This window comes from Amia ocellicauda, chromosome 20 (genome assembly GCF_036373705.1).
Source record: "Amia ocellicauda isolate fAmiCal2 chromosome 20, fAmiCal2.hap1, whole genome shotgun sequence".
In the NCBI taxonomy this organism is placed as follows: domain Eukaryota; kingdom Metazoa; phylum Chordata; class Actinopteri; order Amiiformes; family Amiidae; genus Amia; species Amia ocellicauda.
Window position 1 is genome coordinate 9554398 of NC_089869.1, and position 70523 is coordinate 9624920.

Here is a 70523-nt window from a genome sequence, read left to right on the forward strand (position 1 = left end):
TCCCCTAAATCTCAAATTACTCCAAATAAATACATTTTAGTAATACGATTATAATGTCTGGTTTTGTAATATGTAAGTTGTTCTTTTAATTGCATCACTCCTATGCTAACTCAGTTATTCCATTAATAATGAATATAAATATCTATGTAAATAATTACATATATTTTTTCATAATGATTATATTATTATTATCAAGGAATTGAAAGCTGAGGTGGTGTAGAAACTTTTTACGACCAGATATGACCAGATGAATATTAATATAGTGATGCCACTTGGCCCATAAATCTTCAGGCCCATCGCACCCACCTACCTACTGATTCTATTGAAGCTGGCATTGCATGATTTTGCAAAACACAGTCATGCAAAGTACATTACATTTTCCATAAACCAGGGCATCAAATCCAAATCCAGAACTATATTATGTTAACAGAAGCTATAGCTATCTTCCTCCCTAGCTTGATAAGAAACAAGAACATGTGATTTAAAACTAAATTTAGTCTTAAGCCTCTGGTGTAATAAACAATTATATGAATGCCTGGGAGAGGCAAAGGGGGTGTTACCACAGGAGGGAGAGCTGTAAAATCATTGAGATTGAATAAACTTTCATCCAAGCAGCTAAAGCAACAGCAGAGTCACAGACACTAGTGGAAGTAATAACAGCTAATAGGGCCAGAGGAATTAAGCATACAAAACTGCATGCACCATTAGATGAGACAAGAATAACTAAATGGGGTATAGTGGAATGGATTAGCAACAGCAAGAACCACAGGTTGGACATCCTTTGCATTACTGTCAAGAACACAAAACTGAGGAAACAGAACTAGATCTATAAGATGAATGAAACCACAATGCTAGGGGTACTCCTATAACCAACACTATAGAGATGAGCTGTGCAGGTTTGGGGAGACATGACACATGCTGGGGGGTGTGATAAGGACGGGGTATTTATACATTAATGGGCAGAAATGAGAGAGCTGAATTGGAGTTTTGTATCCCCGAAATTCTATTTATAAATTCTCATTAACTATGTCCACATTTTATTCTTTATATATTTCTTTATGCTATTGATGTAGGCTAATGATATTTGCAATAACTGTGCGTGTCTGCATCGCATCCGAAGCTAAACAGGCTGCAACGTCATATACCTCTTACAGGTACGGACCAATCACAGCGCGGCTGTTGTGCGGTTGCATCCCAAAAACCGGGCCGTCGTCCTACCTCGCTTTTCGTAATCGTGTTTTTAGGGCTATCGTGTTATATTCTCGGTCGAAATGTCGTGTTTGGAAATGGTTGTTTGCTCTCTTTGAATGCATTTCCAAAAAACTAAAAGTGCTGTAGTAGAAATTTGCTTTACCAGTAGGAAAGGTAGTGGTGCCAAACAAACAAAACCGCCATACAACGATCAATCGACCAACCATCCAATCAATCAATTAACCAATTAATCAATTAATCAATCAATCAAAAAAACAAAAACAACGCCTGTTTCATTCAGTGAATCAACCCGAAAATGAAAGCTGACGGATGGATAACACACAGAGCAAAATCGGGAAATTGGTGTGCAGAAAAAAGTCCTGACGGAAGTTATAGAAAGTTAAGTTAAATTGCACAGCTTGCTTACATTGCCTCAGGAGTTGTATGTCTGTTTAATTGTTATTTTGTTTCAGTTGTATCAGAGCATTTTGTTTTGGGGGTTGAGGTCTGTGCAGATTGGGTTTTGCCACTAGCACTCCGACAGCTTTGCCGTGGTTGACCCATTCGTTGATAAGAAAATGTTTTAATTTTGTATATTAGCATATTTTTCCGTTGTGGAAATGCTGCTTTTAATTATACAGGCGCAATTTAAACCTTAATGTGCATGACATTATAAGCTGCTGACGGACATGGTATAGAGTATTGTGGAAACAGGCAATGCTTATAGAGAAAATTAATGTAATAGTATTTGTATTTTACTTATAAAGGATTTACTTTCATATTACTACGAATTATTATTTACTTTGCTTTACTGCACATTTACTTGGATTTTCGTTTAAGCAATCCAAGTAACTGGATTACATTAATTTCTTATAAACTATTATTTCAAATGACCTTATATATATATATATATATATATATATATATATATATATATATATATATATATATATATATATATATATATACTCCACTTACTATAGTACAATATTTGTTTTGTTTACTGAACATAAGTAATAGATTTACTTACATTCCACATTACTAGCAATTGCTACCAAATATTGCACATATACTTGTCTTATTTATGAATTTGATAACAAACTAGTATTATTTTTTGAGTGTGTAATGATTACTACAAAACTTCAGCCTATCACACAATCGTTATAGAGACCTCCTTGCAGGTAGCTTTATAAGTGGTTAAACTGTCTTGCAATCGCCTCTGCTGTTGATCACCTGTAGAAACCCAAATCTAGTCTGTAATCCCATCCCTAACCCTTACCCTCACCTTGTTATGTATGTGATTAACAGGAGATTAAGTTAACATGGTATATGTGTAGGTATTTCTTTAAGAATTGTTACCCAGCATTGTAAAGTGTGACTGCTGGTATTAATCTTGCCACAATTATTACAAATTGTATTTGGGGGAACTCTATATTAAGGAGGTCATAGTTTAATCGCTTTTAACAGGAACTGGGTTAGTTCCTATGAGTGGCAAGTGGTAGTACTTCAGTACTACCGCTCAATCTCACAAGGACCCTTCCTGCAAGAATACACAGAATAAGGAGGTTTAAGAAGGTTAGTGTTTTTCATGAATTTATGTAATAATGTTTCATTATATTTTCATGAAGAAAGAAAAATAAAGGAAAAACACATGTATTGTGCTCAATACAGAATCCTGCTTTTAACTCACTGTTTATTAATAGTTCTTCATACAGTTTTTTTGTCCATCAGTGTAGGCAGAATTAGTCCTTTACTGGTGCCAGCCAATCTGGCTAAATTCAGCTGGTTTAGGATAAAGGGCCATGGATTTCCCTTGATGTATACCGTTTAAGGCATTGTCTCTGGAAGCGACTCTCTGAGTGTCTTTAGTATAGCTGTGTTCTTGTGTGGAAACCTGCAAATACTCGAGCATAGTTCAATTAGTCCACGGATAGATGTGAAACTATCATAATAATCGAGCAATACCAATACCATTTGCATCGTTGTTGCTTGGATTTGTTCTGGATATCCCTCATCCAAGAATTCCTGAAGAGATGTCAGTGTTTTCACAATGGTCATTTGTAATCAATACTTGAGTTACTGATGGGAAATTCTTCTCTTTTGTGTGTGTGTGTTGGGGGGGTCATGCTTTAAAAAAAACGTATACTCTTTTCTGTTAATTTTTTTAACATTACCTACGTATTTCACTACTTTTCCTTTATTTTTACAAGTATTTACTATAAGTGGACACTAATTGTATTGAATGGCCACTACTACTGAATGGCCACAGTGATTAAGAAAGAAATGTCAAAGAATACATTATCAGGTGCTACAATCTGTTGGCACAATCTATATTGCCTCATTCCTAATTTAATCACCGAGACATGCAGTATTTCTGTGTAAAATGAAATTACAAACTATTATAGATACAAGTACAGACCCTTGGAATTGTTCCTATCCTGACTACTCACACAATGACCACAGAAATAAAATGATTATGATAATGGTGAGCATTTAGGCTGTAAACCGATCTCATTCATTTAAAAATAGCATCGTAAAGTGTCTAATAACTGGTGAAAGAGAGGCTAGGCAGACAAGGGCAACAGAAGCTCTTCCATTCCCTGTCATTCCATAGCATGACTTTATTCTATAACAGTCCTGAATCAAATCACTTGGATTCAGCAGGTCCAGTTCAATCCCCCAGATCAGGTCAAGGATCGTAGTGAAATGGACTAGGAGAGTCCAAACTGGCCAGACCAGGACCAGGATTAGGACAGCGACCTTTGTTCATTGAAACACTGAACATCAATGGAAGTCTTGTCTTGAGAAATGCAGGGAGTGTTGGTATGACTGGCCTTCAGTGTAGTGAGGTTGCAGTTGCCGCTGAGATAGAAAGCACTGTTTTAAGCAGCTGGGCCCTCAATGATGGGTCCCTTAATGATGTGCCTAGGTCAGTGCAGGAAGAAGTCTCTGATCCGCGTGGCTTCGATCCAGGGGATGTAGACAGCAGTGCGGGTGAACACACTGGGTTTGTTCTCCACCGTGCAGCCGATGGGCCCGAAACTCACCACCCCGTGCACCTCCCAGCGGTCTCGGCTCAGCTGGCACAAGAGCGGGCCCCCGGAGTCCCCCTGCAGAGAAGGTACCTGGTTAGCAATGGTCACTGATAATGTTTTGGGCCTGATTTTGGAAAAAAGTTGGGATTGTCTAATGAGTGAAGGCAGTAGAGTAAGTGTAAAATACATATTTCCACATAAAAATGGTTATAAGACCCCCCATAAGTTATCTTGAAAAACTGAATGCAAAATTGGTCAATTATATACCAACTTTGGACAACTGGGCCCTACACCAGACTTCTTATTCTCTTCCCCACATGGCACAGAGAAGATGCCAATTTTGTTTTATTTCTGGTGCAGAAAGGGTCTCTGGTTCTTACTGTGGTCAGTGTGCACCCATCCCCTACCTCTCTTGCCTAGTCAGCACCGTGGACAAAAGGACTACACGACACATTTTCTATGACCTGTTAAGTGTTCCGAGAGTGTCCGTGTGTAAAGTCACCTGGCAGGCCGCAGGGGGGCCCTCGGTGTCGCGAAAGCCCGCACAGATCATGGAGTCTCGCACGCGTTCTCCCCAGAACTTCTTCTGCCGGCAGGTTTTGAAGTCGATGATGGGGAGACGGGCCTGGTTGAGTGCCTCAGCCAGAGACACGTTCTCCTTCCCGCCTGAGAAACACAGACTGACATCAACCTCTCGGGACTCTGGCCCTCTCGCACTTTTCTCCCCTCGTCTAAATCTTTTCTCAGTGTCCCTCCCGAACCTCGTCCCCTACTGCACCTCTTCTGCAAGGCCCTCTCCCAGTCTTCCTCTCTCTTAAAGCTAGAGTAGATAGATTGCATAGCATAGCTTGGATAGATTTCCCTTCCTAACACATGGTGCACCCTGGCCCTCTTACCTCTTGTGTCCCCCCAGCCCGTCACCCAACAGTAGTGCCCCGGCTTGAGGGCGCTCTCCTTGCCCGGCAGGCAGGCGTAGCGGATGAAGTTGCTAGGGGTGATATCACTGGCGGCCTTGACCAGGGCGATGTCATAGTCCAGCTCGCTCTGGGCCGGGTAGCGGAAGCGCTCGTGCCGGTAGATTCTGCGCACGGCAAAGACCCGCTCGGCTGTCTCGAACTGCTTCAGCTGGTGCTTCCCCAGGATGATCCGCCAGCTCCCCGCCTCCTCTGCCTTCCCCCTGGAGCCCCGGAGACCCAATCATAGCACTATCATTCCCTGAGCAGCTGTGCTCGGAAACCCACCAATAGCCCTGGCTTCTCTGAGCACCTTTTGTGTGGCTGCACTATACTCTACCACGGCATCCCATATATTTCCACATGTTACTACTATATTCTAACATCCTATCGTGTAAGTAACATTCCTTTATTTTCCTTATTGTGGATAAATTGCAACCCCACATATTACCCCACATTATTTCTAGAAGACCTCATTATTTTTCTACTGGTGCCCATATAGGTCTGCAATCAAAAAATCCAATTAACTCAGAATATCAGGTTTTCAGCATGAGAAAATTGGCCTCAGAACAGAGAGGGAACAGACTTACTTTTGAAAGCAGTGGGCTGCAGTGAGAACCCAGTTTTTGTGGATCAGCGTCCCTCCACACACATGGATGTAGTTCTTACTTCCCCGAGGACGAACCTGAGAGAGACAGAGAGCATTCAGTCTTCTCTTGGCACTCCCTTCTTTTGCTCTGAGCTCTCTCTTGCAGTCCAATGAGTCTCCTCACCTGGCCTTACACACAGGGGCTTCATATTCCAAAACCGAATTCAATTATCCAATTATTTAAAGCAGCGCTACATTCCAAGGGATGGGAGAGGGAGAGCTAGAATTAAAGAGCGCTTGATGTAAAAAAATAAATCAAAATGAAATAATGTAAATTAGTTAATTGGCTGTTTGACAATCTTACCATGAAATTCACATTTTCTGATCACAATAAATGATGTCAGTTCATTAATTTGTTTATTTTACTCAGGTTTCTTCTTTCTCCGTATAAGCATTAAGCTACTTAAATGTGGGGCATAAGTAAGATTGCCCCAGATTGCCCCTTTCTCCGTGTCTTTGGGGAAAAAGTCTCTGTATGCTGTATTAAAATGGGGCATAAGGGAAATCTGGGAAAGAACATTATTGTGGCAAATGTAGTGTTGGATCTCCTTGCCACAGCAGTGTGGGGATAGCTTTGCTGTCCCAGTAGTTACCTGCAGTGACACCTGCCATGGCCAGGAGTGAGGTCTCGCCTCATTGCCCGACACAATCCTCTCCGCTGTGTTGGGCTTGAAGTGGGCCAGTCCACAGTCCTTGGGCCAGTCTGAAAAGGGGCAGGGCAGTACAGTACAATTACACCATAAGACTGTACCTCAAAAATTTACTTTGTATAGGTTAGAAAAATTATATGGCACCTCTCTTTGAAGTTGGAAAGGGTAGCCTATATTTATACCCACGTCTTACTGATTGTTATTGTTTGTGTTGTTACTGTTGCATGGTTATTTTCAGTTTTCCAGCCTTACTAAATGTTGATATTATGGATAGTAAGAATAGCAAGAATGTGAAGTTGGCTTCGTTTTTTCAAAGGCTCTGATACACCTTCCTCTGTGTATGAGCAATGAGAAAAAACGCCTGCGTGCCAATTTGCATGCATTTGGCAGAACTACGTGTTGCTCAGAACTCGTATGCCAGACGGATGATGCTCCACAGACTCGTCTCCTCTGACGTCGTCTCCTCTCACTCTCTGAATCCTAATTTCACAGTTCTATTTCAGGAATGGGTTACGTTTGTATCACAGTCACATTGTAGCCTGAACGCCGTTTGCTTTTCAAGGCACATTATTCAAGCTATTCTGCCCAACAGGAGCCCTTGCCAACGCTCTGCTTTCAAACAGTTGAACAACCTTCATCTGACAGATTGCTCTTAAGTTTAAGTCGGTAATTGTGCTTGGGAGGGTCATAGGTTTTAATCCAAATCGTGCAGGCTGATTTTTGTTACATATATATGAATCTGTTTAAAGTAGCTCAATTTGTATGTGCCTCACAAACATTTACTATATTTTGCAGGTTGTGGTTTGTCTTTTATTATTAGTTACAAGTGTAGACAGGGAGCTGTTTATGTGTTTATTTAGGCTTGAGAGGAGTTAGGGTTTTGTTATGGTTTTTGATTACTTATTCCCCCCCAAAATAAAATAGGCCGGCCGATCTGGGGCTAGCTATGGCATTGCAGGTCCAGGAGGGGGAGTCATTTCTTCCTAATGTTTGGTCGTCATGTAAAATACCCCACATTGTGTCACACTACCTATGCTCTCTCCTTACCAGCATGACATTAGAATAAACAGTCTAACGTATTTTCTTAAATACATTCCACAGACCAGCAATATTGATTAAACATCTGAAGCATTTCTTTATTATTTTACACCCATGTTACCGTTGTGTAGGTGTGCTAAAATGTGAGAGCTTTTACAGTGCTGTTTTACAACAAACCCTTTCTTTGCTGTCAGTGTTATCTTCACATGGTTAACACATTGCCTGGTGCTCAGTACCTGAATCAATACATTCTGTTTGAAGTTGGCAGTATCAGACAAGCAAATTCTTTGCTTCAAAAAAGGTGTTTCAATGAAGTCTTTGCATATAGAGACTATGAACTAAATATATATCGAAATACAAATTAGGAGGACATCATCTGATTGTGTCTGGATGGTGAAGTCTGACACTGACACATTCCACGGTATGCAGTGAAGCCGTTCACTAGAAGTACTGGTCTCCAGTATAGTTTAGATTGGAACAGTAACATGTTAAACTGTGGTAATGTTTATTTCACCATGGGAATCGATTTTAGCTGTGTAAAGAAAGCTGGTAGCAGCTCTGGCCTCTCCAAAGAGTCGGACACTTACCGAGGTGAAGGACTTTGTGCTGAAGATGGCGCCCGGGGGCGAAAGCTTGGGTCACAGCGAGCAGCAGGCAGACGGACAGCAGCAGTAGGCTCTTGACGCTCATTTTGACAGTTTAGCGGCAGGCAGCTGGAAGCAGCCCTGTATTTATACAGCGCGCAGACTGGGAGCTGGACAGCAAAGGCAAGAGCAGCCCATTGTCCTGTCAGTGGCCTCCCATGTAAACAAAGCGGACAAACAAAGCCACAGAGCACTGGATTGTTCTGGTGTCCCAGGCCAGGGGCTTCGGCATTGGCAAGCCGGGCCCCTGCGAGTCCGATCAGCACTTTCAGGTGGCCTGCCGTGAACGAACGCCCCGCTGCCACCTCCAGGCCTGCCGACCTCCTTTGCGATCACACCACCCCTTCCTCAAATTGGCTCCTCCCCCTCAAGTAGGCACAGCCCACACCCCATCCCCACACCCTCTGCAAGTGTGTTTGTGTGTTGCTCACCGAAAAACTTCCACTCCACCCACCCTTGTCCTCTCACTCCCATTCCTTCTGACTCCCCCACCCCCCCCCCACCACAATATCTGTGTCCTACACCTTTCATGGGCTGTTTGTCCCCTGGAGACGTAAGGACAGCAGACTGGATTGCAGGCCAGAAGGCATCTTGGGCTTATTAGCAGGCAGATGTTAGAACAGTAGTGCCTTTTTTTTCCTGTGATTTTCAAGAGCTACCAGAGCATGGCTTTTAATGGTGTTTAGTGGGAAGCAAAATCTCCACCACGTCAGACATGATGCCAAATAGGGATTCTACTAGCTTTAGTCCACAAAAGGGTTAAACCAAGCTTTCCTCCATGTTTTATGGCAGCCAGCTGCACCCTGCAATATGTTACCCAATTGCTTTGTGAATTGTGGATACCGCCAGTAAATGGTAGGTGCTATGGAGAAGCCTCTAGTAACATTGCACGGTACACTGATGGAAAGAGAATGCTAGTTCTGTTGAATAGAGATGTCAAACCGTGTCTTCCAGGCTCCTTCACTGAGCACTCTGCTGGACAGGTTGAGTCATGGAGAAGTTCAGAACTGGCAGCAGGAAGGGTCCATATTTCTTCAGACCAAATACTGAGGTGCTGTTGTGCCTCATTTTGAAAGTATTCCTGCAGGAGGGGTGGTTTTTGCGGGGGTTTTTTCTTGGCATAATTTCGAGAATGAAAATATCCAGCATCTACCTAAACAAATCTTTCTTGGAGCCACCTGTGCTGGAGAGAAGACCGATGAAATCACAATCTGGTCTCCATAGTAGAGTTCAAGCCCCCAGTGCCTGCTCCCTCAGTGCCACAGTCGAGCTTTGAATTTGAACCTCGCTGGTTTATCCTTCAGAAAGTGACCGGAATGTTCACCTGATCCAAACATCTGGGATCCTGACATGGCAGTGATTTGCTGTGATATCAGCAAAACCCTGACTTGGCAGTACTTTTGCGTTTTTGTTTTTCAGCAGTTAGAACAGTGGTTTCCAATCCTTGTTCCTGGAGTATCCCCGTGTCTGCGTGTTTTAATTCCATCTGATCTATTCATCGAACTAATGATTGTCTTACTTCAACCTGGGCAGTGGTTTTCAGCTCTGAAACGGGTGGAGATCATTCTGGTGAAGATTAGGTTGTGTTCATACTCCTATAGCTTACATCATGTGTGACCGTGAGTGGGGGCTTGTATCTGACTAGCAAATTGTGTTTAATCTGTGGCTGTCATAGTTGTCTCTTTTGGAAAAAGACTTAAACTCACTGGAAGGGTTCAATGTTTTTTAATTTCCTTTCATTTTAAAAATGTCTCCAGAGTGCAAGATATAACAGAGAAACTTGAAATGAGAAAAGCGACACAGTATTAATTGGAATATTTAAGCTGTATTTTATGCAGATTTTACACAAGTGAACCATGTCCTTAATCTTGTCCTGTATATAGTATACAGACAGTTCTTCCAGTAGATTTCCAGAAATAATCAATAATACATGCAATAAAGCCTCCACCACACAGGATCTGGTCACCAGAATTGTATTTCTTTATTTGCTGAAAATAGACAATTAAACAAAACAGTTCCAAAATACATTGTCACAACTTGGACACAACTTTTTTTTATTTTTTTTATTTGATTCCCTACTATACTAAAATACAAATGCTAAAGACAGAATAGTGTATGTCCTCAGCTAGTTGAGAGCTTGACTGGTCCCTGACTGTATTGTTATTTACTGTACACACTTCACTTGAATTTTCACAGGAAACGCACAAAAGCACACATGGGAAGGGGAGGAGGGGTTACAGTAGCCCTGCCCCCCTGGAATACTATTGGCTGATTGTTACAGAATAGAATTGGAATGATTGGCTCCTATCCCAATGCAACAATAAACCGACACACTTAAAGGCATCAACAGCTAATTCTACTCTACAATAGATTCATGACCTCTACCCTCTCTATGTAATGTTAATAAGAGGGGAGGCAATTATCACTGAGGAGGAGACTGACAAGGTTATAGAGTCTTTTAGATGTTTTATGAGGTCACAAGTGCTCTGGCACTGGCCAGCTGACAATATCATCCAGTCTTTGTCTGCACATGCACGCACGCACACACACAGAGTGACAGAATTTGTTGCAGATGCACAAGGGGCACAAGTACATGCCAGCCTGTTTCCAGTGATAACAATCAAAGCAATCTTTTAAGATAAATACTGTTTCGTACTGTGTAGTTCTATGACGTCCAGTTTCCCTTTGGCATGAGCAAAGCCTGAGAATGACCAGATGCATTTTTGCAGGCTTAAAATAACTTGATGTTGGCTGTTCTATTGTGGCTACACTGAGCGACCATTTGTTTTTTCAGAATTCACTTTGCTGTGACGTGAAGTCATTTTCACAGTTATCCACACACACATTCAGCGTCGGACAAAGACTTTAAATGGAGGTTCAGTCTGACAATCTGAACATGAAAAGCTAAAACACAGAAATCCAAATGAAAATCCCAGCATTTAAGAGGACGCTCTTATAACCCTTCTGAGAAATGAAGACGATTATTGCTGGCAGTGCTTTAGGAGCTACTTCTGTACACTATACACTGTATGTTGTGCTTCTAGAGCACAGTAGACCTCATCTGCTTGGTAATCAATACCACACACCAACTGGAGGGCTGTGTTGTGCGTGTGTGCATGTGTGTGTGTGTGTGTGTGTGGTGGGGGGGGGGGACTTGTTGCTCAAAAAGACCCCTTTACTGTGAATACTCAGGAATATGCCTGCTCTGTGAAAACCCAAACACAGCAGAACTGTGGATAAAAGAGTGTTGTTTGCTGCTGCTGCTGCTGTTGTTGTTGTTGTTGTTTTTTTTACTGCCACAGCTTGGAAATTTATGACAGCTGAGGGCCTTTAAAAAGATAGTTCATGCCTGTTCACCTGGACTAAAGGCAAGGCCTCTATACACTGGTTTGAGCTACATCATCCTGGAGACACTTTGAAATCAGGTTTCGATTTATGAAATTAAGAGCACAGGTGCAACCAAAACCACACACAAATCAGCCCCTGAGGAGAGCAGAAGGAACCTCCTCCTGCAAAATGCATTATTCCTTTACTAAACTTATACTGTTACCCAGTAACCAGTAAGCCTTTTTGTCTTTTTTGAGTAATTCGTTTCCTCAAAGGGGATCCCTTCCTCCCTCTTATTAGTAGATTAAAAACTCCTGCAGTTCTGTGTGACAGTGTGGGTCAATTAAATGGAATTAGAAGAACCCTCTGTCAAACGCAAATCGATACTAAAATCCTTATTTGTATCGGTAAGTCTTGATGTGGTCCAGGCATAACAGATGTATCAAGCTCAGAATGATCAAGGTAGATTGTCAGATTTGAATGAATAAGCAATTCAATAACCATAATGAATATTCAATATTCAATAATCATAAACAACCCAGCAGTCCCAATCTGAGCAAACCAGGGCCTGTCCAAAAGCTCACTGGCTTCTCATTCACAGTAAATGCCAAAGATATCTTGGCAGCAGGAGAACAGAATAATCGAATAGCTTATCACAGGAAATCCCTGATGCATAATAAATCAAATCAAAATAAAAATATCTTAAAAAGATCTTCCTTTTCGTATTCAGCCTTTGCTGAAAATGCTGTAGGAATGTAACCCAGAGACAGAGAGGAAACTGCTGAGTTGAAGGTTTGGCACCAGGTGGTCTTCAGCTGTAGCCCTAAGGATTCCGGCAAAGAATGATTCTAGGAAATATGAATGAGTTCCTTAGAACTTGAGTATCCTGCGGATTCAACAAAAGCACACAAATATAAAGCTTTCTGTAAAGGAAAACCTTGTCCCCAGCATATTTGGTGAAATAGAACTTGCCTACTCTCTTTGGGGGAAAGAAGAAAGGCATTTGACCTTTGGCTGGATTAAAGGGCCTTTTGTGGATTGAACAGTTCTTACTGTGGTCTCTGAACAACAAAATCAAACTAAACGGAAACACTAATTTTTGGTAAAGGGATATTAAACCTAAAAAGGTGATTTTTAGTTTGTTTTTGTTTTGTTTCTGCTTCTCCCAACCCCATAGTGCACACAGTTCTGTACAGTGACTGGGTGTCTCCGCTCACAGTGATGGCTGCTCGATCATCACAACTCACAAACACACCCACACAGCGCCCCCACTGAGAGGCACGCCCACAAAAGTAGCACAAACCCAACAAGCACAAGACTCCCAACAAAAATAAATATTGGCAACTTTTAGTTTTACTTGAGGTAAAGCACCACCTCGTCACAACTACAAAGCTCGGCTCTGGGTTGCATATCGTAAGCAAATTCCGAATGGGTCTCTCATTTCTGACCACATAGTACAGGACTGTCAAACTCCTCTCCTGCAAGCAAATGTTCCTGACCGGTCTGCTCTGAATCACTTTATGGATGTCATCATGTAATACGGTGATACTCAGAACGAGGCTAGGGAGCCACAAATGGATCTTTTAGATGTCTGATGGTGACTAAGAAAAGTACATAGAAATTCACAGTATTGTGGCTCTTCTGGGTAACACAGATTGCTAATTTGGTTCCAGAACCACTGACATTGAAGTATCACATTGATTGACACATTTGAAAGCTTAGCACTTCTGTCCAGGCCTCCAAATTGAACTCCCAACACGGATCTTATACCTCGACTAACACCTTTCTATGGATGACTTTGAAACCATGTTTAAACCATGACCTGCTGAGAACATAATCAGCTGAATTAAGTTATACATGTAGCTTAAAGAAGTCTTAATGAAGTGGTGATGAAGATGATCACCAAAAATAAATATAATAATAATAATAATAGATGGATAAATACATTCACGAAAAGCCAGAACATCCTGTGGCCTTTGACTGGTTGTGTTACAGTGGTATGAAAACTCAACCACATCGTATAATGCTGCATGGTCATGAGTTAAATATTCCACTTTGGGGCTGATTTTCTAAAGTTGGTGAAAGATCTACTCATGAGTAATGACCCGCAGTTTAAATGCAATTCGTGACATGTTCAGTTTTTCTTCATTATGTTTTTTAAGCGTAGGTCAGGAATGTGAGCTAGGTATAGCAGCTCAAAGTGAAATACGATGTTCTAATGTAGAAACCCGGTGTGCGCAAAGGCAGTTGAATCCCACCCCCAAAATCCCATTGTAAGCTCTTCACCAGCCCGGCATTATCAGGTGGTGAGGGCCAGTCCAGACAACCTGCACTGGCACTCGAGCACAATGCAGGCCAGTACTAGGCACTCCACTGATGTTCCAATAGAGAAGCATCTCATTTGACCTAATCATGGTATTCTTGTGTCAATCCAAAAACAGAATGAGACTTTGTGGAACATACCCTTCTTACATTGTGTACATTGTGTGTTGATTTCACCAACAGGTTTGTCTATTTCAAGTTAAATAATAGATTCTGAAAAAGACACTTCTCAGAATTGAAGAAGGGGCCGATCCAGTGATGGGTTTCTGTAGCAAATTTGATTGTCTTTCCAGGACTGGGCAAGAAGGGGATATGATATTGAATTTAAACTCTAGTAGTGAATGAACCACTGCTTTTCTAGAACTGAATAATCAAAAAGTTTAGATCATATGAACAAGGATTATTGTGATACTTAAAGATTAATAGGTAATGGAAATGCTATTCTAATCTGTAGTACTTTTAGATATTTGCTGGCATGTTCCATCACTGGTTTCTATGGTTAAACTGTATTCTTGCACTTTGTATTGCACTTATGTTGTAAGTTGCCCTGGATAAGGGCATCTGCCAAGAAATATAAATAATAATAATAATAATAATAATAATAATAATAATAATAATAATAATAATATAGCTTGTGTGTCTTGAAACATGCAGCAAATTCACATTCATTCATGTCGTTTCCCCTAGTCAACATGAGTTAATCATACTCGGCCAGTTATCACAAAATGTTACTCTTACATTTTAAAGCAAGAATCCCCCGATTGCTGATGTGATGACATTAGCATGTGCATCCTAAACAATAATGATCTGAAAGTAAATATTCGGAAAACTTACACATCGAAAACTGATTGAAATTAGTTTGCACTGCATTGATGTGTTGACCTCAGTGAGAGAGCCAACGTTTCGATTTGGATCTGTAGGTTTAGTAAAAACAAAAGAAGAATAGTAAAATAAGCCTGTGGCAAACAGCACTGAGCAGAGTAGGCAGTACAGTGGCGAGTGGCTGCCTGCAGTTCCTCGGGAAGGGGTGATGCTGTACCTTCAGCCAGGGCTGGTGTTTCCCTGGCTCTCTCCCCCTGCTGTGGTCAGGCTGGGCACTATTCCAGGTGCCCACCCTGCCAGGCTCCCAGGACACTGCAGACCAGCCACGTGGCAAAGGAGCAGAGCCTGGATGACAAGACAACGCAAACATCACCCAAACTGGGGAAACCAAACCTCTAGCTGTGGTCTCCACCCCAGGTCCAGTTGTAGAGGTCAAGTGTCCCAAACCAGGGCAATGGTGTCTTCTTGCTTCCGTTCCAGCCCAGCTCCCAGTAACTTCACTAGGCTGGTTAACCGATTCGATAGACTTCTCCACAGGCTGCAATTAATGTTCCATGTAGTGTCCTTTCAATCAGAAGAGTCTTTGAAGCGATGAACTGTGAAAGACCTTCCAATAACGTTCTGCGTGTCTAATTGATCAAATGACTATGCTGATTATGTGTTTGAGAGCTCCAGCTGGAACACAAATTAGAAGACACCGCTGCCCAGCAAGAACTGGGTTTGAGACTGGTCTGGGCCACTATAATTGACCCATTTCTATTTATCAATGAAGTGAGTACAGTTGTTTGAATTTGCAAGTGTTTTGGTTTTATAAATTAATAGTTTTCCATTGTCTAAGAAATACAAAACCAGTCACTTGTTTGGCATCTGAACCTTGCTTAATGTTAACCATATTATTCCCTGTATCAGAACCACCTAGCGAACAACTACTGTACCTAGGAATGTGTAAAACTGTGTACTTGTAGTATTAGGTTTAATTAAATTGCATTAGTTTGCACTTTATTTGATTGTATCCCACAGCGCCATATTATGCTGAATCAATAGACATTACATTATATTTACTATGGTGCTGCTTTTAATTTAATTGTATTGATTGTTTTGCAAGTAATTGAATAGAAGTACTCTGTGGAGTACTCTTGTTTTGTTCCGTATTGTCAGGGGTGGCATTTTACAGAGCAAGTGTTGCTATTGAAACACGAGCAAGGGGAAAAAAACACACAGAATTGTCCAGTACTCTCGTATGGTTATAAATGAGTGTTTACATCAGGTCCTGCATGTTGCACAAGACCAGGCTATCAGATACAGCTGTGTTTGCGTCTGCTGTTTTGGGCTCAGTGTTTATACATCATCTGTGTTTCATATAGCAGGGCGCATCGGACTACATTGTGCCATTTCCTATTGTATACAGTTATAAGCCGTGTTGTTTGGCATTGAATCGGGAACAGGCTGTTAAGCACTACCCTGTGGGTCTGTGCCTGCAGGTGTCAGTCTACCGCGCTGCTGGAGCGGGCACAGCAAGCCGGGCTTTTCAGAGAGCTTATGACTCCGCTTCTCTTCCGTTGCCGGTCACCCTGCTGGGAGCTGATGGTGTCCTGGCGGGACAGTTTGGAAGATCGCCTGGCTGTCTCCTTGATCTGCAGCTCCAGGTGTTTCTGGATGGCCAGCCCCAGCACTTCGGGGTCCACCGATGCCCCGTACACCTCCCATGTCATCCCCTCCGCGTCCCACATCACCTCCTTCACGGGCGACTTCTGCCCCGAAGCTGCTGCCACCCCCCCTTCCTCCCGCAGGCTGACCTCGGGGAAGACGTGTGGGGGAGGCATCTCCGCGGTGCCTGTCTGAACGCCCACGTCTATCAGCGGAGTGGCCGAGGTCATGGTCCCCATGTCCCTGGTCTTCTTGCACTCCCCATGCTGGGCCTGGCCAGGGGTGAAAGCCACCACCTGGTCGGCACCGTCCGCATTGCAGCAGTGCATCATGTGTTTGGCGTCCAGCCCCGTCTCGCTGACCGATGACACCAGCCTGGGGAAGCTGAGGACCGAGGTCTGGGTGGGTGGACGCTGCTGGCAGCTCTCGTTAGCTGAACTGGCCATCCGTGGGAGGAGTTGGGCAGGGGTGGGGATGGGCAGTGGGTGGCAGTAGGCGGCAAAGGTGTCCTCCAGCCCTCCATGATTGGAAGGCTGGCCGAAGCAAATGTCCCCGCAGGTGGCATACCTTGGCTCCACGTCCCCCCCGCCGTGAGTGGTAGCAGGCAGGAAGATCTGCACGGTCTGCTGAGTGGGGCTGCTATTGTTGCTGCCCCGGCATATGGTCACCGTATTGCTCTGCTGCAGCTGCATGGCCTGCTTGCACACCAAAGACGGGCAGGCGGGGACCTCTCTGCTGCACACCCCCAGCCCGCTGCACGCAAAGCTGGTCTCGCTGCGTGTCACCACCAACTCCCCGGGACAGTGGCTCTGACTGAACATGTGCAGGCTGTCTGAGTGGCTCCTCTGGACCGGTGGATGGATCAGATCCAGCCGGTCCCTGCAAGAGTCCCTAATGGGGGTTGCCGTGTGGTTCTCCTGCACTGTCACCCTGGGAGGTTTGTCCATGCCGTGATGGTTCACAGTTAACGAGTGGGTCTCTTCTGCTGTTGCTCTGTAGCTGGGGGTCCCTGCAGTGCTGTGGGCCTGGGTGGCAGTGCCCCCTGTCCCCCGCTCTGAAGTTGCGCCATAGCAGATCTCCCAGCCGCTCTGGGTGCTCCTGTGGTGGCTGCTCTCAGGCGCCCTCTGCTGCTGGCACGTGGTGCTGCTCAGGCTCTTCTTCATGTCAAGCTTGTTCCTCATCGGCCCATCCTGGCATGGCGGGACCTGCACCACGTCCGAGGAGCTTTTGGACAACGGGAAGAAGGGCGTCCCCAGCCCGTCCCACACGCAGTCTGAGCCGGATGGGCCCTCGGAAGGGGAGTGGTCCGATAGTCGACGCCGGCTGGCCTCCATGAGGGAGATCTGCTGAAAAAATAATGCAATAATGTTGGGTTAAACTACAATTGGGGATAGAAATTCAATATGGGTATTAAGAAAGATGGAACTTCACTAGGAACTGCACACTAGAGACCACTATGAAAATTACAGCTCATTATGACGCTAACATGATGTGCAGTAAGCTAATCCATACTCGCAGGCCAGGAGTGGAACAGAACACATTGTTTCCTGTCAATAAATACTCATTACCCATTAGGGACAGGGATATGATCTCTCAGACATGACCATCTGGGTCTACAGACAAGCTGGAAACGTACAAGTGTGTACCAGACATGTGACCTGACCGAGGAAGCATGCTTGAGTACTAATCTCTTGCACATAACACTGTCCTTCATAACGCACAGCCCACCACCCCCTGTACCACATTCTGTTTTTTTTCTGAGGAGAAATTGGTGGAGGGAGGGCCTACTTGGTTGACTAGAAGAACTTCGGTGCCAGGGAGGAAAATGGGAAGTATGAGGAAAACATTCTTTATATTTTACAAAACCTGTTCTCGGGACATTGGTGGGAGACTCAGAGGGGGTGGGGATGGAGGGTGCATGTACGCTACCTAAACACATGGAGAAATACAACGCTATATTGTTTGAAAGCTTAGTGTTAGCTTTTTCCACTTGTGACCTTCTGTCCTTGCGTCAGTTTTGATCTAAACGTAGCCCTATTGTTTGACTTAATCAGTGCCTTGAAGTTTTTTGTTTGTTTTTTAAAGCTTCATTTAACCACCTGTGTTTAGGACCGAATTTTTTTAACCTGTCCATGTGTGACATCCCTTAGAGACCAGTTCTCATTCATGTCAGAGCTCTCTAAGCCCTATCAATAGCTGTGTCCTTGTTTGTTCCTTGATTGTTCCTTACATTAATCAGCTTTCAGTAACTCCTACCCCCCGCCCCCATCTCCACACAGACACACACACACCCGGCCGCCCCAATGCGAATCATTGACAGCGAGGTTTCCAGGTCATTGTAACTCACATCTCCATCATGTCTGTGGCCTAACTTCCCCTGCATACCTGTGAGTGAGTGAGGTGGGTTTATACCGGGACCATTTATTTTTCTCCAGTCTCACGAGTTGAACGGTGTCCAGACGACTTGCAAACACCTCCAGAAATACAATCTTGAACAAACCATATGGTGCAAAATGACTCAAGCATTTCAAGCTGTCACAACTGCTGAGCTTCACACAAACAAACAGCAATGAGTTCTTCTTATTACCAGCAATTCTTATGTGAAACAAATCCACCCCCAGAAACATTTCCCTGAAGTGTGTTTGGTGTCGTTCTTACAGCCACCCAATTTAAACCAGTCGTATTACCCTTGTAAAATAAATGTACTTCAGCTCAGAAGTAGGGCTTCAGGGTGAACAGGCAAGAAAAGTACTTCATCATTTGGAGCAGGTAAGATTAACATTTGCCTTTTCATTAGTGAGAGTTTAGTGTAGGATGAAGTGGAGTCCTCTGTAATTACTACGCTCCACCAAGTGAACAGCACTTAAAATCCACCGTGAGCACCGCGGAGGTCAATATGAAATATGTATTACAGAAAGATGGATTCAAGAATACTACCCCACATTTTAAGACCAGGTTTTATAATACTGGGCAACAGATCAGAATGCTTTCTAAGCAGTTTGGACATACAGGCAGTCTGTATATGTTTCCTGTTGTTGAGAGAGTGCTGTCAAATTCATGTTTCACGTTTAACATTTTAAATATACTGGTCAATGTCTCATACAAGTCGAAGGAAGGGATATTTAAATTTAGTTCTTTGCATGTCTTGTGTGTTTGAATTCATCTCCTCCTCCTCAACCTTCACCTGCTATTTTGCTTTCTGCCAACAGTGAGAGTGGCAGTGCCGCAGCCCCCCTACTGGGAGACTGGCACACAGATAGGAATTCGTATCTATGCAATTGACTAGGAGGCTATGAAGGGCAAGGCTAAAGGCCAAATAATACAATTTAAGGGTTTTTTCTCTATCATTCCAAGAATGAATCGCAATGTAGATCTACAAACCATAATATGTATTTTTAAATTGCTATACAGATGTATTTGGTTCTCAAGACAATGAATGTAATTCTTCCGTATATCTTCCTGTTAGCTCCATACTCCCCCAGGCATTTATATTTGTTCTCAATCATTTGCTTCAATTTGTGAACATTACTTAGCAGTACTTTTTAATTCGACACAATGTCTAAAATGGTTTCCATTTGATCACAATGGGTAAAATAACTGTTTGACATAGGAGTCAAATTGGGAGCATTTCAGTAACCCTCGCACCGATCCAAAGTATGTCTGTGAAAAGTCATTGCACTCTGTATTAAAACCACCTGTTGTCCTGACCAGCAGGAATGGGGAAATGTAACCCAAAACCACACTGTGCAAGCGAGGCCTAGTACATCCTCATCCTTCTCACCACTCCCAGGCAACCCTCACAGTTTGAAAAATAATTGAAGGACTTTTACAGATTATTTTTACAACCAGATGAATCATAGCTCAAATTAAGACCCAGAGTATCAACCTGCATTGGGATTACTGTCCATATAGAAGCCGCCAACTGAATAGCAGGCTTGGAGAGGAGTTCAGGAGTCACAAAGGAAATAAATAAATGTATACATCAAGACATGAGTCAATCAACCAATTAATACAAGCTGTAAGGAAATTATTCTGTTCAACACCGAAGCCTTCAGTTTCTAGAACTGAGGTCCGTATTTCTGACAAACTTTTTTTTGGAAAGGTACAAAAACGCACACGCCGCCAAGCGCAAATGTATTTGGCAGAGGAGAAAGAAAGAATAAAACCACAGCAACAGAAATTAATCACACAGACCTAGAAACCAGGTGCCCTCTATCACGTTGTCAGGCCTGCTCGGCAAAACATTTCTCTCTCTCTCTCTCTCTCTCTCTCTCTCTCTCTCTCAGGAAAGCTAAAAATAAGCAGCCCATACACTGAACCATACACTGTTTCTTTCTGGTTTTTAACCCCCTTCCCCCACACACACACACACACACACACACACACACATGCACAAATACCTCCCACCCACCCCAAGAACACACCTGCAGCAGTCCTTGGGAAGGCAGATGAGAGACAGACTGTTGTGTTTTCAGGGCAGGAAAGAAAAAAATAAATCAAAAGCGCTTTCCTGTGCGCTCTCAGAGCCCTCATGGTAACCCAGTCTGGGTAGACGCTCACTGCTTACCTTCAGCTGTGTGTCAGTGCTGGGACACAAGTCTCCCCTCCCACTGTCTGTGCCTCAGTCTGTCCCTGGCCGTGTCAGAGTTCAAGCATTCCCTCTGATCAGTCCAGGCCCTTGGAAGCAGAAAAACAAAACGTCCTCCTCCTACCTTGCATCTACAGGTGAATCCCCCCTCCCCAGTCTCTCTCTCTCTCTCTCTCTGTCTGTCTCCACCTCCTTCTCCTCCTCCTCCTCCTCCTACTCCAGCAATGAACAAGATGGATTCAGCTTGAGGATTATCTGCCGTTTCATCTGATTACAAATGAGAAGCTCTGTCGCAGATCTTCAAATCCCTCTGCCTAGGCAGTTGGGAAGGGGAGGGAGGGGGTTTGGTGTGTGAGTGTATGTAGGCTGGGGGGGAGAGTAGAGGAGGAGGGCTGGGGGTGGGATAGGGTAAGAGAGAGAGAGAGAATAAAAACAAGAGTCACACAGTTTGCCTCCGTCACTACAGCCTGGAAGGAAAAAAAATACATGAATGAAATGCTTCATTTTCCAAACAAGCCACCCCCCCTCTGCGCACACACACACACACACTCACACACTCTCATTTTCCCTTCCTGTCTCTCCCTCCGTAACTCTTTCCTGGTTGCTATAGAAACAGCAATGCTCAATGGGAGTCGGAGCCCAATCTTTTTTTCTTTTCTTTTTTGGTGATATTGAGCAACAGTGGGGACGGGACCAGCTCGGAGACCGCGGCATGCAGGGTTGTCAGGGTCTGCTGACCACATCCTTACATGGGGTCTGGCGCTCAACCTGATTTTCTCAGTAGTGCCATGATCATAGCCTTGACAGGTACAGGAGAAGAGTTTTGACACAGCCGAAGGCCTCTTGATACCAAAATGTCATCTCCTCATCCTAATTAGCCGGGGCTGATGTGTGCCCCTGGGTCTGTGCAGGCAGGTGTGGGCGTCTATCATATGAACAGAAGTGTGTCCCCATGTGCGTTTGTCAGCGCAAATTAATCCGAAGATATGCATCTACACAGAGCCGGGAGCAGTGTGTGTGTGTGTGTGTATCTATGGCACTGTAAAGCCAAGCACACAGTTTTGGTTATTCTATATTGCCGTGTAGCACAGGGTCAATGGCTTTACTTAATAATTCATATCCTTTCTTATTCTTAGCATCTACTGTGAAAAGGCAGTATGGAAACTGGAACAGACTGGAGTCATATGCACCTGTGGCACTTTTTTGTAGAGGAGGGATTGTAATGTTAAATAGAAGGAAATGGATTCATATATGAATAATAAAGGAAAACATGGTGGAGAAGCAAACTTGCCGATCACAAAAGAGAATAGAGGTGATTACTGGGGGGGGATTGGATGGATTGGATGATTGTGTTTGAATGGGAGCCATGACATTATCATTAGCTGGCGTTGGGCAGGCTCCCAAAACCCCTACCATGCTTACTTACGGTAATCGGATACCAGAGCTATAAACGGATTAGAGAAGTTATTGACAGTTAAAGCTTTATAATCTGTGTCGTCTCCAGTATTTCTTTCTTTTTTTTAATTGGGGTGGGGGGACTAAAGGATTTCCAAAACTGCTCGGCCATAATCCTGATTTATTTTGGGATATATAGAAGGGAAAAAAACTCCTTCATGGTGAATCAGTAGGGTATGTGAGAATAACTGGATTGTTACCGGTCATACAGCATTTTCTGCATGGACAGAGTTTACAGTGACCAGGTGTAGCAGCTGGTCGATGCTCATTGCATTGCAGACGTTTATATTAATATTGGGACTTTTTGTAATGTTGGTTTAAGTGGTTTTCCATATATTTGTTCTGTGCAACAGGTTTTTTTTTTTAAGTAACATTTCGTAGCTACTCATGTATTTTGTAATTGCGAGATATTTTTCTGTGTCCTGGGCAATGTGAGCTGGCAGGTCGTCTTTTTCATGGAAGTACAGACTATATTAATGCAGCTCTCTCTGGAAAGACTACAGGTGTACAGGCGCCCAGTCAAATGGTTGTCTTTTTCCCTACAAGATAAGGAAACACTGGCCACCCAGTCAATTGCACGCAGCCGCTGGAACCACCACCACCTGTTGGCTATAACCTATCCCAGATTCAAGCCACAAAGGTCTAGATTGTGGTGTCTGATCTGCACTGTGAGATGCACAAGTTGAGTCTCTCGGGAGCCAACAACACACACAGCTATTGGATAATTGGTGCTGCTCCTCACTGTCCAATCAGAATCCTGCCTTATTCACTATGTCTCAGTACCATATTCTGATGTATTCTCGAATGGCAAAACAATCAGCAGATTTGATATCTATTGGAAGATTCTCGATGGAAATTCACTGTAAGCTTTCTTTTTGGATAATGTTGGTAGCAAGCTAATTTGGGTATCGTAAACAGCGCGCAAATAAAAAATCCCATCAGGTCTCCTCAATTGCCCTCTCTGCCAGTCGGAAGGCAGTGCCAGTTGTCTGGAAGCAGAGGCAGTAATTGCATCTCCAGCAGTCTCTCAAACCCGCTGATTTAGTTCAGATCAAGACTAATCACATTCTGCGAGGAAGTCTGGCCCAGATTCTCATTTTTTATATTTTAAGATTGGGAATGAGGCATGGTGTTGTCCCGTAAGGCCCGAGACAACTCGGGGGATGCTGTTAAACTGCGTACATGGAGCCGAAAAAATATATTTGAAATAAAACACACAGTGCTAAATCAGGTTTCCCATTCTTTGTGGAAAGACTTCTGACTAAAAAGGTCAAATATACCTTTTAAACTATAAACCGACTGATATCAAATATGACATGCAATCCTGCTTAATAACATATTGAAGATGACTTGGGTTTGAGGCGGCACACTTCTTGTTTCTAAAACAACCAGATTGCTTCTCACGAGGGAGAAAAGAACAAAAAGAGCCCGTCTCCAAACAGAACTTTATACCACTGATAAAGGGCATGACCTTATCTGATTTATTATACTGCTGGAGTAGCTGTACATGATCCAAATTCATACAATGCCAAGTATGAATTCAATCACCTGTCTGTAATATGTGAGCTTTGGTTTCGTACTTCTGTTTAATGGTAAATCATTAACACTGTGAAGATTTCAATCAGGGCTGCTCATGATTTATTTATCGGACGATGGAGATAAAACCAGAAATGATTAAATTATTAAACCAGTCTTATTAAAAAAAAAACACACTGTGAGTGACATTTTTTTGAATCCTTTTGGGACCCAGGAATGTAACGCATCAAAATTTTAAAACAACAGCAACAATAAAAACATTATTAATAATAAACACGTATTGTTCTTGTATGTTAAATGGTGTATACTTCTGCGGGCTAAGAAAGAAAGTAGAAAATATGAAACATTTCCTTCCTAGTTTATTGGATTGAAAGTCAATTAAAACCCTAAAACGTAAAATAAGCAGAATTAGTACGTGTGTTTTAGAGGAATCGGATGTATTAAGTGTTTTGTGGGACAACAGGTTTTGCTGAGATCTCCCCACGCCTGCCTCAGGGAAGTTAATTAAACCAGTGAAAGTGGCTCAGGTTGCAGTCAACACAGGGAATGCTGAAACACCAGTCTTAGTGGGCCAAATGTTAAGGAAGTAATAAATGTCTCTCTTCATTTGTCTGCTCTGGCCTCTGACACGGTCTTCCCCGCACACACTCACTATCCTATTTCACTGGCTTGATCTTCATCCTTCCTTTTTTCCACTATTCCTGCCTCCCACCACTTAGCTCTTCTCTCTCAACATCGTTAATGAGCTTCTAATTGCACTGACCTACTGGCCAGCAGTTTACTTTTACTTTTAATCAGCACTTCCCCACTATGAAGCCCCCTCCATCATCCCGCAACCCCGTCGGGCTAGCCTGGAATTGACCTTTAAATGTATCATTATCCTCCTGATAAAGGCATTCCTGGTGAAATGAGAGAGAGGTACATAGGGAACCTGAGATATGTGCCACTAGTTTTCCTATAGTGCCAGGAAGTCACCTTGAAGTCATGCCTCAAAGGTTGTTTTTGTTTTTATAAAGTATTTCTTTCTGCCATCAATAAAATCACAAATCTTCACCTGGGAAATATCGAGAACCAAGCCATCTGGAAATCCAAATGCACAATCCTGTTTGGTGGTGTCCAGGATATATATAAAAAGTGCTGTTGAGGTCGGTCTTTTTGTTTTACTTGACTGGGTTTTATTTTGTTTTCCTTTGTTGGCAGTGCCAAAGCAATTAAAACACACCAGGCATGAGATGGGCCCTCCTAGAGACTGTGTAATGAAGTCTCTGGTGGGCTGGACACAGTGTGGTGCGGCGGTGGTAGCCTTGAGGAGAGACTGTTTAATTGGAGCTGTCTTATCACCTATGGAGCTTGTGGAGGGGGGCTGGAACAGCAGGTGGAGTTCACACATCATCACAGGGCAGAGGGGGGGCACAAACGTACGTTGGAAGGGGTCGCCTGCGTGAGAAAGAGCCAACTCACTCCACCTCGAGAGGCAAGGATTGTGGGCTTGCCCTTGGTTTTAACCCAGATCAGGAGCGCAAGTGGTCAGCTCAGACGGGAAGTTCTACCGACACCCATCTGGGGACTCCAAGCCAGTGAAGGAGTAAATTCATTCACGATATGAGCAAGACACTCGGGTCCATGCTTTAGTGCAGCTATCCTTTATAGAAGGGTGAGAAGAAGCCTGTCTCCTGTGTGTCCTGAACCAGCTGTAGACGTGAAACGCAGCCCACGTTTCTCCAAGACAGATTGCGAGATCTAGCCAGACCTGACAGAGAGCCATGTAGAGAGCTACGAGTCTCATCCGCGTGGGGATTTCAGCAGGAGAGTGTCCACGTGTCACCCTGGCCCTTGTTCTGAAAACGCAAAAAGTTCAGGAGCAAGGCCAGAGTATCCCTTGAGCTCTGCGATCAGCGCTCAATAATCAGAGCACGGATCCGAAAATCCTTGAGGAGGTGAGGTGTGACGGACAGGTGGGAGTCTTGGCTCTTGCTGTGCCCTGTGCAGCTCTTTCTGAGTTCCTGGTCCAGGCAAGAGGAGAGGAGAAGACCGGCTGGGTGGGCTACAGCTTGGCCCCACTTATGGCAGGTGAGTACCGAGAACCCTCAGTTACTCTACTCTGCATCGCCTTAGACAGTCTCTGTTAGATTCTAGTGGGGTTTGCCTTGATACAGGGACTGCAGCTATCTTGTAGATGGGCCATATCTGGGAGAACGGAGACTCAACTGAATGAGTTGTATTTATTCCTTAGCAGAGCAATTGCAAAAGTGGTTCTCCAGAACTAAAGAAGCTCCTGTACCTGCATCTGTATTGATCCTTACTTTGCAAACAGGGGGAAAACAAAATGCTAAACTTACAAAATGCCTGACATTTTGATTTTGAAATATTTAAAGTAAACAGTAAAATTGTCCTTTTACCCCTCTTATGTGTTTTGACATTAAAAATTACTTCTTTACTCTAAAATGAAACCATTATACATATATCGTAGGTAAAGGAATCTTGCAGTAGGGAGTATGTTTTCTAGTTATGTGGAAAGCAATGTATGATCCATTTCCATCCCCTCAAGAAAAGTACTCTATACTAAAATATTAAAGCTGCTGTTTCAACACAAATTAACTCAATTTAAACTGTAAGAAGGCAAAACTGAAATAATGAGAAGTTCAGGACATGGTGTGGCAGTCTTTTTCCTGATTTTACACTCTAATACTCTGTAAATGGTGTGCAAGTGTATTAATTATTTTGTACGGAAGATCATTTGAATTTGTTTCCTGAATGTAGATTTTTTTTTATTTGAGACAATAAACGAGAGAGGAAACATATTTTGTTTAACTTTGGTAGAAACAACTGAAGACCTTGTCAGACCAGAAGAGACACCTGTAGAAAAAACAACTAAAAAACTGTGCCAAAAAACACAAAACATACAGATAAAGCATCCAGGGACTCAGATCCTTGAAGTCCTCTCCGAGTCGGACAAAGGAAAGCTATCTGGAGACCCATAGTAACAAAAACACAAATGCAGTGTAAACTTAAAAGACACGGTGTGTAATCCTTCTGAAAAACCAGGAGTCGACTGGCCTTTACAAAAAAAATCCACTTAAATACAGAGCACAGTGGGATTGAGGGGGATAAGTGTGTGCGGAGGAGGGGGAGGGGCAGACCGTATTAATAGCAGAAGTCTCATTAACAGACCGTGAACATCTGGTACAGGACATCTGGCCGGTCCAGCTGTAAAGGATTGTGGTAGTCCAGTGGCCAGTGCCGCCTTGGTCAGGGCAACGGAAAGAGGCATTCTCCATTTCAGTGTCCCAGACCAGCCCAGTTTGACCGTTGTGCAACTTGGTTTAAAGGTATAAACATAGCGTTGTCTCTACTTTAGTCAGTGAAGTAGGAAAAATAATAGACCTTCTTTCCATATGGCTCGCAATTGTATGAAACCGGAGGCCTTTGTGAAGATTGTCCAAAATAGTTAATGCGACGGAGATAATGAGTCATTTATGGCCTGTACCATTAGCTTATTGGAAAACCTTCCCTAGTCATGAAAGACAGTTATGATTCCATAACTGAAGTGTTGAGAGGTTAGCAGCACCTGACGTCCACGTCTCTCCATACAAAACAAACAGATGGGATGTGATACAGTTCATCACAACTTGTACAGCCCATTCTGTCCTGTTGTTAATACTCTCCCGGTTCATTGTGGGGCTGTGGGTTTTAATACAAGCTTTAACTCCTGTCGAGAAACCTGTCTGGATATATTATATCGCTGGCGAACTAAAGATATTAAAACATTAAACTGTTACTTTAAATAAAATAAAACTGACATCTAGAACGATATTAGGGACACCGCAGACTAATTTCACAGTTCTGAACTTTTCCCTTATGCCCAAACATGCATTTTGAAACCTGCCAATATTCACACATCACATCTCACTGGGCCTTAAAACAACACACGCATCCATGCATGGCTGTAAGCATATTGTATAAAATGGAGTGCATTTGTATAGACATGCAAAGCCACTTAACACCCACATGCACACCCACACACTCTTAACATAAAAAACACTGGCCAGATACTCAGACAGGCAGCCTGGCAGATAAACACCTCTGCTAGGACTCGGACATGTACAAAAGCCAACTTCACCCTAACACCCCAAAACACTTACCAATAAGTAACAGCCTGGAGACACAAAGATGTGGGTCAAACCCAAGGATTTTTGGAGAAACTGGTGAGCTCATCCAGGAATGTCCCAGATATGTTGTAGGCCCGTTGGATATAAACACCGGGCGGCTCAGTCCTGAAGGTCCACAGGGGTGGATTTTCTCCCGCAGCACCTTGGCTTCCCGTCTGTGGAAAAGCTGGCGGCTACACACCTTGCCAAGCATGAGCTGCTGTTTATTGAGCAGCCCCGGTTCCAAAGTGCGCAATTGTTCAGAGCAACTTCCGAGTACAGGTAAGCGGTCACGGGTTTCGTCGCAGTTCACTGGTATGTGTCCACCGGCACGCCTGCCTGAGCAAACCTGGCTCTTACACACACACAGATGCCCACGCACAGTCCAACAGTCATGCAGGGCAGGGTGGGTGTGTTTTGGAAGGCATTGTTGCTCTTCTGGTTTTGAATCGGCATGCAAAACCAAACCACTCTAACCCAACATCTTAGAATGGAATAAAAAGAGGCAAATGGTTTATTGTCGCAGTTCAGGATTTTGCCCCGGCAAAATAGTGAGAGAGCAAAAACAGCTGCAAATGGGAAAGTGCATAGGTCGACCTCACAGAATTTATATTTTTTGTGGTGGGAGGCAGGAATGTCTTTCAGAGGCCTGTGCATATCGAGTGTAAGTGGCTGTCAGCATGTGTCTTTTTACCTGTGGATTCTGGCCTGTGTCTCTGGGCGTTCATAATTAAATATAATTGAATATATGAACCTACCACTGTGATGTCACTGCTGAGGACCAGCTTTTATTTTTGTATTCATTGTTTGGCAGCAGTTTTGGCCAATTTTCAAGGACAGTTTTCTGTGTGAAGAGCATGATAAGTGGCAAATAAGGTTTTCCAGTAAATGTGCATTCTGCTGTACACTCACAAGTACGTGTGTGGCAGAATCATCCTGTCAGCTAGCCAATGTGAGCGTCAGAAATGCACCAACGGACATGCAATACAAACAAAGGGGTTTTCATACAGGGATATGCATGCTATGTCATCAATAACTCACCTGCACGCACATAAATGTCAAGCACAATGCAAAAGGAGTTGGATCAGTTCACACTGATGTATATAAAAATGTGTATATAAAAAATGTACAGTGTATGTGCAGATTGTAAGTAAAACCTGTGTGAAGGGGATCTGTACACTCTTCAGAACTCAGAGGGAGTGGACATCCCTTTTACAGGGATTTTAATAATTTGGGGCCAGAGGTATAAGTGACACATTAATAAAGCAGCTATGAAGAGCACTCGTAGATCCGGGCAAACAAAAGAGAAGTACAAGTAGAATAACTGGTCTATCTGCTTTTTCATATAGATGCTTCCTTCAGCCATTCAGTAGTCTTATCACCCTGGATCTCAAAATCCGCAGTGGTATATGCCGGCATTTTACTTGGAAGGGGCACAGATTACGTTTTTTGTGTCAGTGTGCCAGGTCAGACTAACCCACTCGTATTCCTCTCTTCTCAGTGCCCGTTGTGGCTGTAGCCAGTGGCTTGGCGTCTGGCATCCTGCTTTTAGTCTTGCTTGGGATTGTCGCTTATTTCCTGTGGAAAAGGAAGTGCTTTTGGGGGCACTACGAAGAGCTGGTCACCCCGACACCCAGTGTCCAATCAGGCTGCCCTGCCAAGTCCCCGCCCTCTCAGTCCTCTAATCACAGGCAAGTACGGGACGGCCTCCCCCAGTCCATCTGTCTCCATGGTGGAATTATTTTGACAATCCACCAGATCTAGCCTTGACATTCACAAATTGGGCCCAATGGATCGGAGTACCCTTCTGTTCACTTTGGATAATTGTCTTTACAGTCTAGCCATGTGAGAACTGGTTGTTTCAGTCAGATACTTTCATAGTGTTTCTGCAATATGCAAGCAGATCTGACTGAGTTGCTTTGAATTCATTTTAATAATATCCTTTACCAAAAAAAAAAAAAATGCTCTCTGTGTGCTCATTTAAACATGTTAGGGCTGTGTGTTATAGGGCCTTTCTTAGGAGGAACCACAATCAGAGCCCTGATATTCCACTTCCCATCAACAGAGATCATTCCAGACTGATTTTCTCCCAAGATGTTAAAATCCATCCTCTCCCATCTCTGTCTCTGTCTGTCTGTCTCTCTACAGCTCCGATGGGATCATCCCCTTTGTGGTGCCCCCCCGTTTCAACTTTAATCCCCGGTCCAGCCTGGAGGGAGAGGATGACGAGGGCTTCCCCACTGCCCCCCAGAGCCACCGCGGCTCCTTCACTGCCATGGGTACCCTGGGATGGGAGAGGGGCCACGGGGTCACTGTCCAGCTACAGCTGGGCCCCCTAGTGCGGTCTGTGTCAGCTCTGTGCACGTCTGCACCAGGTTACGGCACGGCTGTGATTAGTCATTAAGACAATTAGTTCAGCGATCCCTTCGGCCAATTAGATAGCAATAATGTTGAGGATATGTCTGTCATGTGTATGATTTAGTAGCAACATTTATCATTGTTAACATGATCCAGCCAGCCGTGTTATCATGTTATTCTGTTTCTGTTCTGTTTTTTTTTTTTTCTGTTCTAAAATAAATAAATAAATAAATTTCTGAAAATAATTAAGTGCTATAGTAGGAGAGAGGAGAGATTTCTCACTCGGCTCTCCTCAGAGACTGGGGTGGCTACCTGAACTTGTCTGGGCTTGTGTCAAAGACAGCTGATAAATGTGTGGTCTTATTTTATTCTTGTGGAATAATTTATTACATTATCATCTCTCTCTCTCTCTCTCTCTCTCTCTCTTTCTAGTTTCTATGTCTCTCTCATTCATTGTGGCTTTAGCTCCCAAATGCATTCCTAACAAAAACAGCTCTGGTAAACCCTCTCTCTATCTCTGTCTGTGTTGAGACTCCTTCCCCCTGGGCAGTCTGAGGGCGGACCTGTATTGCCCCCCCAGTGAACCGTGTGAGTGGGCCCCACCCCAGGGTGGATCGGCCCAGCTGTGGTTCAGCGTGGAGTACCGGCGGGAGAGGGAGCAGCTTCTGGTGTTGCTCCTGAGGGCCGCAAACCTGCCCCGACCCAGCCAGGCCTGGCCCACCCTGGTCAAGCTGCACCTGCTGCCCGACAGTCGGCGCCACCTGCAGGCCAGAGCCAGAGGCAAGGGCCGCAGTCCCCAGTTCAACCACAACTTCGTCTTCCAGGTGCCAAGAAAAGTTCCAGTTTCAAGAAAAGGGCCAAACTCATGCGCCTGTGTCCACCTAGTGGTTGTAAAGAGAAGTGTAGTTTTGCTGAAATAACTAGGTGTCATTTCACATGCTTATATGCTTTGTCTCCCCCTTGTGGACAGTGATATTATCCACCATCTGTTTGTGAGGCAATAAAGCAGCACTAGGAGTCTTGGTTCTGGGAGAGCCACAGGGGATTCTGGGTTTGACCCCCTCCTCGTTCTCAATTTGCGAATCAATTCAGAACAGATGATGGCTTGAATGTGTCACTGATTAAAAACCAGTTAAACCCAAACCCTACAGAACTCTCTGGGATCAGGGTAGAGCAGGTAATAATAATTGACCAAGAATTAGTTTAAAGAATATTCCCAGAATGCAGTCCTATCTTTCAAACCAATACAGCCTCGCCAAATGCCAGACTATCTATAGATGTCTAATGCTACTGCGAGGATTCAGAGAGCCTGTTTTCTCAGGGTGTTCAAACACTGCTCAGTTTTGAATAAATTACCCTGTATTGCTAATATTACCATTTCAACTGTACTACTACATTATATTTCTGACATATCCACATTACTGCTGTAATTACAACTTAGTTATTCACCTCAAGTGATTTTAATGCAGAAGTGCTTAATGACTCATAGCCAGCCTGATCTCCTGCTGCATGAAGTCAAGAATGACACTTTGCAGGTCAGGTGGTCTATCTATCGATGGCTGCTAATTGTGTTTCCTCTCTGCCTGTGTGTGTGTGTGTGTGTGTGTGTGTGTGTGTGTGAGCAGGTGTCCAGCAAGTGCGTTCTGCAGTGCACTCTGCGTTTCTCCTTGTTCAGTGTGGACCGGCTGAGGAAGCACCAGCAACTGGGCCAGGTCCTATTTCCCCTGCGAGAGCCGGGGCTGAGCGAGGCGGCGGGTAGGGTGTTGTGGAGAGACCTGGAGACGCACGGTGCCGAGGTGCAGCACACCGACCCAGGGCCGCTGGACACAAACACACTGACGCCCACACCTGTGCAGATTCTCAATTCCAATTACAGAGACATCTCTACATTACACGCACCCCTCTCCTTCCCCCTAAACCCAAGACTGACCCATCTCTCACCCTGTGCCTGTCTCTCTGTTCCACAGCCGTGCTCCGCGTGTGGGGAGGTCCAGGTGTCTCTGAACTACAACCAGTCTCTGCAGCGCCTCACGGTGGTGGTACTGAGAGCCAGGGGCCTACAGCTGCTCCCCGACAGAGGAGGCCTAGGGGTTGAGAGTGGGGGTGAGTTCTCTTGTTCTCTTGGGATGGTGGGTTACAACTTTCCAGGGAGTCAGGCACCACATCATTAAAACAAGAGAAAGAAAATAAGAAAATGGTCCCTGAAGACTGCGGTGGCCCACACTTGTGTCTGTGTTTGATCACGGGCACTGTACTTGCTCCCTGCACAGGTGTCTTTGTCCAGGCGTCACTGCAGGTCCACACGCGGCTGGTGAAGAGCAAGCGGACGGCGGCAGTCAGAGGGGAGAGCTGCCCCACCTTCAACGAGACCCTGACTTTCAAGCTGCCCTCCTCCCAGCTGGACGGGGCCTGCCTGAGCCTGGAGCTGAGGCAGTCTGAGCCGGAGCAGCACCGTGAGTCTCGATCACCCTGATAAGGAACATTTAAGTTGTTTTATGCACGCAAGTAGACAGAGATACAAATGATGCAGGCTGGCAGGCCTTTCTCTCCATCTGTAGCCGGTGGTGATGCCAGTGGGCTCTGTCTGTCCCCTGCAGGGTCCCTGGGCCTGGTAGTGATCGGGCCCTTCATGTTTGCCCGGGGTCAGGAGCTGGAGCACTGGAACGATATGGTCAGCAAACCCCAGGAGCTGGTCAAGCAGTGGCACCTCCTGAGCAGCGTGGCAGAGACACCCAGCCCCTCCTGACACCCTGCACTGCAGGTCCTGACAGTCTGTGCCCTCTGACTCAGTACGGTGACACTGAACACACTGACTGAAAACCAAGATACTGAACACACTGACTGAACTGTATACTATGAACCTGCACACACACGGAAGCAATACTGAGAATCTGCAGGCAGCGTGCACCCCGTGACCCCATGACCTCTTTCCACACTATCTGACACAGAGTCTAACCGAACAAAAATAAGCAGCCTTGACAGAGAGGAAATAGATGTCCAGCATAAAAACCAAGCCCAAAATGGAGCAGACACAACCATAGCAACCAGTAGCCAGTCATAGTTATGCCATTAACTCTAAAGTGGAGTAATATTGCCTATAATAGCTACCTTTTGAGTATGGGGTAAAAAATTACAGGGATCCAAAAATATCAAGATTATGAGAGACAGGTAGAGAAATTGCACTGTACAATTCAAAGTACAGAATGTGACATGTAGTGAAGAGAAGACTGGACAGCTTTCTACCCACACTCTAAACAGAAACCTCCGCAGATCATAATTATTAGTTTAATGCTTTTTTTTATTGCCAGAATTTCATTCCATCGACCAGATCATCGTCAGGGCTGTTGCGTGTTTTCACACTTACAATGATCCGTTTCCAAAACGATCATGCGGACGGGACCCCACTCTACGACAGCTAACAAGGACAGCAATGATAATAGTCGGCTCCAGCTGTACATTTCGTTGAAACTGGTAACCCGTTGAACTTTATACATTTTAAATGAATACATGAATGCATGAAGAAATAAATACATGAATACATGAATACATGAATACATAAATAAATAAATAAACTCTTGTCAAAAGCTTTACTTAGGTTCCGGTTCCAAATCTGTACACTTCACTACAGTCCTCTTCTGCACTGTAGTGCTGCCAAAGACTGTGATTGCAATTAATCAAAGCTTTAGAGCTCTGTGTGAACTACAGTATAATTCCAAACCAAACCAACAATGTTAAATCCATTGAGATCTGATGTAGCCGGCACAAAGCATCATTGTTTATGAGGAACACGCAAATAGACTATTTGGCAGTATAATTTGAAAGACAGACTTCTTTTCATCTTCTGCTCAAGTTCATGGAATGGGTGTGCTGTCTATGTCCACATAAAGAGGTTCTCAGCCCCATTTCAGCTCTCAAAAAGCATCAACTCTCCACTGTAAATGTCACGAATTCCATTACTTCGGTTGAGTTCGTTAGAAGTGGTTGTTTCCATGGCAATTTTATTGGCAAGGGGAGGAAAACCAATCTTGAGACCTCATTTTAGAGGACCAATCCAGAGCTGCTGCTGTTCTTCAGTTGCCATCAGCCAATCTGCTGGTGATAGAACTCAGTTGGCTTGTTAGACACCAGACCACCTCCTTTCTCTTCCTTTCCTTGATCTGGCTATGGGTTGCTCATGTGTCAGGCAGTATTGCTTCATTTGTTATTAAGAGCCCTGATTTTAGCACAGTGAGATGTATCGCTGCTTTTCTTGGCTTGATTAGTGATCAAGGAAAGACACACACGGTCACTGAAGGAAGACTTGATGACAAAGTACCTGATGACAAGAAGAATGTCAAAAAGCTCTAGATTGTCTCAGAAGAAAAGGACCCCTTGCTTGTAGCACATGCTCTTCTTAGTCCAGAAATTGTTGGTTCTCAGCTGTCATTGGGCTGATCGTGTCCCGGTCTCCCCCAATCGAAGGGGAACTCCAGGCTTGGCTCGCTTCAATGTCAGCCAGGGTCTCCTTGGCTCGCTGCACAACAGTCCGGGGGACTTGACACATGCCTAAGAGATTTCATTCTGAGAAGTGTAGCAAACAAATTCACAGATAATTGTGACTCAAATACGTTGGGGAATTGAAAAGAAAACACATTTGCCTTTCTAATTAAAAACAAATAAAAAGCTCATCATCTGAGAGCAGTGACGGATTGCAAATTACAGGCAGTGGCCCGCCAAATTTTGAAATCATCAAGGCAGTTTCTTCTAATGCAAAATATGCAAATTTTGGCTCTGAAAAGTACATCAATAGCTACTAGTTATCATCTAGTGATTATCATAGAAGCATGATTGGAACGATAGCAGCTCAAGCCACCAGCTGAGGATTCATTCCTAGATTTGGCATTGTTGTAGTGTTTGCAGCAGGGGAGTGTCGGGCTGTTTTGTAGTTTGTTTGTTTTGGCCGATTTATCGGTAGTGACATCGTTACAATAAGGGCCATGCTTCGTTCACACCTGGGTCTTTCCTATAAAAAACACACCCCATTAATTATAAAGTGCTGTTTACATTTACAAAGAGAATGCTATTGCCAGTCAGTGTAGGTATCTGAAATATGTCCTTTTGATTTCGTCACGTTAGGAGGTTGCTTTTCCGTTTTCGGCAGAAGCGCGCCACACTGAACATGCTCCAAATAAGATCCCGCAACTAATAAAATGAACTCACAGTTATACCCTATCAGGAGGGAGTATCATGGGCAGATGTGACTCATGAGATATTGCTGGTCCCTAATATTAGGCAATTTCCCCTTTGAACTGCGATTTGCACTGTGAAAAAGACAGATGCGTTGTCTGGTATCACTTTACACAGAGAAATCACCCAATTGGCTGATTGGCTTGTGCTTATCGTTGTATCAAGACTACTTCAGGTCCTTGTCAAGGCAGGACTTGAATAATTGTGTTCCAGTCTACACAGTGTTGGCTGCAGGAGCTCTCCTGTGAAGCTGGGTCACTTTACACCTTAGCTGTGCTGGGTGAGTAGCCAATGTAAATGGGATTGTTGGGGATCGTCCTCCATTGTGAATTGGAGGACCCAGAGATGTGCCTCCTTGCCTAAGCCTTGGGCTCTATGTTATGTTGGGTTCAGCTTCGGTGTGTCAGTGGTTGATAGATCAGTGGGCTTGGTCCAGTACATGGAAAATAAGTAGCAGTAGTAGTGCCGGGACAGGGGATGTTGAGCGGGGGAGGTTAGGTGTGGGCTCCGTCTAGTTGGTCTCTTTCAAGACGGCCAGTGCGGTGTCAGCCTGCGAGGCAAGCTTGGTATTGGTGTGGCCAGACAGTTTGGTCAGGCTCTCCCTCAGGTTCAGCGATTCCATCTCCTCTCTTAGAGAGGCTTTGGAAGAGAGAGAGAGAGAGAAAGTTAGGGTACTGAGCACTCTCACTTCAATACAGTGTAGCTCACTAGTGGAAGGTCACCAAGGTCCAGTCCAAGGGTTGTAGTCAATCCCTATTAGCTCATTGGATGAGTAATTTGCAGGTTTCGAGTCAATATCCAATAGGTGATGAGTAGGGGTTCAGCTAAAATGTAGAGGATGGCCATTGACTGAGATAGGTCAGACACTGTTACTTTCATATTTTTAATAATAGGCAGTTTGGCAGGTTGGAATGCTTAACGTTCAGATAAACACTACTGGCAGAGGAGTGGCCATATAGAAAATAGTGAAATTCCCTTAAGTATCATCATTTCAAAGCCTCCCTCACCCCCAAACTTCCCCAGTGGAGTCGGAAATTTCCAAAAACTGACCGGAATTGGCGAGGCTGCAGATCAGGCCCACCGTACTGAACTTCACCTCCACTGCTCCCACTGGGTCGTCCAGCATCTTCTGCAGTGTGGGCACCAGCTCCACCTCCTGGAAGACCCCCTCCACGGAGTCTGCAGGGACCGACACACACAAGGGCAAAAGTGGATCAGGGTGACATCAATCCCCTCCTTGAATGCCCAAATCCCTTGTACCTAGAGGCCAGCATCCCCAGCTTACCAAATCATGTTTAGGCAACATTGCAGTAAGAAAATGGGGAACAATATATGGGGAACTCTAGGGGATTTAGTCTTTACATGTCACTACATACAGGAAAATAATATTAGTACCGGTGGGAGGAGGCAGTGAGGAAGCCTGTGTATATCAGACAGTCAGGCCAGTGGGAGCTCCATTCATCCTTGATTTATATGTGTGTGAGTGTTCTTGCATGAAGGACAGCCTGTGTTAGATATTCATTCACCCGGCTAGTGGCTGGTAACCTTTGGAGTCTCAAGGCACACTTTTTAAAGGGATATCTGAATACCCCTTCTGTAAAGTGATCGGGCGTAGGAGAGTCACTGAAAAGGCACTGTCATATGTAATGTGTGGAAAAATCGAGTGTTCAAGTATAGAGCCTGCCTTTTTTATTGTCCTACTTTGCATCCTCGTTGGCCTGCAGTCACAGATCAGTAACTATACACGTGGACGGAGGCTGTAGGATGAATATGATCTTCAATGAAGTACAAAAGTAAATGTATTGCTCACTCTGTAGTCATTAACACCAGTGGATAAACTAGCACAAGCATTGAATTTAGCAAAGCCTAGAAAATTGGAAGTGCCAGGGTTCACATTCATGACAAGCAATTTAATTAAGAACGGACTCTAGAAATTTCTACTAGAGTCTTGGGGGTGTATTGTGTATCAGTGGCTGTACTTTTCCACCGTTGTCTGCACGTCAGTGCGATTGTCCGTGACACAGGCGCTCTGGTGCACTCCAGCACTGGGTCAAGGTGAGATGAAGGGATGTTCGTATCTTTCACAGCATAGGTGTCCTGGGGGGAGGAGGAGACTGTCGTGCTTACCGATGTCAATGGCTGAGGCGATCGCTAGGGCAACCAGAGCTTCGTTCTGCATGATGACGTGCTCGCTCGTCGCCATGGTGATGAGGTGCCGCACCCCCCCCGCTACAGTCACGGCATGGATCACTTCCTGTCAAGGACACCAGGACACCGTATTATTGGAGTTCATGTTGAGGGGAGATTGAGCATCTCAGACTCACTCCCTTCAGTGCAGGGACTCACCGGTGCCCGGCTGTGTCTGATCAGGGCTGCCAGCAGCCTGTTGGCCTCCCCTCGGACCCCCGCATGATCCCGCGCCTCGCACCACTCCATCACCCGCGACAGCAGGGTCTCGTCTCCGCCCAGCACCGCCGCCACCTCCTCTGAGCGGGAGAGGGGGACACAGCCAATCAGGGTCTATCCCACTGAAACTCTCCTAGAACCACACAGGGCTACCATATCACCCTGCACACACAAGCAGGGCAATTTAGCACGGCAGAATAAAAACCGTCCGCCTGGATGACTTGTACGCATTGGCTGATGTTGTTTGTCCTTGGCCCAGGGGCTCAGAATAACAAGAGATTGTTCTGGGGCGGGTATGAGTGCCAGATTGAATTAAGGGGTCTTTAAAAAGAAAACCATGTCATTATATTATTGGATTAACTGAATAGACTCTAGGCAATACATATGGGCAACATATGCTGGCCAGGACATGATGGGCATGTGTGTTTCAGACCATTGTTTTTACATGGCTGTCACTGCCCATCTAATCTAAGACGAGCAGCACAACCCTAGTCCTTGTGGTGGACAGTGGCTTTTCTCCACCTGCTCTCTGAATTAACTCATTTTACTAATCAGGTTGACCATGCTAACCCCTTCCCCCGGGTCTTAAGCTGCTAATTTAAAGTTGCCTAGAATAGCACTGCATTAAAGGACTAGTGGATAGGTTGCGCCAGTGCAGAGGCCCTGCCAGAGAGCTCTGTTCCTCACGCAGCAAGGCTCACCTTGGCCGTCCACCATCATGCGCAGGGTGCCCAGCAACTTGAACTGCACCGGGGGCATCTCTGAGCGCAGCAAGGTCCTGATTCGTTCCGACACCCCGTCCTTCAGCATCCGCACCTTGTTGGCCGCTAAACACCAGAGAGACGCACAAGGAGGGGCTCATTGAACGCTTAGCATCACAGCTCTGAGACACACAGGAAAAACCCAGGTAACCCAGGTTGGTTGTACCTGGAATGGCGAGGTTCCTAAGCGCGCTCAATCCAGCGTGTTGGACAGACACGTCCCCCTCATCCACATGGTTCTCCAGCAGATCCAGGATACGAGGGACCACACCCAGTTCCACCATCCGCACACAGTTCCCATCTGAGACCAGTCAATATATACAAGTATGTTATAATGAGAACTAGACACTCAGAACCGAAACCTAGGTCTTAACCTAGCCAGTTGCGCTGTAGGTAAAGAACGATGGAATACGATCTATGTTTTGTGTGGGCTTCCCGACACTCACCGTTCCGGGCGAAGTTGGCGATGGCCAGCGCCCCGGACAGCTGCAGCTGGGTGTTGGTGGACTGCAGCCACAACAGGACATCCTGATACACCATCCCCATCCCGTCCCCAAAACACTTCTGCATGGACTCGTCTGGGACACGGGTGAAAGATAGTGTGGGATGATTAGACATCAGCAAAGTTGTTTAAAAGGAGATATTGTAGTGTTAGCACTTTTCTCTCTGAAGCAGAAATTCCCAAAAGCCATTGCCCCAGTGCAGGGAGAGAGAACACTGTTCTGTAGGAGGTGGCGTCTTTCAGGTGACATCTTAAAACAAGATCCTGACTCCATGTGGTCAATGAAGATCCCATGACACTCTTCCAAAGAGTAGGGCTGCTAAATCCTAAATCCGTCTCTCTCAATCTGGCCAATCTACAAATTCCCCCTGTAGTTTTAAGTGGCTAAATGACTCCTCACGTCTCCACCTTTTCTGCAGTGGGGCAAGTTGCTGGTGCAAAATGTGTGCCGTATTTCACCCAGGTAGGGCTACAGTGCTGTGCTGTAATTGCAAAGTGCTCTGGCATCCTTTGGAGTGAAAGGCGCCATATAAATGCTAAGTATTATCATTATTAGGACCCAAGGGATCAGTGACTCACCCCCCAGCAGGAGCGACACAATGAGGTTGGAGGCGATCTTGATGCTGCAGAGGTCGTGCGGGTCCGAGCCCCCCTGCAGCCCTCGGATCATCTCTGACAGGGCCTGCGGGACCCCTGAGTCCACAAACTGCAGCTTGAGATTATCTGTGTGCACAGATGCATTGCTGTCAATGCCCACCCACATATAGCTGACAGAGTTTCTTACTTTTGTTCCAGCTGAGCTTCCTATTGTTTAAATGGAGCCATCATTTCATCCGCTTACTAAATTAAGTGCTTCTCTCCAGGCCTCTAATTACTTTGCCGGGACTGTAGCTGGAGGCAAATGTGTCTTTAAAATCAGCAGCCTTGTAAGGCTTTGAGAAAATGTCAAGTATGCCCAGCAGAGGTAATGATTAGGTCAGCTTTTTGCGAGGTATTGGACTAAGGCTACAAGAACCTGCTGCTTAAGGAGTTTTTTGGTTTTTGTTTTTCAACTTTTCTTCCTCGCCTTGGTCTTGTGCCCAACCCTGCCCAGCCCTCTCACCGCTCTCCCCAAGTGTTCCCAGCACCTCCAGTATGATGTGTCTGCGCTCTGCACTGGGGGCTCGGCGCAGTTGTGCAGTCAAGACGTCCGCCACTCCCACGTCTGCCAGTGCCTCACGCGCGGAGTCTGAAAGCAGGCAAGATTAGTGGCAGAAGAGTACAATTGACATCAGTACAATTCTGTTTTCTCTGAGCTTTGAAGAGGCTATGAATCACTCCGACTGGTTTCCCATCCTTCCTTACCCATGTCAGCGAGGTTGCAAAGAGCCAGCAAGCACACGTTGACCAGGAGATCGTTCTCAGGGTACTGCTGCATGATCCCCACCAGGCGAGGGATCACTCCTCTTTGCACCAGCTGGTCTTGCTGGGCACCTGAGCACCAGAGAGACAGAGAAGGTAAACTGACTCTGCTTTTGGCCAGCAGATCTCAATCTCTGTCCCCGCGTCCATCCGCAACACAGTCGGGACAAGCTCTCCCATGCAGTCAATTCGCCTCTCTCTCAAACACAGCTAGCACGTCTCTTCATTCAAACAAAAGCAGCACACAGTCTGTCTCACAAGCTGTCACACACTTAACATCACTCATTCAGCCCTGGCACTGCCACGGGCAACACTGCGTAGGAAATCAGCAGGGAAAGGGTTTGAACTACCCATCGGGTAAAACAAGTGTAGATGGATTAGCATTCTCCAGGACCAGGGTTAGAGACCACTGGCCTGCTCTCTCCCACCCAGGCCCCCCGCACTACCCTCAGGGTTCTCCCTCACTGTTGTCGAAGCAGATGCGGCCGATGGCACGGCCGGTGTGCAGAAGCAGGTCCTGATCCGAACTCTCCAGCAGGGGAACCAGGGCCGAGACCAGGCCAGCCTCGATACAGGGCTCCCTCACCGCCGCTGCAAAACAAAACCCACACAGAGTTCAGACTGATAGGCACTGTGACAGGCCATTGTATACATCTGTCTTGTCAGGTGAGGCAACATTTAAGGCTCTTGAGGAGCCTATGACACTATGAAACACCTGATCCCTGATTTGATTCATCGCAGGAGCAGGAAAGGGCATCGTTAGTAGCAGGTGCTGGTAATTAACAGTCAAGTGACCGATTGAGGAAATGGTGGGGCTGTCAGTCCTAGGGTGTAGTGAATTGGATTGGAATGGAAGTCTGAGACCTCCTTCCTGGTCTGTTGTCTTCTGCTTACCCTCTCTGGCCAGCTCTGCGATCACCAGGGCCAACTGCGCTGTGAGGGGGGTGTCCTTGCTCAGCGCCTCTGCCAGGGTGGGAAGAACGCCACTGGCCACAATCTGCTGGGCCACGCCCTCCTCTGGGGAGACAGGAAACACACACAGCCGGTCATGGTGTGCCCTCTCTCAAACTTCCTGGTGTGAGTACCTGGTAAATATCTTGAGAATCCAGAGACAAGAGGAACATTTATACCATGAAAATATGCAAATTCCACAGGGGCAGAAAACCAGTCGCAAACTGAACCCAGGAGCTATGAGACAGCAGTGCCAACCATACCCTTGCAAACATAGTCTCGCATTTATCTTCAGATGCAGATACCCCCACACATCCACAGCACACACAAACGGACCACAAAAGATAAAGGCAGGTGCCGGTTCCTCCACCAAGTCAGGTAAACAGGCTTGGCTGGAAAGAACGCGACACCACAGCAGAACTGAAAAGGAAAGTGTGTTTTTATTTGTCACGATGACATCTTTTTCTGGGCTGCGCCACCCTCTGTTGTCCTCCGCCAGCAGCACTTCTGTAGTGACGGCGATGTGATTTGTCAGCAGATCAAAGTGCCTCTTATCTCAGCCCTCCAGACGGAGGAGCCTGATGTTCGGGGACTCAGCGGGGTGGCGGTTCAAGGCACCCACAGCAACAAGAGCAGCATATCCACCCTGGGCGAAGTGCCAGGATGTTGGCAACAAAATATAATGAGAGAATAAAAGGATAAAAGATGGCTCTCAAGTAACAAAAGCCATGGTGAAGAAAATGAAGATCGCATCAGTAGGCTAGACAGCTAAATGTGGGGAAACACTGTTATTACTGGATACTCTTTCCCTTTCTGTTCTTTCAAGGCCAGAAACAATACAGGAGGGAGGCCTGGGGTGTCAGTTCAGGGTCTCACTGCCATGGAAACAGCTTCTTCCTTATTTTGGAAGCAATTCTAGTGTAATCATGAGCACAGCAACTAACACAGATAATTATACACAACCCACAAGTGCCATTGTTGTGCCACACAGTTTATCTTCAGCATGTTTTAAACTTTTACAGTGGTATTATGGGCTGCTTAGCGCATGGAGACAGCTGTATTAGAGGCTTTGCAGTTTCTGCCTTTTTGTTGCTTGCTTGATAGTGCTTGCTCAAAATGGGGGATCCTATGCAAAATTAGGTACCCTGCCTAGAAGAATTATTAGGTCATATAAATAGTTTTAAAAACAAAATAACTGCTATCATACTTGTAAATGTAGCACTGGTTCAGGATTTCTCATACAAATCTGCTTGTCTAGTCTGTATTTGTAAGCTCTTGAGAAGAGATGAAACTGGCTGTGAAAAACAATCGTGCTTCCACAATTTACACAGATTACATTCGTGCATCCTGGAAAAGCTACTGTCAAATTTGTTAAAGAAGGATAAAAAAGGAAGCTGATAAAAGCATCACTCGTTGTAGAGAAGAGTTTTATTTTTATATCATTATGTTTGGTTTGGATGAGATGACAATTATATTCAAGCTAATATTAAAGGAGCTAGCCACCCATTCTCCTTGGTGATTCTTGGCTTTGTGTACTTTTGTAATGGAGAGCTGCTTGCTATAATTGCTTTTTAACAGCAGATGAAGGTGCATCTCATTGCCTTGTTTTGGAAAGACACGTACACACACACCTGCACAAATCTGCTCAGGCACTCAATATACTAGCACATGAGGCCGAGACACCACAGCTAATCTGTCCTATGACTCACAGACAGGAATATTAGCCAGGATTACCGTCTACCTGTTTCCAAATCCCATACAGACAGGCTGACACACGGGGCCTCACACCTTAAGCCTGCAGTAGTACAAAAATACAGTGTGCACTGCTACTGCATACATGCATTTTCTTTTCTTTCTACATGGTACAGAAATTAATTCCAGATGCCGCACAAGGTGTTCGTTACTATATTTAAAAACAAGAGCAAGAGAACGGGAGTGTTTCTGCCCGATCAGCAGTTCCAGGTTAGTTCTGTTTCCTGGAAAGATAATACTCTCCTGTCACTCTGATGCCGCCGTAATTTCATACTAATGCAATTTGCCCTTGTCTTGTTCTGCTTATTAAGACGATATGCGTTTTCATATCAGTCACCCGTGTGTGTGTGTGTGTGTGTGTGTGTGTGGGACTCACTTTTGTCCTGTAGCAGGGTCAGTAGGGTATCCAGGTGAGGCTTCAACTCCCCCACTTCCTCACCGCTCACCTTCATTGCCTCCAGGGTGGTGCTCAGAGAATCTGCCACAGAGAGAGAGAGAGAGAGGACAGGGTCAGACACTTCTAGCCTCACTGGACAGCACACTGACAGGCCAGCACAGTAATATTGTGACACACACACACACACATTAAGGCAGTGATGACAACCCTAGAGATTTCATTATAGTCTTCTCTTCATCTGAGCTTTTCATTTCCCTAATTGAGTTATTTCCCAAATGAAGAATTCAAGCATTGCTGCAAGTTTTTTTTTTTTTCCATCTGATTTAAACAGATTTACTAGTCCTGAAGGACAGTCCATCGCTGCACTGCCCAAACAGCACCACAAGAAGCTCTTAACCCCATGACAAGGTAAACAAGTCAACGGGTTTACTGTACAATACCCTATGAACCGTGTTTTGAAACCCCCATATATCACTGAGCAGGGGGTATAAGTGCTGATTGCAAGATGCCTTTGGATTCATTTTCAACCTACATGTTGCTTTTAGTATTCAATACCGTCCCACTCAGTGCAAAAAGGTCTCCTGTGATATTGTAGGACGTCTCATCGTGTTTTCTTGGCTCACTTATCTGGTTATAATTCATTGATGTTCCATGCTCCAGCAGAACACACTAACAAGGACTGACCCATATGTTATATATGTCAATGGAGACTGCAGTGAAATGGTAGCACTGAAAATACCACATCTGTGCCCAGTTATTAGCTGGATAAACAAGTGACAGTATTTAAAAGGAAGTCTTCATTTTCACCTATTATAAGTCTCAATGAACTATGGGCTTGATTAAAGTGCACGGAGGATTTCTATTGTTCCGAGTATTTCAACTGAATTTGTCTTGGCACAATCTCTATTTCAAGTTTATCCCATTTTTAGTTTGTTTAAACTGGTTACATCCCGAAAACAGTCACACCCTCTGAAAAATGGGCAGAAACTCGTCTATCCCCCCACCCCCCCCCACACACCAAAAATTATTGTATACCGTCCACAATGAATACAAATACAGTTTAAAACGAGACTGAACAATAAAGCCCATCATATAAACACTTTTCTTTCCCTACCATGTTGTTTTATGAGATAACGTTGGTTAGGGAAGTCAAATTCTCAGACACCGAAATATCAAACAAAGGAACTCATGGTTTAAGCAATAATCACCATGTAGCTTTAGCTATGTGTGCTTTGTCTCGTACAGGACTACAGTGAACAGCTGACATAATTTTGGATCAAATTATATTTCTCCCCTGAAAACGCTCCCCAGCTGAGTGGATCAGATTAGCAAATTCCCCAGAACCCCACCTTTCCACACATCTCCACACCATCCTGCTGTGCCAGGAGGCTGTCAGCTGGTGACAGAGTGGTTTGGTCAAACACACTGAGAGGCAGAACCTGGCATCAATGCAGTGTGACAGTATATTTTTTTTCTGCTGCGGGGTTTGTCTAAAAATTGAAATTCTGCTGGACTGCCTCCATCCATGTTTCCTCTAAAACAGCCCTATATATCTCCTAGAGAGCAAGAGGTTGGTGAGTGGGGGCTTTTTGGAAAGACGGAAATTAATCAGTTAGGCCGGCAGTGACAGCTGTCACTCTCTTACTCTCCTGATGCGTCTCCCCTGTGCTCATTCACGCTGGAGGGGCTTTTTTATTAGCTTGGATGTACATGTGTGTGTGAGTGAGAGAGAGAGAGAGTGAGTGAGTGCTGTCAAGTGAGCATAAGTTACTTAATTAACGTGGGCATGCACATGATTTTGTCTGTGCATCCCAGCTAACAGTTAATTCCGGCAATGTTGTGTGAAGCTGTGGTTTGGCTGTATTTGGGTATTAACACATGTGATGTGAGAAAGATGTTGCAGAAACATGCTATCCTGACCACATGTTCACATATAACACATGAAATATTCCAGTTGCCTCGCCTTTATTTTGTCCAAAACAGCCACTATGTGAGAGTCTCCAGTCGTGCACTTTGGGTGGTGTGGCATATACATCTCCTCTGTACTCAATCAGGCTGGTTTTAGAGGAGAGAAAATCGGTGCTGGCTTGAGATCTGTGTGCTAATGAGTACAGCTGGCTTCCAGATACGTGGGCTTGCTTTTGATGTGTGAGTGATGTCTTTGCATTTGCAATAATTCCTGCCCGGTTCACCAGAGCACAGGTGTGTGTGTGGGTTTGTGTGAGCGGAGCTGGAAATCAATCTGCGAGAGTACAACTTGTGCGACCGACAATTCTGCGAGCGGGGTGGGGGGGCTCAATGTGAAATTAAAAGCGTGTGTGTGTTTTTTCCTGTCACAGTTCATGGTCAAGTCACAGTGTTAGAACAACTGAGCAAAACATTTCCCTGAAGCCATTTGAGAAATCTACTGGTAAAAGGTTTTTTCACCTGTTAATTAAAGCAGCTGTAACTATTCTAGATCCAATTAGGATTCTGGAGGGGGCACACTAACTATTCCTCAATTTATTATTTGCCTGCTTTGTGAGTGTGTGTTGCCCAGCTCCTGCAGCAGCAATAACACTTTACCTATTGGATTTTGGCACGCGTGTTACATAACTCCTTTGGGATGACGGCCTCGGGAAAATGAATTACTGAGGACCTCACAATTACAAATCAATAGCAGCCAGGCGATGGGAACGTCAGGCTCGCACTCCTGTGAACTTGGACTCCCTTCGCACAAAACCAGGATAGTTCTGACTGAGTATGGTGTTAATCCTATAAAAGCAATTTATGCTTTATGCTACCTGCATACAGGCATCGGCACTACTCAGTATTCACTGCAGGTTGTGTATATGTGTGATTCTACATTCCCCCCCTCATAGACACACATTTATAATACCCGGAAGGTGTGACAGCTGATTAACTTCAGGATATTGCCCCTTAAACCTCATTAGCTCATTAGTAAGCTTTCATTAGCCAATATTAATTATAACTGTTCTGATATATTTTCTTGAAAGAGAAATGGTACAGTTTTCACCCTCCTTTCACTGCACACAAGTACAACACTTCCCTAACCTCCTACAACCACCTCCCCACCACCACAACCCCTGCAGAGTTTTTCAAATTAAGACGGGAGGCGTTGGAAGTGGCATAGAGGTGATGGGGGGGGGTGTCCCACTGCAAATCCCAGCGCTGTCCTCAGAAGACACCCAATGACCTTTAAATGAGAGGAAATGACAACCAACTCTGTGTGACGCTCCCCCCCCCCACATCCACCTCCCCGATCCCCAGACTGCCACAGCTCTTTCTGGAGGTGCCCCAGCTCCGGCTTACCTAGTGATCTGCCACAGCACCAGCCGGGTTCCCCTACAGACGCTGCTCTCGCTCCCCAGCTGCACGCAAAGGCAGGGAGCAAGGGCTTGCAGGAAAGCTTCACTTACCCATTGCAGTGATGTAGGAAGGCTCTCTCTCCCTCTCTGCCTGTGTCGCTCTGAGTTGGCTTCAGCGAGGGGTACTGCAGCCTGCAGGCCAGAGTCTCTCAAGCTCCACCGTCCTCTCCTGAGAGCAGTGTAGTTTCTGCTATCCCTCTGTTGTGCTCCTTCTCTCCTGACTCACTCATCACCCTCTCCCTCCCTCCCTCTCTCTCTCTCTCTCTCTCTCTCTCTCTGGCACGCGCTCTCTCTCCACCATCCCCCCCTTCCCTCGGCACCCCTCCCCTCTCCTTTTCCTCTGTCTCCTTCTCTCTCTCTCCCCACTCTAATACACTCTAAATCCTAAATCTCTCCAAAGCTCCTCCATATACAATTAGCCTCTCGTGGGCACCGAGACTGAAATACACTGTGCGCTAGACAGGGCTCTGATCACACTGGGTCTTGCTGCTGCAGGGGGTGGTGGTGGTATTAGTATTATTACTGGGTTGTGTAACAGAAATATTCTCTAAGGCACACCCAATACATAGTCAAGATGTGTGTGCATCTGTGCATGCATGCATGTGTGTGTGTGTGTGTGTGTGTGTGTGTGTGTGTGTGTGTGTGTGTGGAATTGGATTCATACAAAATGGCTCCTTTAACATCAAAGTACATTTGCCCCAGTTCTTTGTTATAAAAATGTACATTACTGAACAAAGGCCTTACTTTGCATCATGATCAGCCCTCTCTCGTTTACGGGCATCTGCCGTACCAGGCGTGTCCAAAAAGGTCCTTGTCATTGATGGATACTTACTGGATCGGGCACTAATCCAGAGAGTCTGTTAACATAGCTGGACAAATGAACTGCACAGTATTAAGCAGACAGCGGCAGTGGCACACAAAGATGTCGAATGCTGCAGCTCCACTTGCTCCGTGTCCTGTATTATGATTGATCATCAGTAGACGGATGTGTCTATTTTTAATATACAGTCTATACCAGCGCTGCACAGCTCTGGTCCTGGAGGGCTGCAGAGTCATCAGGTCTTTATTCCACCTGAGCTCATAACTGTGTCATTCTTCTCATTACTGGCTCAGCTGGACCAGTTTAACCATATCTGCCAGTTCATAACGTGCCGATTCAGAGACACAGAAAAAACACGTTTGCTTCATAGCTAGTTTAAGGCTTTGTGTGTTTCACATGGTCTGTTCTCTAATTAATTACTCTTCTGCAAACTGATATTTTGTTATTTAGAAGTATTAATTCAAAGACAGATGAAAAAGCACTAAAACAAAGCTGTGTAGGAAGGATACATAATTGTTATATAGTGTATGGTTTAACCCCCAATCATGTAACCTTTACAGTCATGTAAAGATGTTATTCACAGAGATGAGTATTAGTATTAGTATTATTAATATTTTCACTGCATTGTTTATATTGACTTTTAATCACTTATTTCATCACTTCAGTGGCTGGAGCCTGTGTAATTTATTTTTATTTTTTCCACTGATTGTTGATGGTGGACTAACATGATTAGTGTGTTGGCTCACCTCAGCAACCTCAACTCTTTAGCAATCCCTCATTTGTGCCCACACTGGGCTTTCAAAAGCATAGACTCCTCATTCAAGAAAGAGCAAGGGGAAGTGAGAGTGGCCAGTGTGTTTCCCTTGTGTTATTTACTAGCTTCTTTTAGACTCTTCTGCACTTTTGTGTTGACACCGCTACAATATGACATGTCAGGAACAGTGCAACTGCCTGTTCTTTATTGTTGGGGGTGTTTAAACAAAGTTCATAATCCAGGTCACATAACAAAGAGGGTTCTCATACAAACATCATCCTGTTGATTCCCACCTGTGCACTTGGACATTGTAGTGTTTTTGGTGTCCACCATTTTAACTGCCATGGACGAACTACAAGACAGTTTCATTGTGGTTTTTAGTGGTGCTTTTTCTTGCACTATGCTATGCGATCTGAAGCAAACGGACTGAAGAAAGGAGACTGCCGATGCTACAAAGAGGACTGGCTCTACAGAGATGTTTGTCAATAGAAATGGATGGACCATTTATTTATCCTGTTTGTCTATGAGTGTGATTCTCCCCTGACCCAGTGTCATTTACCTGTACAATTACCTTGACAATCCAGGATACCAGCTTGTTATAATATCAAACAAAGACCTAGGACAGCAGGGTGGGTCTGTATGTGTCAGATGTGGAACCATAATATTGATATAACTAAGGTCTGGAACCAGGGGATGGTTAGCTTGCATTGTTTGATCATAATATTTAATTGAATCAAAACCCATTTCAAGAAAATTGATATAGTTCATAATTAAAAAGGGAAAGACGGTGAGGCTGAAACAGCCAACCCGAAGATGAATGAAGTGGGATGTGGTTAGTGCTGGGGAGGAAAGTAGAGGAAAGAAGGGAGAGTCAGTGAGGGAAGGAAGTCTTAAGATGTCAGTCCTGCTCTCCGCACTTCCCCTGTTCACCACTTGAGGTCATCCTCATCACATGAATACTAGCCAGTCTCCCTCTCTGAATAAGTAATCATCCATTTAACATTCCTACATACCATGTGCACTTGTCCCAATAACCCTCTGCACTCATTGGTTCTAACTCTCCCTACCAGCTCCACTGACTCCGCTCTGCCCTGCACTTCAACCCGTTTGTGCTTCAGTCACTGTGAAGTCCCGTCTTCTTCACAGAGTCACTACTGAGGGTTCCTTCGTTGCCACCTGTATAGTAGTGTTCCTAATCTCTTGCTTTCTCCTTACGACCTCCCCATTGGATCCCTTCGTTTTGTCTGTGTGCTCAGTCAATCTACTTCTGGCCTGTTCTTTACTGCAACTTCTGGATCTCCCCTCTTTGTCTTATTTGCCCTCCTTTTGGTTGAGTACGCACTTAAATCCACCTCTGTTAGTCTCTGATACATTACACAAGAGAAGATGTTGTGCAACAGCAGTTAGCACTGACCCACCCACTTACATCAACTTCAATAGCCTTTCAACTCTTGCCCCCTAAGGTATATAGCCATGACAAATTTCTTTAACATTAAGATTGTAGGCTACAAGGGCATGTTTTCAAGGGTCCAGGGGCACATGTAACCCCCACAACATGAGTCCTGGATTCAGATAAAGCCAGGGGCTAACAGAATCTTCAGCAGACAGCCCATATGCCCCTTAATCTGACACTTTGACACTCTTGCCCTGAGTGACATTGTTCCTCACTGTGCCACTGTGTGTTTGGTTAATCTTTTGTGAATAGATTTCAATGTAGGTAATACTGTGGTTATGATCACATTCTAGTTGACATTGTCTTACATTGTTTGCTTTACCTCCTACTGGGTGCCAAAGTAACCACAGCTCCTCATCTTTTTTTTTTAACTGATGTAATGATACAGGAAATACAGATAGCATGCCACTGCTGAGATGATGTGTAAGCTTAAGTGTGTTGTCAACTGTCAGTGGATGTGGTTGATTATGCTTTGGTACATTAAAAAAATATATAGAGACAATAGGCAATCAACATTTTAGCACCATTTTCAGTCCTTCTTTATTAGCTTTATGGGCTTATTTATTAATTCAAGGAGAGTCAGAAGTCAAGACTGTACAGTCTAATGTGATGTTCCATCTCTCAATAATGATCTCAAAGTTCTGCCTTCTTCCCCAGTGACATAGTGGCCTGACTCTGCAATAGATAGGTTTAAATGGCTAGATGTGATCTCACATTACCAGCCTGGTTTTCAAAAGGGGACTGATTAGAAAGTGAATTTTAAAACCTATAGACAGTTTTGAAAGCTGTACAGCATTCACATAGTAGGAGGAATTCAGTCTTAACATTTTTAATACTGATTGGCTTAGTTCATTTAAGTGGACTCTCGGGATTGTTGCCTTTCTTTCTCATTTTCTAATTTCTCAGTATAGCATGAACTAGCAGGGACATGCACATACTGATACAAAGAAAGTGAAGCAAAGTGGGAAACTCCCATATAGGCACAGCTGGCCTGGTTTGCATTATAGTTACAACTTACAGCTGCGGGCTGCCTAAGTCTGGATGTCGATAGTCACTAACAACAACTGTACCCTTTTCCAGCTGAGTTATATCCCTATATTCCCTGGTTTGCATTATAGTTATAACTACTATAGTTACAAGAAAAAATTAATAACATTTTTTTTTACCCCTCCCTACCCCCCATTAACCCCTCTAACCCCACCCCACCCTCAACTACTACCCTTCCCTACCCATCCAAGACCGTCCATGGCCAAGAGACAGACGGCCAGACAAACAACCAACAGAATAACCACACAAGAATCAACAGGTGGACAATTAGACAGACAAACAGACAGACTGATGACACGTCGACAAACTAAGATATAAACATAAAATTGTGTGCATATAGGAGACCAGTTGGAATGAGGAATGAAGAGTTTTTAACAGACTGTTTGGAGTTGTGTGTGTGTGTGTATGTGCATGAAGCAATAGTTACGATGGTAAATGGTGGTGGTGATGTTTTTCTTTCCTTTGTAATATAATCTGTTAGCAGGTTTAGGCATTGTATGATGCTAAGTTTGTGTCTGCTTTTCCATTTCAGGAGTATAGTCTTCTTGGCAATAGTTAACACTATGAGAACTTGGGTTCAGGGAGGTTGAGTGTGGTTAGGTCTCCGAGGAGAGAGCGGGATGCCGCAGCCCAAAAAATATGTTGTTATTTTTTTTTTCTCTTCTTGCCAGAAGTGTTGAGTCGGTGGACAGACCCAAAAGGCATGAAAGTAATTGTCAGGGGTGTTCAGCGTACAGTGTGAACAAGTATCTGACTCTATGAAACCCATTCTAAACATTTTGTGCTGGGTAATGTGTGTTCTGTGAATGACTTTGTATTGTATCAGTTGTGTGAGGGTGTTATTACTCATTGTAAATATATTCTTGCAGATTTGTGTCCAGAAGCTGGTATCAGTGTGGATTGCTTAATCTTTTTCCCAGTCGCCAATTGGAAGTGATATTGATGAGTCATTTTTGGATAAGAGATTATATAATTTTGATAATGGTTTCTTTGAGACCCTTCTTAGGATCGTCATCTTGTCGTGGTGGAAGGGCTTGTGTGATCCTGTGAACCTTGGAGCTGTGTTGTCTGGAGGCTAGTACTCCTGGTAGGGTTTCCCTTGGCAAAAAGGTCTGAGACAAGGTTCCAGACAAATATCGATCCACCCAAAGACCCCCATGATGGTGACTATTAAGATCAAGAGAACCTCGCCCAGAACAGGGATACTGGAACCCACCCCTGGAGCCAGGCCTGGGGGTGGTGTTTGTCGGCGAGCGCCTGGTGGCTGGGTGAACTGCATAACCCGGTTGGGCTCAGCACAAAATGGCTGCATAGAGCCGCCTTGTGGGCCCACCACCCGCAGGCAAAGGGTGGGGTTCGGGTGCTGAAAAGGCCCCAAATTCCTCACCCATACATGAGGTTACCAAAGAGCACATAATGAGACCAGCTTCTACCGGTTTGTACCAGATGCATCTCTCTGCAGACACACAATACAAATTTAGTACAGAACGTACGTTCTAGTAAAACCACAAGAAGATGGGGAAGTGGGCACACAACCCCCCTTTGCCAATCTAGACATGCGTTAGATACGTGTGGAATATAAATAACTAAATGGCTACATGTGTGAAAACATTGTGTTTAAGCTTAATCAGGAAGATAGTGAGGATATCATAAGATAGGGAGTTGTCTCCCCCTTATTGGTTCAAACTCACCCTGTCCAGGATATCGCAGTATGTATATAACACCCTGTAAGCTCTATGATTTTAGGGAAGTAAGGACAGAGACCTGTGTGTCTGTGTGTATTACTTTTCTCCAAGTGGCTGGAATAAAGACTCCATTTGATTCAATCTACTCTACAGTCTGATTTCTGAAAACAATTAAAAAGGGGATTCTTCAGGTGCGATGCCAGATTGGCAGCAGTAGGGATAGACCTAGACGGACTGGAGCTTGGCGATGGAGACTGGCTTGTGGGACCCGGAATGTCATGTCACTGGTGGGGAAAGACCCGGAACTTGTGGAGGAGGTGGAAAGGTATCGACTAGATATAGTTGGTCTCACCTCCACGCGTAGCATTGGCTCTGGAACCAAACTTTTCGATCGGTGGTGGTCTCTCATCTACTCCTGAGTGGACCTGCGTGAGTGGCCCCAGGCGGGTGTGTGGAAACTCACAAGTCCCAGGCTGGGTGCCGCACAGTTGGAGTTTGTCCCTGTAGACGAGAGGGTCGCCTCGATGAGGCTTCATGTCTCAGAGAGGAAAACTTTGACTGTTGTCTACGCGAATCCGCCGAACAGCAGTTCAGAGTATTCGGCCTTCTTGGAGAAGGTGGGTATGGTGCTCGATAGGGTGCAGCCTACCGACTGTGTAGTCTTATTAAGGGACTTCAACGCTCACGTAGGGAACGATGGAGATACTTGGAGGGAGGTGATTGGGAGGAACGGCCTCCCCGATCTGAACCTGAGTGGGGAGTTGTTATTGGACTTCTGTGCTAGTCATGGATTGTCCATAACAAACACCATGTTCGAGCACAAGGATGCTCATAAGTGTACTTGGTACCAGAGCACCTTGGGCCAAAGGTCGATGATTGACTTTATAGTTGTATCATCTGACCTAAGGCCGTAAGTTTTGGACACTCAGGTGAAGAGAGGGGCAAAACTGTCAACTGATCACCACTTGGTGGTGAGTTGGATCTGACGAACAGGACACCGACCGTATAGACCCGGGAGATGCAAACGAGCAGTGAGGGTCTGCTGGGAACGTCTGGCTGACGATACTGTGAGGAAAGATTTCAACTCTCCCATTCAAATTTCTCCAGTATCCCGAGTGAGGTCAAGGACATTGAGTCTGAATGGATCTTGTTCAAGACCTCAATGGTTGAGGCGGCCTCAACAAGCTGTGGCATGAAGGTGGTTGGTTCAAAGTTGTTCTGGCAAACCATTCGGTGCCTTAGGAGGAGACAGCGGGACGGCACCCAAGCTGTTCTCAGCAAGGGTGGGGAAACACTGTCCACTACTGGGGAGATCATTGAGAGTTGGAAGGAACACTTTGAGGAACTCCTCAACCTGGTGGACACGCCCTCCTTGCATGAGGCAGTGCTGGATAGCTCCGGTGAGATCGGATCTATCGGTGTAGCTGAGGTTGCTGAGGTGGCGGTTGAGGGCCTCCGTGGCAATAAAGCTGCAGGGGTAGATGAGATTCGTCTGGAGATGTTGAAAGCGCTGGACAGTGTGTGGGTGGCATGGCTAACGTGCCTCTTCAATGTTGCGTGGAAGACTGGTATAGTTCTTTTGGATTGGCAAACTGGGGTGGTGGTCCCCATTTTCAAGAAAGGGGGCCAGAGGGTGTGTTCCTACTACAGAGGGATCACACTCCTCAGCCTCCCTGGTAAAGCCTATGCCAAAGTGCTGGAGAAGAGACTTCGTCTGATAGTTGAACCTCGAATTGGATTCAGGTCAGGTGACTGACTTGGCCATTGGACAACATTCCACTTCTTCACCTTAAAAAAGTAGTGGGTTGCTTTCACAGTATGCTTCGGGTCATTGTCCATCTGCACTGTGAAGCGCCGTCCAATGAGTTTTGAAGCATTTGGCTGAATCTGAGCAGATAATATAGCCCTAAACACTTCACTGCTTTCGTCAGCAGTCACATCATCAATAAATACAAGGGAACCAGTTCCCTTGGCAGCCATACATGCCCATGCCATAACATGCTTCACAGATGAGGTGGTATGCTTTGGATCATGAGCAGCTCCTTCCCTTCTCCATACTCTTCTCTTCCCATCATTCTGGTACAAGTTGATCTTTGTCTCATCTATCCATAGGATGTTGTTCCAGAACTGTACAGGGTTCTTTAGATGTTTTTTGGCAAACTCTAATCTGGTCTTCCTGTTTTCCGTTTACATCTTGTGGTAAACCCTCTGTATCTACTCTGGTCTTCTAGATTGTTGACTTTGACACACATACGCCTACCTCCTGGAGGGTGTTCTTGATCTGGCCAACTGTTGTGAAGGCGTTTTTCTTCACCAGGGAAAGAATTCTTCTGTCATCCACCACAGCTGTTTTCCATGGTCTTCCGGGCCTTTTGGTGTTCCTGAGCTCACCAGTGCATTCTTTATTTTTAAGAATGTAACATATAGTTGATTTGGCCACACCTAATGTTTTTGCTATCTCTCTTATTGGTTTGTTTTGATTTCTAAGGCAAAACTGAAGACAGAACTAAAGACAGCTGCAGTACAGGCCTGGCAGAGCATCACCAGGGAAAAACTCAGTACAACCACCCCAGATGCTAACAGGATCCAAACTTGATCTAGACCTCAATTGTGTTGTACTAAACGGATCAGGGCTCAATCTGTGCTCAGATCGGAGCTCAAAAATTATCCTGTTCTTGAGCAGGATAAAAGCTTGATCCAATTTTTTAAAATGCCGGAACTTCATCTAGTTCGCTGGCGTCAAACACACATACCGCGGGTATTTAAACGAAGGCAAAAGCCTTTAGAGGTTTATCGGAAGGAAGATATAAAACTGGTATAGATTAACAGCATGAAGCATATTTAACCTCTCCGACATAACTGATCCTGTTTTAGGACCTACATCGAAGCACAGTCATGCCTTACCAAAACGTTTGAAGCTGCGTCTAGCGTTGAGATATTTTGCAACCGGTAAGTTACAGCAAATAGTAGGCAACATTATTGATGTAGACAAGTCTGGTTAAGCAGAGATAAACAACAAAAATGTAACTTACATTATTTACAAAGATTTGCATTTTGAAATAAACAATATAATGTTGAACTGTGCATTCTGCTTTTGTGTCTTTATGGTGAGGTGTAGTTTGTGTGTGATTAGGGTTGTATTTATTTACATTATTGACGGACAACTTTTCGGATGACAGACTACAAATGATCGTGTTGGCCCTGGACCGCCTCAAAGTTTGTCTTTTGTGATCTGATCCATGATGTCACCTTTTCCAGAGCTTTTAATGTCCATGAAAACTTTGTGTCTGACCACAGCAGCAGCATGGGCTTTACAAGCTTTGTGTTTTATACAAAACTGACCAAGATGCCCCCAGTCTCTCAGTCCTGCTTTGCTAAATCTGTCCTCCCTGACATCAATTTTAAAGGTTGGCAAAATACAGCGTCCAGTTTAATGCTATACTCTATCCAACTGTACCAGTCATACCATTTCGCCAAAAAACTCCTGCTCTTTCCACTGACTGTTTGGGTGACTGGAAAAGCACGCAATTTGGGCTGCCATGCAGGTTCATCTACTGCCGAGAGATTTGTAGGGTTAACGTTAGCCATTTCTGCGTCCTCTGGCTCTGTCTCCGCAGGCCTCGGTGCAGATGGAGTCGCACTTGTTGAGGGGGAGGGTGATGGAGAAACATCCTCCTCCGCTGATGTAAGCCTTGTGTCCGGCTGGTCATCATCAATGCAAGGTTTTCTAAATAAATTAAACAGGGACCTCCGTTTCATTTTGTTAAACTAGTGTGGCATTACTGGCGTATAGCATTAGCTGCTGAAGGTGTTGCATTGGTTAGCTTAGTAGCCTATTACACTGCTAGTCTCTCGTGATGCTTGCTGGGGTCACGTCAACGGCTACTTGCGCATACACATTTAAATGTGTAAGCCTACGTGGATCTGGATGTTGTTTTTTGATTAAAATAATTTAGAATGCATTTTAAAATTAACAATTATTATAATTAGACCATAACAGCCTAAGTTTCAAACAAAACTTTTCAGTAAGGCTATAACAAAAAATGCATTCTGCATCTGATTTCTGGGTGTGCCAGCTGCCTCTTTGGGTGGCACAGGCACACCCTTGCACACCCATGGCTATGCCACTGGTATACATCCATCACTCTCTTTTAAAAAGACCATAACACATCAGCACAATTTAAGTAAATCAATATACATAAAATACCATTTTTATTTAAGAGCACAATACCTAATTCAGGGTGGTACTAGCTTGGCTATGTGTTTTACAACAATAAACAAGTAAATGCCTAGATTGCACTGATTGCACCGTGTAACAATTTGTTTTGTTCGTTTTTTGTTCCTGGGTAGTAAGTGTTATTTCCTAATTGCTTATGCCTCAAAAGTATAGAAAATGGCTATTATTCCTGTAGCGTAAGGTACACTTATACATTTCAATTAAAGAAGTGAATTTATAGTATCACCTTATCACAAATCGTGGAATCTTGTAGAACTCAATTTCCGTAATAAATGGACACAGACACCAATTCCAAAGATATAAATTGTCAAATTTATTCGAAAACAAAATGTAAATGTAGCACTACACTAATTATACAAAAGGGAAAAACTAATTAAAATTCAACTCTAGATCGACAAATCACTTCCGTGACCAAATCAAAGACCATGGGATCGCATATGATAACACACAAATCATTAAACAAAAAAGGTTATATATATTCTCGTTATATATATATATCAGTCTCATTTACGTTTAGGTGCCGAGAAAGATCCTATCATTACTTGTTACCACAATTTCCCTTAACTGATTATTATTCAATGATTAAAGCTAGGCAGGGCCACCAATAATCTAATGTCTATTAACATGTGTCAATTTCAGACTAAACAGTTAAACAGCAATGAGAAGATATTTCTCGGCGTTGACAGGTTTTATTTCTAAAATTTTCAAACAAAACAGTTTAATGCAACACACATTTATATTTAAGAAAGCTAAATGATATTACACATTCTAGAGTTATGAATCACAGAATAACATTTCTAATTGATTTCTCAAATGTCATGAATGATAAACTCCAAACTGTTAAACTTATCTGAATTTTCCAAACAGATTTTCCACTGGTTTGAAGGCTCCAAGGTTGTGCACAAAATCTTCTTTGTAAGCAGGGTTTCCACCGTAGTTACTTGAAGACAAAGTCTTTGAGGAAAGCAGGGCCCTGTTCGGTTCCAAGGGTCGAGTTTCTTAAGACTCAATAGCTATTTAAATGACTGACACTTTTGTATTCAGTTGACTTAGTCAATTGTCCAGCTGTAAAACTCCACTGATCAGATGGGTACAGGTGGGCAGGCACAGTTTGTAAAGTTCCTTATTTAATAAAGTCCTTTAAAAGAATTCTTCGTACGGCTCAATCTTCTTCTCCCAGTTTAACTCTTCTGTTGCCGGCAAAGACTTCTGGTTCCGGTTCTGGCAACAGAGCTACAGGTTGAGCTGTGGCAGTGAGTTACTGGTTCAGGTGAGAGAGAGCGAGAGAGTTGCCGTGTGCTACCCTTTATACGCCTGTCAGATCAATAGATGATTGGTTCTTGAGTTTGTGAGATTGGATTTCGGTTTCAGCCCCCAGTGTCCTATTGGAGGGGGGCTTGATTTATGACTGATGTCAATCCATGCCATCTTTTGGAAATGCCGGTTGGCCCGGGTTCGTAGCTCTACGTCGGGATTTCGGCTCTCGTCCATATAGAGTTTTTATTACCTACAGGCCCCCTTCCCCAGACATCTCACAACAGGGATTCCAAGCTATTTGGCCCATTCTCGGTGCCATCCTCCCAAGACTGTCACTTTGATGTAAACCAGTCCCACGCTTTAAGGAAATCTGATAACTTTGGGGGGGAGAGGTCTTCTTTAGATCAGTGCTTCAGCTCAGAGCTAAAATGCTCAACATAACGCTACATTCCACACAAACTTTGCCTTTGTGACCAGGACAGTGATATTTTAAAATGTACCTATTTCCAATGAGAAAACGGGCGGATTTGTGTCTTTTCGTTCACATAAAGTCAGAAAAATACAACATATGAATCAAAATCAACATGTATTTATACTAAAGTAATACAAAAGATTTAGAAGTGTGTAGTTTTTTGAGATTTACAATTATACTGTATTTACACTGCGTTATTATTAACACTGACCTAAGTTTGTTACTGTTGTTGAAGTGTTTGAGTTGATTGGTGCTGATCAGCATTCTTCAGGCAGCAGATGTTTATCAAAGACATTGTTTTAACTCCTCAACCAAATACCTGTGCCCCAAAATACACAACCTTATACTAGGTGCATTTACACTGCAATTTCTGAACAGTGGTGTTGCATTTACACTGCCATTTGATCAGGATTAACTTTTAACTGCCACAGGGGTCTTCGCATGTGCACTAGCACGCAAGTCCAAACTTCATAATATACATTTATTAAATTAGTCCTTTATAACATGGCTATATCAAAAACTCGTTTTATCACACTTGCATATTTTTTCTTAACCGCAGTATTTTAAATAAATACACATTTTTTGCTAACATAAAATGTTATTTTTAGCAGCCAAAGCATTTTAAAATTAAAATACAATTCTATATTTGTTGCGAAGATAAAGTAACAAGCCATTTAGTGTTAATTTTAACAAAATTGTATTTGTAATAAGGAATGAAGGATCTCTTATATGCTCCACTGATGCATGTCTGCCGCATTAGTACATCAGACCAAAATGTATTATATGTATATATTAAATTACTCTTTTAGAACACAGGGCTGTATCAAAAATTGTATTTTTCTCTTTACAAATTAATTTTAACAGTTAAAACCAACACCTTGCATTTTTATTCACAAATGAAGCATTGAAAATAAAAATACAATTATACAGTTTTGTTAACATAAATTAATAAGCCATTTAGTGTTAGTTTTAACAGTATTGTATTTATAATATGGGCACTAGGGAAGTGTGCTCATCTGCTCCACTGATGTGAAGGTGTTTGTCTGCCGCCGCAGTGCATGCCACAACTTGAGTCGGTTGAGCATTTACACTGCCAGGATCAAAGGCTACCGATCCAAAGTACAAGCTATCAATCTGCAATGGCTAACTGTTCAAGCCACACAGAACCCTATGGAGCAGTGTGAGTATTTAAAATATTATGGGATCCGAGTTATTTTGTTAGAAGATTTACATTTACAGTACAGATATATCCGAACAACACAGGAGATATCAATCACAGCCAAAATTTTCCACGCTAGAAAATGACTTCATGTTTGTCATTCTTGAGAATTAATTAAGCTGTATTTTCTTGACAGGTGTTATGGTGATGCTTATCTCTGTGGACAGGGGATTGGCTATGATAACTGGGCGATGTGGGAAAACATTGTTGCTTTGGCCTGTATGACCGTCATCTTCTTGAGCATTGCTGGTATAAAGCTCCACACAATTAAAAAGTTCACATAACATTTGTTCTCAGCACTGGGTTGAGTTTACAAGCCTCAGAGAATAAGACTTAATGTTGTATCCAGGGATGTACCATACTCCCTGTCCTGTAAAGATTTCTTACACTTGCATTGTGACCCACTCTGTGAAGGCAAGTCGTGGCCTGTTATTGCACAGAATTCTGATTTGTATAACAGACTGAGAATTAAGTTATTGACCAATTTATGCAATAATTATTTGTTTAAATGGTAGGTAACCCTGAAAATATGCTGAAATACTTGATAAAACTGTATGGCGTATGGCCTACTTTGCTCAGGAAGGAGATGAGGAAGCAAATTCTACACTGGTCAATAACAACGTTCATGTCTATACATAAATTAAGCTTTCATTTTAGTTGTCTGCATTTACTACAGTAAGCTAAAAATGTGACTTGTAACATCTGTAATGTGCTTTATATTTTTAAGTGTATGTTGATTCTGTATATCATACTAGATGTTTTCCATTTTTTCTACAATATTGTCAATTATACCATAAAAGTCATGTAGAATCTTGGAAGGTTTAAACTGCATGAATTTGTGGAAGGTTTCAAATTCTGAATGAGCAACAACCAACTGCCTTCATAGGAAAACATGTTACCTAACACACAACATACTTGCATTTCTGGTGACCCTTAATATATATATATATATAAAACTTAGTAGTTTATACTGCATTAAAATAGTGCACATTCTTGGGACTGAAAGATGCTGGGATGTGCACATATTTGGAATACAACCCCAGCTACAAGGGTACACAGAACAATATGATGTGGTAACACTTGGTGCATGGGAATTTGTTTGTCTTTACAATAGTATACGTCTGCATAGAGAATATTCACTTTTTTTCTGGACATTTAGAAATGTCCACCTTCATGTTTCTTGATTACACATTAAAATCAACCTATACTGAAATTACAAAAACATGGGTATTGGTAGTATTTTTCAGTAAGGACTTTGAAACTCATGGGATAATATTCAAGCAGGTAACATTTGTAGCCTTCATATACATTATTGATTTGAAAGTAAAAATATTACCATATGAAACTATGCAGACTGTTTGTGTGTGATCCAGTCATACTGAATAACAGTCCTCAATACAGTATTTTATAAAATAAATACCTACATGTTTCAAGAGTAAATTAATTACAAACAATTTATTTCATTATTGTACCATTTTAATTGAGCTTGAGATGAGCTTCCCCAAGTCAGTGTCTGACAGTTTATGCAGAAATTCTTTGGTTGTGCAAACCCACAGTTCCATCAGATGTCCGTGTGGCTGGTCTCAGACGATCCTGCAGGTGAAGAAGCCGGACGTGGAGGTCCTGGGCTGGTGTGGTACACGTGGTCTGTGGTTGCGAGGTCGGTTGGAAGTACTGCCAAATTCTCCAAAATGACGTCAGAGATAGCTTATAGTAGAAAAATGAACATTCAATTCTCTGGCAACAGCTCTGGTGGGCATCCCTGTAGTTAGCAGCTAATCACACTCTCCCTCAAACATTTAGACATCTGTGACATTGTGTTGTGTGACAAAACTGCACATTTTAGAGTGTCTTGTATTGTCTCCAGCACAAGGTACACCTGTGTAGTGCTCATGCAATTAAAATGAGCTTCTTGATATGCCTCACCTGCCAGGTGGATGGATTATCTTGACAAAGTAGAGATGCTCAATGACAAAATTTGAGAGAAATCAGATTTTTGTTCGTATGGCAAGTTTCTGGGATCTTTAATTTCAGCTCATGAAACATGGGACCAATACTTTACGAGTTGTGATTATATTTCTGTTCAGTAAGTGACCCTTCTTAACAGGTAGCACACCATAAAAGGCTGGAGAGATATGGGACTTTGGTCCTTTTAGATGTGTTGGCTTGTGAAAGCAGGTGAGATAGTGGCATTAAAAGGACTGTGTACAATTGTCCAGAGAAAAGGAAATATTGGGGTGATAAAAAAAAAAAAATGTGCGATGCCACCACTAGCAAGGGTTAACTACACAACTGAGCAAAATTCATTACCCTACTGGAAAAAATGTTAATACAATAAAAACCACTGTAAATGATAACCTAACACATTTGATTACGGCAAAACAATTACTACATACATGTACTATTGAATTTAAAAATAAAATGGTTAAACAACCATTGCAAACAACCTGAATTTTCCCTTTCAATTGACCCATTACTCCATCTTAAACTAGACACCCTAACACAGAAAGGCTTGGTTGCAGGTTCAAGAAGGAAAACAAATACGTTTTTCCCCTTTGAAAAAAATAACCATCCAAGCTATAGGCTGTATTATACAAGTCCAGAAAAATAATGTCTGTTTTTTTTCAGTACACAGTCCCCATTGATTCCTACAGTTCGTGTTTCAACTAAAATTGTATTTCTCTGATTACAATAATATGTAAGATCCCCAACTCAGGAAAATAAACCGGCTCTACTCACGACCTCCATCTTCTGCTCCTCCTCTCCGCCTCCCTTCTCGGTCCTCTCCAGGGCCGGCCCAAGTCAAAAACCAGAGACATGATTTGTGTATTTCTCTCTCTCTCTCTCTCTCTCTCTCTCTCTCTCTCTCTCTCTCTCTCTCTCTCTCTCTCCCCTTCTGCTGTTACAGGCCGCCATAGTCAGTCAGTCAGTCAGTCTTTCTTTCTTTCTTTCTTTCTTTCCCTGACCTACGTCATCTCGTGTTAGGTGCACTTGCAACGGCAACAGTGCACTGAGCATGCGCAATTGAGGGCGTCCAGCTGGCGTAGAAATCATCTCTGCGCTCGAATAACTGTTTTCTGTGGTTCGTTGAAATGAACGGTTTAGTACAGAATTTCCACGATGGCAGCGACTATGTTCCCCCCATGGCTTTCATTTTCTCTCAATCTGGCAACCCCTGAGTCCCTCACTTGCACACAGCCTCCAAAACTAAGCCCAACCCCCCAACATGTGCGCCTCACACTCTTGCCCCTATTCACACTGGGTTTCAAACGAACTCACTTCGGTTCGTTTGCTTTGAAACAATGCAACACTGCAATAATCAAATGAGCTCGGTTGGTTTTTATTAATAAAACACTGGATATTTACATTTTGCACGATTATTGCATATAAGAAATGTCAAATATATATGACTGTAATAAAGTAACTACATACAGTAGTAGACTTCTGATCCAGACAAATAATCCGGTCCCTTCACGTTGTGCAGAATGTCCTCAATCTGCGCAGCTCTGAGCATAAAAGCAATTCATTTTCACAAGACATGACGAAAGTCTGTATCGTGAACGCATCCAACATATACAATACAGTAGTGTGACGTCCCCTAAATATACAGTACGTCTAGTATTTTACTTTACTGCCATCCCTTTAAAAAGGTAGTGCTACTTTACATAATACATTAAATATAATTGAAAAATGACTGCTCCCACGCTGCATCTTTAGATCAAATTGTACGCTGTGATGTATACATGTGATCTTTTTGTAACACCCTTATGAATAGCCCCAAATCCAATTGTGTTCAAGATTAAAGATGTTACCATTAATTAAACAATAAGTAAACTAACAAATACATATATCCATTCAAGTTTTCGGTTGTTCACACTCTTCCCCAAACGAACCGAACCGAAAAAAACGAAAAAAACCTCTAGTGTGAATGAGCCCTATTCTGTCACACCTTTTTCTATACCCTCCAACCCCCAACCTGCAGGTACTGGATTAACAGCAAAATAAATTATTATTATTATTATTATTATTATTATTATTATTATTATTATTATTATTATTATTATTATTATTATTATAGCTACTTAACTTGGGATAAGAAAGTTTTGTAAATATTTTGGCGCTGTTAACCCCATAATTCAGTAAAACAACAAGCAATTAACTAAACCTCATTGTCTCCTTGTATTAAATAATTATATGAATTCCTGAGCCTGACTTGACCAGGGGGTTACAAATACATTAACAATCTTCAAATGGATTTTAATCGATGATGTGTTGATAATGAATTGAAAGTGGAACTTTTATTTTATTAGTGATAATGAGATGATGCTCATTATTTCATCTATTGTTAACATGGGATTTAATAATTGGTAATTGGATAATATATATGGCTGGTGCTAATTAGATGCGATTAATTGATACCAGATGTATTTAAGAGACTTGCGCAGTGTTTGTCTTGACTAGTCTTTGCGCAAGACGGGTGAGTGCAGGTGTGGGCGCACAGGCTCACCGCTAAAGGACAAACAGATCTGCAGTGTATTTAAAATGTATATTCATATTTACAATAAAAGCGCAATCATAGCTCAGTACAGAAAAAAGACTTACATTTTCAAATTCATATTTTGGCAATCTTCTTGGCTAATGTGTTTTGTGATAATGCATTTAACTTCTTAAAGCTGAAAATAACGACCTATTTAACGTGTATTTAATTATTCATTCAGGATTTATTTTTGAAAGCCAAATTATCAGTCACAATGGCCAATGCAGATGGCATACCAATGGGACTAGCGTCCCTGGACCACCCAAATGGCAGCCTTGCGCACTGTGCCGCAGAGGGACTGTCTGACTTTCAGCGGGGAGCACTAACCCGGGAGTCCCTGAGATCCCCCCGAGGGTCTGTGGTCACCTTTCACAACATCAATTACTCTGTCAAGATCTCTAAAGGCCCAGCCTGCAAACGAGAAGATATAGATAAGCATATCCTCCATAAGCTCAAGTAAGTTTTCAAATCATTAACCTAATCCTTTTATTCTGTATTATTAAATCAAGAACTTAATCTACCTCCTAAACTGAAAGCATTTCTGTGACATGTTAGAGCTGGGCAGACCAAAAATAAAATGGTTACACCTATCGACCAAATGAGTATTAGTTACTCTGAAATTGAAGCAAAACCACATTTTATCAAGAAAGGCATTTGATACTCCAGTATCTGATGTATCCTCTTGAGATTGTCCTAGTCAAACTACTGCACAGAAAAACAGGGTTTAGTCTAAAATGTTTCAGTTGTATTGTAGAAAATTCTGTTAAAGGGAGTGTATTTAAAATGTGTAACTTAGTTTGTTTCTGTATTGGTGACAACCTTTGTTTGAGAATCTATAGTAATGTAGATATCTGTAATGGCACATTTGTCTGCATTTCCAGTTGTGCAGTTACAAATGGGTGTATTGTACAGTAAATTGGGACTCTGAGGACGAAAGCAGATTATAAAAATATCTCATTTCTGATCTGGATTTATTTTTTTGTATTTATTCCAGTGGCATAATGAAGCCAGGGCTGAATGCTATCCTTGGCCCGTCAGGAGGTGGGAAGTCTTCGTAAGTATTGTTTTCATTGTATTGTATTAATCTTTCAGTGCACATAGTCTTGCCTCCGTGGCTGTAGAGTAAACTGACTGCATTTTAATGTCGCACTGCCACTTCCTCCTTGCATAATGATAAGAAAATGTCACCCAGAGAAGCGCTGAAATTCTTCACACCCTGCGAAGCCTTTCTTGATAAGTGTAGAAAACTTAACCCATGTATACCATTGCTGAAGGAACGGTTGAATTCAACTCGCTCTGAATTCAAAAACTGCCTCCCCAATATCACAATGCTAGTGATGCCAGATGGTTTTTCTTGTAAATACTTTGGTGCAGATTCTCACTATCCCAATGTTCAAAACTTCATGCTAATGTCAATGAATGGCTGCAGAATTATCATTTGCTGCAAAAAACTGTGCAACATGAAATGCATATTGTGGTCAGATTTCAGGTAGTCTACAAATCTACGTTGTCCAAAAGTAATTTAACATAACGCAAGCATTGCATTATGTTGTGATAACTTGGCCACATTGCTCAAATGTTAGCTGGCTACAGAGCTGCAAATTCAATTTCATAGCTAAACTATGTTGTAAAAAAAACTCAACACAACACCAATGCAGTGAATCCTAGAAACAACCGATTCTTCCTCAAAAAGGCTTCTGGAAGCTTATGTTAGTGTTTGTATTTACTCTATATACTGGAACATGTCTGATGCTAGTGGTAAACCATACATTTACTTTCTTTGGGATTCTTAATTGACCATATTGATGATAAAGCAATGTTGTCTGCGCTATTATTCCTGCTTCAGGCTGCTGGATGTACTGGCTGGGAGGAAGGACCCTGCTGGTCTGTCTGGTGATGTCCTCATCGATGGAGCCCCACAGCCTGCCAACTTCAAGTGTATTTCAGGATATGTTGTGCAAGTAGGTGAATCTTACAAGTCTAATTTCTCCTTCCTATACCACTAACAATCAAGTGGGAGTAATGAGCCCAAAAGTCTGCCCTTCTTGTCTGATGTAATGTTTTTTTGTTTTCCTCAATTAGGATGACGTTGTCATGGGCAACTTGACTGTCCGGGAAAACCTGCTGTTCTCGGCGGCGCTGCGGCTCCCTACATCTATCAGCTTTAAGGACAAGGAGGAGCGAGTGGCCAACGTCATCTCTGAACTCGGGCTGACCAGAGTGGCTGACTCTAGAGTGAGTATACATCCATCAGTCTTTCATTGCACTTCCTGCAATCCTGTGAATTTGCCAAGTGTGCATAATCCCTCCTTTGCTTATTATTATTATTATTATTATTATTATTATTTGTAGCTTTGAATGCTAGTCACTATGAAACTGAAGGGTATCTAATGCTATCAGTATTCGGGTTACAATAATTCAAGTTTGGTAACCTACATATTAGGTTTTCTTGAATCAACCTAATTCAGAGTGTAACCAGAGCTTTGCTGTTTGTCAAGTAAATTTTACTTGATAATCGGGATATTGCAATTTCTCCAGGTTGGCACACACCTAATCCGAGGCGTCTCTGGAGGAGAGCGGAAACGAACCAGCATTGGAATGGAGCTCATAACGGAGCCCCCCGTCTTATTCCTGGATGAGCCAACCACAGGCCTGGATGCCAGCACATCCAGTGCAGTGCTCATTCTTCTGAGAAGGTACAGGCCATAACAAATGTCCTAGGAGAAAACATGTACTATATTTCTTCTAGAAAGTGAAGCAATTCATTGCTTACTGCTTTCAGTGACTTAAAATTGTTAATCTTGATGCTTGTAATTCAGCAAAACTACTTCTCCAATATGAACTTGAAAGTCCAACCAAATAGATTGTTTTTAAAGTTTGAAATGTGCCATTGGTAAGACAAACTTGTTCCCATTTTGTATAATTGTTCTGTATGGTATACTTGTGCTATAATTGTGCAATATTAACTTTCAGGCTCTCAAGAAGGGGGCGAACAATGATATTGTCCATTCACCAGCCCCGTTCCTCAATATTTAAGCTGTTTGATAGCCTGACTTTACTGGCTGCTGGGAAAATGATGTACCATGGACCTGCCAATGCTGCTCTGGGGTATTTTGGCTCCATTGGTAAGCTAGAACTTTGAACTCATTGAATATGAACTGAATAAAATATCAAGGGAACCATTTCAAAGATATGTAAACTGTAAAATGAGAATCAGTCAATGGAAACCACTTCATTACGCCCTAATAGATGGATTTGTGAGTATTTTCCCACTGAAGTCGGTAAAGATCCAAACTGCAGTCAAAAAACTGGTGAGGGTGATGACCCATGGAGATGAAATTCCCCAAGACAGTTTCTGACAGTTCGTGTAGAAATTCTTTGGTTGTCTTGAATGATCCTGCAGGTGGAGAAGCTAGCTGTGGAGGGCTGGCATGGTTGCATGTGTTGTGGTTGTGAGGCTGGTTGCATTATTGTAAATTTGGAGGTGGCTTTTGGTAGAGAAATTGACGACATCCCTGCGGTCAGCATGCCAGTTGCACGCATCTTCAACTTTAACAATTTGTGGCATTCATGTGACAGAACTGCACGTTAGAGTGGCTCTTATTGTCACCGGTACAAGATGCACCCGTGTAGTGATGCTGTTTAATTGGCTCCTTGTTATGCCACACCTGTTGGGTGGATGGGTTATCTTGGCAAAGGAGAAATGCTCACTAACAGGGATGTCAACAGCTTTGTGTACAATTTTTTAAAAAATGTTTGGGATCGTTCTTTTCAACTCCTGAAACCTGGCACCAACATTTTACCCATTTATATTTTTGTTCTGTTTTTTGTGGCCTAAAATGTAACTATTTCTGACATGGTAAATGGTGAACTTTCTCTTTCAGGTTACATTTGTGAACCACACAATAATCCACCCGATTTCTTTCTGGATGTGATTAATGGGGATTCGACAGCAGTGACCGCAAGTAGAGCAGGCCCTTCCAGAGATGACCAGGACGATGGTAGTGTTCCAAAAGTCGTATGATTCAATATTTTTCACTGAATGCAACTGTTTTTTCCAACCAATGCATCTAACCATGTAATCACAGCAGCCTGACCTGTTTGGAAGCATGTCAATATCCTGATCCGTCTTCCCTTACACTCAATTGTATCAACCTGCAACTAGCATGGAGAAATGGCTCTGAACAGTGGGGACTGATTTAAATGAATTCCTATTTTTGTCAACTAAGCTGATGGGCTGGGTAGGGTCCTTCTATTAATCTAAACCCCTGAATAGTTGTACTGTACCTTCTGTTGGTTTTATGATCATTCTTATGCCCTGAAATGTATAGCATTCAATGCTTTTAATGCATCACTAATAAACATTTTTAAATGGAAAGCAAGATGTAATTCACAGAAATTTACATGTATTATTTCCACACTTAGAAAGCAGAGGGGAAGGCAACTTGAAAACTGTGGTGGATACACTCAGTGAGAAATACGTGGCCTCAACCCAATATCAGTCTGTACAAGATGCACTGAGGAATATCGAACACCGCAGAGGAACTAATAGAAATGGAAGGAATATGGAGTCGATCACTTATGCCACCTCATTCTTTACCCAGCTTTACTGGGTGACCAAGCGCACCATTAAGAACCTCATTCGGAACCCTCAGGCTTCAGTTGGGCAGGTATGAACTCCACAGTAGTCTGGGATGTGTGAATCTAAGGTTCATGGGCTGTAAATTGCTTCAGGTTACATCCTGAAATGATATTCAATAAAATCCATTGGTTACTTCAGGTTTGCTGGTTAGGTTTACCAAAAGTCAATTCGGCAAACCTTTTTCAGTGTTCCTCTAATGTGTAAAGGCACCTTGCATTAGAATTGTCATTCATTGTTTTGTTCTACAGGTTTTGGTAAACCTTATAGTGGGTCTATTTGCTGGTGTGATCTTCTTTGGAGCCAAACTAGACTCCACTGGAATTCAGAACAGGTAAAATGCTCAACTTTTGACCAGCTGTGCTGTCAGCTGGCTGCAGGTGGCATGGCCTGTGTGTGACCTTTTCCTCTTTGTATTAAACTAAAATGCAACCAGACTACAAGCTCAAGCAGTGAACCTTCCTGTTCACTATTGGCAGTCTTGCTTGAGCCGAGTTTGCTTATTTAGCTTTTTTTTTTTTTTTTTTTTTTTTTTAAACGGTTGAACTGACTTGAAGACACTTGCGAGTCAGTTTTGTTTCTTTTCACATAAGCTACATTTATGCCAAGGGAAGTCAAGACCAGCCTGGACTGTGCTACAACACATCTGGCTATTGATCTCTTTAACGCGTCTGAAAGCATACTGTTTACTTCAGTACGAAGGCATGGCATCCCACTACTTTTGAATTTGTAATGTTCGTGGAACAGCTTAGACTGACTAAGCTTTGTCCTTTTTATTTTTGGCCATACATTTTCCAAATAACCTGTACATGGAAATTTATTTCAGGGTGGGTGCCTTATTCTTTGTGACCACCAATCAGTGTTTCTCCAGTGTTGCAGCAATTGAGGCTTTCATTAAAGAGAAGAAATTGTTCATGTAAGTAAAGAATGCTACATTTTACAATTGTGGTATGAAATGCTGGACAAAGCATATATTTAAAGAAGTGTCTCTTTAGTCTGCAAAGGTGGTTTAATGACACTATATACTGCAAATATAAAATGTATATTGGTCTGAACCTATGGTGGCTCTTTGAGGGCATTTGGTGGGGGGGAATAAACTTAAATAGCCCCTCTGGTTATCTCGTGATCATGACCTAACATCCCGTTGTCATGATCGCCATCGGAGAAAATGGATGTTGTCATTTTCATGAGACAACACTGAAGCTGGGCCAGTGCTGTGTCAAACATTTGTTTTATGCCTTTCAATAATTTGAAGGACTACACATCAGTGTGCGCC

At 43.5% G+C, this 70523-nt stretch overlaps 5 protein-coding genes across 7 annotated transcripts in view; 2 read left to right on the forward strand and 3 right to left on the reverse strand.

Annotated features, from left to right (window-relative positions):
- Window positions 1–2866: 2866 nt before the first annotated feature.
- LOC136715732 (chymotrypsin-like elastase family member 2A) lies at window positions 2867–8236 on the reverse strand. Its single transcript, XM_066693103.1, has 6 exons — window positions 8104–8236; window positions 6422–6531; window positions 5770–5864; window positions 5123–5403; window positions 4729–4892; window positions 2867–4301 (listed from the first exon to the last, which is right to left on the reverse strand). Exons 1-6 carry the CDS (start codon window positions 8204–8206, stop codon window positions 4122–4124), a joined length of 933 nt encoding a protein of 310 aa, XP_066549200.1. The 5' UTR covers window positions 8207–8236; the 3' UTR covers window positions 2867–4121.
- Window positions 8237–9965: 1729 nt separating this feature from the next.
- Window positions 9966–28352, reverse strand: LOC136715647 (G protein-regulated inducer of neurite outgrowth 2). Of its 3 annotated transcripts, none has more exons than XM_066692941.1 (3): window positions 28000–28352; window positions 20846–21258; window positions 9966–17621 (listed from the first exon to the last, which is right to left on the reverse strand). In XM_066692941.1, exon 3 carries the CDS (start codon window positions 17610–17612, stop codon window positions 16116–16118), a length of 1497 nt encoding a protein of 498 aa, XP_066549038.1. In that variant the 5' UTR covers window positions 17613–17621; window positions 20846–21258; window positions 28000–28352; the 3' UTR covers window positions 9966–16115. The 3 variants fall into 3 exon arrangements, with proteins under 3 accessions (XP_066549038.1, XP_066549037.1, XP_066549039.1); XM_066692940.1 differs by having other exon boundaries at window positions 9966–17624; XM_066692942.1 differs by lacking the exons at window positions 20846–21258; window positions 28000–28352 and adding an exon at window positions 20703–20819 and having other exon boundaries at window positions 9966–17624.
- On the forward strand, window positions 25090–33653 carry syt15 (synaptotagmin XV). Its single transcript, XM_066693884.1, has 8 exons — window positions 25090–25144; window positions 25847–25927; window positions 29507–29696; window positions 30154–30380; window positions 30895–31187; window positions 31989–32460; window positions 32634–32816; window positions 32961–33653. The coding sequence occupies exons 1-8, from the start codon at window positions 25090–25092 to the stop codon at window positions 33107–33109; spliced, it is 1650 nt and encodes a 549-aa protein (XP_066549981.1). The 3' UTR covers window positions 33110–33653.
- Window positions 33654–33903: 250 nt separating this feature from the next.
- LOC136716009 (rap1 GTPase-GDP dissociation stimulator 1-like) lies at window positions 33904–47338 on the reverse strand. The gene is made up of 14 exons (XM_066693480.1): window positions 47179–47338; window positions 43739–43840; window positions 41554–41676; window positions 41125–41250; window positions 40603–40731; window positions 40361–40486; window positions 39838–39981; window positions 39203–39334; window positions 38923–39057; window positions 38697–38822; window positions 37936–38075; window positions 37717–37843; window positions 36640–36768; window positions 33904–36228 (listed from the first exon to the last, which is right to left on the reverse strand). Exons 1-14 carry the CDS (start codon window positions 47180–47182, stop codon window positions 36101–36103), a joined length of 1671 nt encoding a protein of 556 aa, XP_066549577.1. The 5' UTR covers window positions 47183–47338; the 3' UTR covers window positions 33904–36100.
- Window positions 47339–64544: 17206 nt separating this feature from the next.
- Window positions 64545–70523, forward strand: part of LOC136716077 (broad substrate specificity ATP-binding cassette transporter ABCG2) — a 16105-nt gene continuing 10126 nt past the window's right edge. The window contains exons 1-10 of the mRNA XM_066693562.1: window positions 64545–65064; window positions 65603–65662; window positions 66455–66569; window positions 66691–66843; window positions 67147–67304; window positions 67582–67733; window positions 68493–68609; window positions 69034–69278; window positions 69499–69581; window positions 70074–70163. Of these exons, the coding sequence (XP_066549659.1) occupies window positions 64823–65064; window positions 65603–65662; window positions 66455–66569; window positions 66691–66843; window positions 67147–67304; window positions 67582–67733; window positions 68493–68609; window positions 69034–69278; window positions 69499–69581; window positions 70074–70163 (1415 nt within the window). The 5' untranslated portion in view covers window positions 64545–64822. The remainder of the gene's footprint in view (window positions 65065–65602; window positions 65663–66454; window positions 66570–66690; window positions 66844–67146; window positions 67305–67581; window positions 67734–68492; window positions 68610–69033; window positions 69279–69498; window positions 69582–70073; window positions 70164–70523) is intronic.

Excerpts from the sequence above, each read along its gene's own strand:
- LOC136716009 (XM_066693480.1), bottom strand. Across the intron at positions 38,076-38,696 it reads CATGATGGTGGACGGCCAAG|AGGAGGTGGCGGCGGTGCTG; the intron begins GTGAGCCTTGCT and ends TCTCCCGCTCAG. Across the intron at positions 37,844-37,935 it reads TCAGACACAGCCGGGCACCG|GAAGTGATCCATGCCGTGAC; the intron begins GTGAGTCCCTGC and ends TGTCCTTGACAG.
- LOC136715732 (XM_066693103.1), bottom strand. The coding sequence starts at position 8,206 with ATGAGCGTCAAGAGCCTACTGCTGCTGTCCGTCTGCCTGCTGCTCGCT. Across the intron at positions 5,404-5,769 it reads GCAGCCCACTGCTTTCAAAA|GGGGAAGGCAGAGGAGGCGG; the intron begins GTAAGTCTGTTC and ends CCGGGGCTCCAG. Across the intron at positions 4,302-4,728 it reads GCCCCCCTGCGGCCTGCCAG|GGGGACTCCGGGGGCCCGCT; the intron begins GTGACTTTACAC and ends CCTTCTCTGCAG.
- LOC136715647 (XM_066692941.1), bottom strand. The coding sequence starts at position 17,612 with ATGGAGGCCAGCCGGCGTCGACTATCGGACCACTCCCCTTCCGAGGGC.
- syt15 (XM_066693884.1), top strand. The coding sequence starts at position 25,090 with ATGGGCCCTCCTAGAGACTGTGTAATGAAGTCTCTGGTGGGCTGGACA. Across the intron at positions 31,188-31,988 it reads ACCACAACTTCGTCTTCCAG|GTGTCCAGCAAGTGCGTTCT; the intron begins GTGCCAAGAAAA and ends GTGTGTGAGCAG. Across the intron at positions 32,461-32,633 it reads AGGAGGCCTAGGGGTTGAGA|GTGTCTTTGTCCAGGCGTCA; the intron begins GTGGGGGTGAGT and ends CTCCCTGCACAG.